The sequence below is a fragment of the Diadema antillarum genome, unplaced genomic scaffold (assembly GCF_040938485.1).
Source record: "Diadema antillarum isolate AM-2024a unplaced genomic scaffold, OU_Dant_1.0 scf00000063, whole genome shotgun sequence".
Lineage (NCBI taxonomy): Eukaryota > Metazoa > Echinodermata > Echinoidea > Diadematoida > Diadematidae > Diadema > Diadema antillarum.
In genome coordinates, this window is record NW_027270952.1 from 5,437,335 (window position 1) to 5,498,282 (window position 60,948).

General features: G+C 39.1%; 3 protein-coding genes across 3 annotated transcripts in view; 1 reads left to right on the forward strand and 2 right to left on the reverse strand.

Annotated features, from left to right (window-relative positions):
- The window catches only part of LOC139716283 (uncharacterized), a 7,530-nt gene extending 6,513 nt beyond the window's left edge, over positions 1–1,017 (reverse strand). The window contains exons 1-2 of the mRNA XM_071627849.1: positions 802–1,017; positions 173–357 (exon numbers count right to left, since the gene is read on the reverse strand). Of these exons, the coding sequence (XP_071483950.1) occupies positions 173–357; positions 802–972 (356 nt within the window). The 5' untranslated portion in view covers positions 973–1,017. The remainder of the gene's footprint in view (positions 1–172; positions 358–801) is intronic.
- Positions 1,018–4,422: 3,405 nt separating this feature from the next.
- Positions 4,423–20,831, forward strand: LOC139716231 (HAUS augmin-like complex subunit 3). Its single transcript, XM_071627797.1, has 14 exons — positions 4,423–4,631; positions 8,533–8,740; positions 9,279–9,392; positions 10,264–10,347; positions 11,194–11,305; positions 11,831–12,010; positions 12,848–12,990; positions 14,087–14,215; positions 15,315–15,498; positions 16,022–16,174; positions 16,435–16,531; positions 17,965–18,112; positions 19,446–19,623; positions 20,703–20,831. Exons 2-14 carry the CDS (start codon positions 8,562–8,564, stop codon positions 20,829–20,831), a joined length of 1,830 nt encoding a protein of 609 aa, XP_071483898.1. The 5' UTR covers positions 4,423–4,631; positions 8,533–8,561.
- An 8,795-nt stretch (positions 20,832–29,626) lies between these two features.
- Positions 29,627–60,748, reverse strand: LOC139716310 (cyclin-G-associated kinase-like). The gene is made up of 22 exons (XM_071627871.1): positions 60,518–60,748; positions 58,588–58,649; positions 55,550–55,609; positions 49,054–49,308; positions 46,314–46,439; positions 44,467–44,556; positions 43,474–43,609; positions 42,630–42,806; positions 42,154–42,292; positions 41,224–41,422; positions 39,863–39,985; positions 39,205–39,338; positions 38,696–38,812; positions 38,000–38,080; positions 36,653–36,770; positions 36,352–36,431; positions 35,180–35,370; positions 32,823–33,925; positions 31,982–32,465; positions 31,189–31,343; positions 30,628–30,756; positions 29,627–30,156 (listed from the first exon to the last, which is right to left on the reverse strand). The coding sequence occupies exons 1-22, from the start codon at positions 60,642–60,644 to the stop codon at positions 30,007–30,009; spliced, it is 4,236 nt and encodes a 1,411-aa protein (XP_071483972.1). The 5' UTR covers positions 60,645–60,748; the 3' UTR covers positions 29,627–30,006.
- Positions 60,749–60,948: the final 200 nt, after the last annotated feature.

Below are 60,948 nucleotides of genomic sequence, written 5' to 3' on the forward strand. Positions count from 1 at the left end.
AAGATCTAATTTCAAACAGTAACATTACTGGGGACAGTGTTTGTTGAATTGCCTCCTAGTTAATATTCTGCTCTTTAACTAAACAAATGGTTTCTGTATCCAACATAGAATGTGCTCCACATTAATTCATAACCGCATTGAAGTTAAGCACAAGTTTACCTATTCTACATACCTAGTTGATGACTTCTTCAGGAATTTGCTGAACTGCTGACTGGACGAGGCTGGCTGACTGGGTGCGTGGGACCCTTTGTCATCAGACAGACTGAGGTCACTCAGACTAGAGCTGACATCATCTGCTGCCATACTGACAGGCTTCCTCATTCCAGACGTCTTCTTCGACAGCTGAGATAAATAGGCCTGGAAGAGAGAATTTCAATAAAGATTTAAGATGACTGTATTGTTGCAGGGTATTGGGACACAGGCTGTCTGTGTAATTAAGAAAAATAGAATAAAATGGTTCACATTTAAAAAAAAAAAAGAATAAGTGCACAGAATGATGGTTAGAAATACATGTAACTGTATTCAAACGGTTGAGTAGAGTTATATCAGTTCAGTCTCATAATTTCCGTTTGCTTCAAATTTAACCATCATCGGCCTTTAGGCCGTTAGTGTCACTAACTTTTATTTCATGGCTACAAAATATTTCCTCCTCAATATGGTTACAAAATATATTTCCTCCTCAATATTGTGTGACATCAATTGAATATGTGACACAAAAGCCAGCATGGAACCACTCAGCTTGTTCGCTTTCACAGAGGTTCTCAGCATGTTTGAAGTGATTTATAAACTCTAGATACTTACTGCAACATCGTCTTCATCATCTTCTTTGGTGGCTGAATGCTTCTGGGAGGTCAACGAGCTGCTTTTGCTCTCCAGGCCGAAGCTCTGGCCACGCAAGTGGCCTCTTGCCTTCTGGAGAAGGGCAGCTGCCCCACTGGCAACAGAGGAGGCGCTGCTCCTTGATCGATTCATGTTTGTTGCAACTATCCCTTTCTCTGCAGCACTGAAGCAGCTATTTCAGGCCTAGCACAGCTGTAAAAAAAAAATGAAAAGAAAAATCTGCACATTAAAAAGAAAAATCATGCTAATGAACCTGTTGGCAGCATTACACATTAAATGAGGGGTTGACACAAAGGGACTATCAACAAAGTTACATTACATTTGTAATTACAGTTTCAGACTGTGTGGGCAGCATGAGCTGTGAAGCTCATGAAGAGCGAGTCGTTTTGAAAAATGACAAAAACTTTGTAATATTAAACGCTTCCTACTACCCACCGACCAAATTTGTTCAAATGCTAGGTAAGTGATTGGAAGTATCTTATTCAGTATTTCCTGTGATTTTCATGCAATTTGGTTTTCTGGAAATTTATCTAGAACTTTATGGAGACAAAAGTACATTAACGGATAGAGTCCAGGTAGGTTCTACAACACTGCCGACTATTCTAATTCAATCTTTTAGGCTCCTCTAAATTTGCTTGTCCATCCATGCAATACCACCATGCCCCTGTGTCAAACATAATTCCAGAGAGTAATTTTCAGCAGTGGGCTAAGCCAGGGGAAAATCATGAGCAGATTTACGGTCAAAGTTGATGTAGAGTACATCTGGAATATGTACATTGTGGGTCACGACTGGGCTGGGTGTGGGCCACTCTTCTTCTCTCCCTCACTCAGGAGACGCTAATCAAAATTTAGGCAAAATTTCATGCATTGCGTTTGTTTGATTTGGGACATAAGAACTTGATCCTGCTGCTACGAGTACCTTCGGCACATTGCAAGCCAAACGTATTACCAAAACCTCATACAGTGTGTGTAGACCATTCTCTAATGCTGTATGAAACTGCATCACATTTACATGATGATCACGCATAGTGAAAGGTCTAGAAAGTATCTAAATTTTATAATATCAGTACCCTATCACTCTTGAGTTTAAATCTATTTGTTAGATTCTAAACAACTAGATGTCTAACGTTAGCAAATGGTTAACGTTAGAATTTTTCTAGTAGTATAGGCAGGCATGGTGTCACCGGACACCATGGTATTACCAGACACGCATTAGTCACCGGACACCATGGTATTACCGGACACGCATATTTTTGCGTACTAATGACATTCTGTACGTACAAGACTTCGGAGATTAGCCTCACAGAACTTTGTGTGAACCGAAATCGCTAAAAATGTAAAAACATGAAAAAAAATCACTTTTTACCTCAAATTTATAGTTGAGTGACCCGCACCTCGTCATAGTTAATATTTATGCATGTTTGAATCACATTTCACGACTGAAATTCTATGAAATCCCACTCACATACAGGAAAAATGCTGAAGATTCCAAATAGAACCAAAAGTTCACAGATCGATATCGGAAATTTACAGCTATCGTCCTCAAACGCGAACGATGTGGAATTGAATAGTTGTGCGCTAAGGCCTAGGGGCCCGCAACTCATCACCCGCGCGTGCAGCTCCAATAGACAAAGCACCTAAACTAGAAGTAGAGTCAACCAGTTGTCGATTTCTCACAAGGTTTTTTTGTTGTTGTTGTTGCGTGAACTTTTCGAAATGTTCAAGACAGACATTTTACCGTAAAATACGAAATTTAAGCCTCATTTGCCGATTTTTTTTCTTTGTCATCCGCTTTGTGAGAATGTGTACGGTGATTTGTGGGATAAATAATTTGTGATTCTGGTGCAAGGACTAGGTGCAAAAGATGTCGGCATACTCTTGAAATTGGCCCCACCACTGCGTGTCCGAACTAAGTAATACTACGGCGGCTCGCCTATTTATACTCATGAATTCAGCCCCACCGTGTGGCGTTCATCGGTAGGCAAGCATGGCGGTGGGGCTTCCTTCCACAGTATATTACAACTGGTGAATGCGGCCCCACCAAACGGCGTTTACGCGAAATTGATACAGCGGTGGGGCAAATCCCTTTCTTCTCGGAAGGACTCCCTATTAATGTCCCTTGACTAATTTAACGGCCAATTTAACCATAAATACAACCCTACCTAACCCTAAACTCTAACTCTAACCCTAAGTTGCCTAACCCTAGTCTAGATCTAGGACCTACCCTTGCCCCGGAGACCCGCCGCTCTGCGGCGAGTACGTTGTACATTGTACACCAAGGAGAGGAAGATCTATATCTCTCACCTACCAGAAAGATTGCAGAAATTGCTCTCCCAGACGCCCCAAGATAAGCAAGCCACATTCACTGCCAGCCTAATACTGACCGGAACAAGTGACCCCAATATTTCCCAGGAAGAAGCTTCAATTCTGCACATCTACTCCCTTCGCTTCCTAGCTGCTATGCATGTGATCCGCTCATCCATGACATTATAACCTCCTCATACTTGCTGCTTAATATGTTGCTTCATTTTGTCTTCCTCATCTCTCCTGCTCTTTGCTGTTATCTATTGTGTTGACTCTTGTCTGCTGTCTCCGGCTTGACCCATGACCATGATGACCACATTAGTACATTGCAACTATTGTATTACTAAATTTCTGCGAATCTAACGCAGTTCTCCAGGACTGGAGGAAGTCAACAAAAGAAGAAGAAGTTGGGTTTTGGGGCTGCTGGTCGCAGTTAGGACCTAGATCTACCCTTGCTTGCACTTGCTAACGCACGGGTGCACGCGCACTGACTGCGGTGGGGCCTATTTCACGATTTTGTCAGATGTCGATTATTTCATTGCGAATATCGTGTCCGGTAACTAATAATAGATCTACAAACCTCAAATTCAATGCGCAAAAAGACAACTTTTTAGAGGGCTAGCAAGGCTAGTGAGCATTGGTGAGGGGTGTCTATTTCCATTTGAAGCATATTTTCTAGAAACTGGAGCGAACGATTGACATAAGCTGGCGCTGGCTGAATTCGTAATTTCCAGGAGTCTGTGATTATGTTATTTTTAGCCGAAATGTCATCCTCTGAGTACGGAATTCAAAGCCACGAAAAAAAGCGTCCGATGTCCCACCGTACAATGCGCAAATGTCAGTGTCATGTCACCTGACGGCCACTTACGAGAATATGAACATGTGGGACTATGTTACTCGGAGTAAATTTAAGTTACATTCTGAAATTGACTACAAAAAACCTACCAACACAAACTTAAAACGAAAGCTTGAAACGTTTGAAACAATTAATAACATATATTCAAACATTTCGCTGGAGGTGTACGTTACCATTACCACATTTCCACTATCGATGTCTCAACCATGAAAATACCGCAACATAAACAACGAACAGCGCAACGGTAAATACAGTACGCTAAATCAATTCTTGTCACAAGATGGCGCTGTATACATTCATATTTTACTACCGTCCTCGTTGTGTTGTCCCCCCGCGGGCGCGGCGGCCAGCAGCGGTCCGGTCCGCCGCGCCGCTTCGGTGTGGATCTCGATCTCATGCCCCACTGATGGGCACTCAGTAATCGTAGGTTAGCGCGCGTAACTTGAATCGCTTCCCCATCAGCTGGACATGCATGAGAGATGTCATGTCACACTTCGTAGCTCTATTTCATTGCTTCATATCATGAGAGAGACGATGAGATGATTGTCATAAAATGAATTGGAGGTCTGATACGTATTCTGGCTAGCCGACAAGATCTGAGACCGCAAGAGGTGGAGCCAATTTATATACGGTAAAGTTGCACTTGCAGGAACATTCGGTTTAATTATTCTCGAGTGTTGGTTGGATGGTTGGACCTACTAGCTAACACTAGGCCTACCCTCTGGCTACTACTCAACGACCGCCTAAAATTTTTATGTGCTTGAATTGATAAGAATATTTAACACTGAAATTCACGTAAAAACTTGACCTACGTGATTGAGAAAATCCAGCACTATCAAATGCTGTTGTTCCCTTTTCAATTCTTTTTCAAAAATATCGCCGTCGAACTTGCGTGGCCTTTTTCAGCTCCCCGCGGTGTAACCGCAGCAGCGACCCCATACGGACAAATACGTACCGTAAAGGGGTCGCACAGCAAGGCCTATCCTGTCACGGAAGCACCTGATATGGCTTAGCATTTACGTGACCAGAGACCAAAATACAGGGTTTTATACTGAAATTAGTAGCCTTACTCTTAGATAAGATACTTACAATCACAGCAGGCGAAGTCGATTTACAATATGATCTGTTTTGAGAGCCCTGTGAAAGAGTTTATCCGAGGGTTTTAAAGTCCTACCGCATTTCGTATTGTGGTACGACTTACACAGCGCATGCGCGAATATGGATAAAACGTAGCACATACTATAATACGCAATGTATGCGTGTGGAAAATAACCCGGACGGCTCGCTGAGATCTGAAATGAATATTCATGAGATGTAACAAAAAAGAACGCATGCTGGGCGCTGATTTACTATCGGGCCTACCGGCACTTATTAATTTCGTTTTTAAAGCACATTTTGAATGTGTGGTTCATTATTTATTTGCAATAAAGGAAGTGCACACATAATGAACATCTGGAGATATGACGGATTAAGAAAATAACAGGTGATTTTCATGATAGAGGGTATGTTTGTTTCTTTGTTTGTTTCTTTATTTGTTTGTTTTTTAACAGTCTGCAGGGGCAATGTCCCAGATGTCTCATCTATAAATCAAGTTTCCTTTCACACTGTAAAATGTTGTACATTCACAATGGGCTCCACTCACAAGCTCTGCTTCTTGGGGACTCATATTCATTTTTGCTTCATGTTTATTATCTGCTGTGATTTGATTTGAATACACTTCTGTTACATACATGTCTTGTCTATTTTCAATGTTTCAGGATTGTTTGATTATTTATTAAAGAGACCTTTCTTTTTTCAAAGAATTCCACCGTATGGGAATCCTTTCCTGTCTTTTTCTTTCGGGCATGTCACTTGCTGTTTGATTGTGTGTGTGTGTCTGCACGCATGTGTGTTTAATGATTATTTGTGTGTAACAAGTTGGATGAACTGGAAGCTAAATTTCTATGTACTGTGATATACAGATCAATAAAGTTGACTCTGAGTAGTCCTTCATTTTCTTCATTCATTCATTCATTCATTCATAGCAATGGGACAAGAAGTGTCTTCCGAAATTTTTATATCAGAATGTCATTATTTCCTTTTTTTTAAAATCTGATTTTATCATTTTTGCAGTGTTCTCCTGGATTTTTTTTTTCATTCTCATGAAATATAGATAAAGTTTTAGACTGGCTTTCATCTTAAAGGTATGATGGATTGGTTAATGAAAAACTAGAAAGTAACCCTTTCAGATCCATCCATATGGTCATGGGGATTGTATTCCACTGCTCCCTATGTCATTTTCAAAACATTTAGTGTCTTTTTTTTTTGCACTATTATCGACACTATATCTAATAACACTATACACTCAATTATAGCTTCATATTGATATTGTTATTTATACATACGAGTGTGTGATACACCTTTTATGTATTGGTGATGGTAATGTACAAGCATATTCATACACTTATTCTCTTCCTTCTCATTCGCATTAGGAATAAAATAAGCACTAAATTATTATGTCATGTCCCTAGTACTCATTCTCATGATCGTGATACTATATACCTGGGGAGGGAAGGTGACAATAATGCAAGCCTTTCTATTCGTGTTCAATCAATAATCATTTTTCCTTATCTCATAACCATGCTTGCTTTAATTGATCGATATTTTAATATTATTAATATGTCATCAGAACCTGCCTTGCTTGATAAATTATATAAGATTATGATAGTGATATAATGATTATCATTATCATGATTTGAAATATCTAATCATAACTAGTACCCTGTATGGCTTCAGTTTGCTACTTTCACTGTACTTATTGATGCCATTGCATACTCACTTTATCCAAGATTTGGTGATGGAAACCAAAACAAACGCTCTTGCCAAACCCAGTTGGCAATATCATTAAGGTGTCCTTCTGTTTCACTGTGCTTTCCATTATTTCTACCTGCTCCTCTTTAAACTTAATTCCAGCCTCCTCCTCTAATTCCTTGATAGCATCTTTGAACTCCATGATGATGATACTGATAGCTATGAATGGTCCGAGAACTACGAGCAACATTGTACATATGTACATATATGGCAGATGACGTAAACATGAATATTCATTTGCGCATGCCCAGATCAATTTACTTACGTGATATTTTCAAAATGGCGAGCGGCAGTGTCGATAGTGTCGAGTGGGGTTCCAGCAAAGATGATGGCGATTTCTCTTGTTTTCGGAGGTAATGGTGAGTAATACATAGTTGGCTAAAATATTCAACATTATGGTATTACAACATGTGGCTTTTTGTTGCGAATCCATGTGTCGTTTTGAACGGTGAGTTTGTGACAGAATTGTACGCGTCGCAGTACTTCCTAAAAATCGCATGGGACGCTTCGGGGCGCTGTTACTGTGTTACAGCGCCCCGCGACGGGGTTACCCGCGGTGCAGCTCCTTTTTTAGATCGACCGCTGTTTTTGCATCGACAATGCACACAAACCGAGTTGTATTGAACACCGTGTTGTACGAATGCATTGACATTACATTACGATTCGGCTAGAATATTCATTCGAAGTTTTGTCCTTGATTAAAATCATTTATGAACAGTGAATTTTCGCGTTTTCCCACACATCCTCATCAACGGTCAAAGCCAATCATATACTATATATAGTCGTTAGTGCAATAGTGGAACGTGTTAGTTAGGCCTAGAGGTCTAAACATTACAGTCTAATATTAATTTAGATTTAAATTTACACTAAACCCTCTCCACTACCCAGGAAATCAGAGCGAAAATAAGGCAAACATGATTGCCAATAAGGCAGGCAGTTTCCTTGCCATTCATTGGCATTGGGGCAAATTTCATGAAACGTTAGGCCTACGGCCTACACGTATGTAGTGTAAAACGAGAAATGTTCGCGTGCATTTTAATTTCGCGAGTGCGAAGATTCGCGAAATTAAAATGCACGCGAAAGTTCTTGTCTACACTATATGCACTGAATACCAGTTCCAGTTCGCGAAAATTTCATGCCGCAAAAAAGGCCGTCGGCTCCAATTCGCAAAAAATTCATGCCGCGAATATATCATGTTTTACACTACAGTAACAAAATTGTCAGATATACTAGCTGACTGAATTGTTCGAGTCTATTGGCAGTAATTTATTGCAAATAGAAACTTGAGAAATAGTAATGTTCCCTTTCTATACATGAATGATATACTGTAAATATGTCAGCTATAGATCTAGGCCCAAATAAACAGTACTTAAAGTTATGTTAGAAACAACGATGAACTAGCTCCTACTTCTACAAGCTACATCTCTAGTTTAACTCTCTCTCTAGCTTTACCGGATGGTTCTGGAACTGTTCTTCAGTGTTCAGCTCCGGTTCCTTCTCAGAACATGCAGAAAGCTCAATGACAATATCTTATTTGCTTTTGATAGTGTAAAAAAAGTGATTTAAATTTGCTATCCATGTCACAGATGAGAGGTTTATGTAGAGTATGTATTTGTAAAATAAAATGTGTCAAAATCTAAACAGTTTTTCCAGCTGTATTTCATGTTTTTCTCTCTCAACAGTTCTGCATTTGGTGATGTGATTAGCTGTCATGAGTTGGGGCTGGAGTTTTGTCGAGACCCTGAAGAGGGTGAAATACCCGAAGGCACATGAGCTCCAGCATGAGGGCTTTGACTGGATGTTTGAGAATGATGCAGTGGCGCCATTTCTGGACTGGTTTGTTGACAACGTTGGACCAGCCAATGTGCTGTCCAGTCAAGAGCTTGATGAGTATGCACCACTTCAGTGGATTCTTGGTTTTCATTTTGTTGTGTCTTGTTGTTAAGCTTTGCAAAGGGAGGGATATGTATCCAAAGAATCATTAGTTTTTTGTTGGTGTTGAATAAAGCAGTATTCGGCTATAAATAATAATGCACTGCAGCAGAGTATCAAAATTTTGTAAAGTTGAAACTAAATGGATCATTTCTTAGTCAAGACAAGTACTGCCATCGTGTGTCAACTCACAAAAAAAATACCGTAGTAGGTCTAGTGAAGAACAAAGACAAAAAAAAAGTTAAAAATCCAGAGAAGGAACTTGTCAGTTCATCATACATTATTGTTAGTTTGAATTGTCTTACATCAGATCTTTTTTTTTTTTTTTTTGTTATTTTTCTTACATTTCAAAGAAGCAAGTCAGGGGAGTCTTGAATAACTGTTTCTTTTTTCTTTTTCTTTTTTTCTTTTTTGATCAACAGGGCAAATTCTTCTAATCTAGTAAAGCTTCGGTTTGCTACCGTGTTTATGAAATGTGGAATGTTTCCTTTTGAAGGTTTCATACCCTGGAGAAATCAGGTGATGGGGTCTTGGAAGGAGAAAAGCTCAAAGAAGCTCTGAAAATCTCGGCCACAGAAGAAGAGGAAGACTTGTCTGAAGACAAACTGAAGTAAGCGGTCTGTTTAATCATCAATAATTTTTTTTTTTTTTGGAATTTTCGCGAATTTCGCGAGTTAGGTGCTATTCGCGAAATTAAAGACACGCGAAATATTGACTCTGATCCCGATGTGGATGTGACGTACGCGTGTACATTATCTCCGTTCAGTACAGGACTCCACAATCGCGAATTTAACCACTCGCGAAATCGTCGGGAATTCCCAATTCGCGAAAATTTAGACCAGCGAAATATATGGTGTATGCAGTATTGCCCCAAAGAGCAAACTAAGTGTAACAAAACTGGTTGCTGTAAATGCACAAATTTTTGCAGTGCATTAATTTTCACACATTTTGCATGAATATATTTTTGAGCTGCTCAGCGCAAAAAAAAATAATAAAGCATAAATAATGGACATTTACAGTACACTATAGAGCACCATATCATTGAATGGTATGAGGTGCAGTGAAAACTTGAATGAGAAATGAGTAGTAGTTACTGATTGTTTGCACAGTCATGTTTTGGTCACCTAAAGATTTTCAATAGTATTGTAGTCATGCTACTGTGATGTAGTGTACTTTAATTTTAGGAGTAATTGTTTGCATGTGAAATTTCTCAAATTTTATGTTGATATTTCTCAAAATAAAGCTTTTCAAGATACCACCTAAATGTACAGAGGAATGTGCAAAAAATATAGATTTGTCAGTATGGTCTGTTTTTAATACAGAATGTGTATTTTTCGACTACACGTTACTTTTAAAAGAGTGAGGTTGATTGATCCGGAAATTTAACCTTTTGTATGGCATGTCATTTGTGCAAGAACATGAGAAGTTACAGCTGTGATTTGTGATACTTCATATGTGAATCTGTGTTCCCTTTACTACAGGGATGACATAGCAGCACTGGAGGAGGAAATGCAGCGAGCTCAGAGAAGCAGAAAGAAATTGCTCCAGCTCCGCGATAAACTAAGGTACTAACCTGATTTGAGAAATCATGGCAACAATTACGTACATTCTCTCAGTCACTCTAAAGTTATCGACTTCTTATTGAATGCAACAGTGGTGAAGACTGACTTTTCATTTCTTGAGTGCATTTCCAGATATACACTGTACATATATGTGGAGGAGTTTCATTGTGCTATACAACCACCAATGCAAATTTTGAGAGTGATACAATGAAATTATTATGAACATAGTACCAGGGATGACATGTTGATTTGCCTAGTAATGACTAAGTTTAGCTTTCTCAACTGGTTTGTTTTGGAACTGCCTGTGAATCATTTGGTATAATGACTGCGATTGGAGAAAGCATTTCTAAGGGGGAGCATGCTGGGACCGTGGGGGAATACAGACTAGCAATGGGATATGATGTTTAGAGATTAATTCATGGTTATCTGTGATGGTAGAGTTGTAGATACTTTGTGATTTATATACTGTATGTGGTGTTCCCACAAAGGACTGATGGTATTCTTCTTTGAAAGGGCCCCACAAAGTATCCCAGCAAGTAAAGTGCTTTTTCAGGATAATCATGCATGGTTTACTGCCAAGCATCAAGTCTAGCCAAGAGATGTACTCTGTCCAAAAATCACTGCACTTTATTTGCCAATTGGCATGCAAGCTGGAGTGCTTTCTTTACCAGTTGGCACAGATGTCTGGAACTAACTGTCAATGAGTAGAGATTACATAATCCCCTAGTCCCTAGTGTGTCTCCATGGCTTTCCTGGTAGACTATTCCTGGGCACTTCAAGGGTTAAGTCTGCCTCATAGTGTGTAGAATTTACAGTGACACGTTCTGATGCCTGTGTTTTGCCTGACAGTCTGCATCACACAGCGCTGACCCACAAGCTGACCAAACTGACACCAGTGGAGTCTCAGACCAGCGGTCAGTACAAGGCTGACCTGGAGAACGGTCAGACGGACAACACCCAGGTCTGTAAACTCTCAAACCAGTTTGATAAATTGGTAAAATGCATCTGTACCGTAATGTATGGGACATGGGTATATGCAGACTTTTGTTTGAAGTGTAATAGGCATCAGTGGAAAGTCCATAAAATGGGCAAAAAAGTGGTTATATCAGAATGCAACACTGATGTAAAAAGAAGATGAAATTTTGTAGATCATGATAATGTAAATTTGTTGTTTTGTTTTATGTTATTTGCTCCCTATTCTGGATGAGTATACATTTGTAATGTAGAGTATGATGTATCAATTAATCTGATGATAACTGTGATAGGATCTTTGGAATGTCAGTTTATGTCAGGGTTGCTTTGTACATTTTCCTTTTACTCTGACAGATTTATTTTATAATTTCATGATTCAAATCATTCAAGTATTTCCTTTTTTATCATCTTCCTGCAAGGTTGTCCGAGTCCAGCTTATCGTACACTTTCACAGTTTGCATTTTGCTGTACATCAGAGTAATGGCTGCTGTTCTGATATTTTCGGTCGAGATAGGTCAATGCATCTTTAGAGGAACTCAACTCCACCATCGGCCAGCTTGTCTCCCTCTATGGTGGCAGTGGCGACTCGCCTGACGCACCGTTCCTGTCCCAGCTGCCCTTGCAGACTGTCCATCAGGCCGAGGAGGGTTTCACTCAGGCTCTAAAGCAGTTCACCAAGAGACAGTTCTTTGAAGTAGGTTTGCTCTCTTCTCTTACTTTATATGCTATATATTAATAGCCAGTCAAATTTTTTTGTGATTTAGGACTTTTGGACAATTTCGCGAGTGGTTGAGTACAGTAAGGACAGGAGAAGTGTATGTGAGTACTTTGCATTCATGTCAAGATCAGAGCAAATGATTATGCCTGTTGTTAAATTCGCATGTAGCACCCGATTCACGAAATTTGCAAAAATAAAAGCCGAGCGATATATGTGGCATACACAGTTCATCTCTGAGACATTCACTGTTTGTAGCATTTATGTGACCCCTCATCACAAATGGAGTTTTAGTACAGGGAAGATTATGACAGCAAATTCTATGCTGTAAGATGGCGTATAACTGAATATAAATTCACTTTCAATTAAATTCTAACCCATCTAGATTATGGGAAAAAGATGCACACTCTGGAACAGTGTTTACTGAGATTTGTCAGCAGCTGCGACAGACTGTTGGTTGCTATAAAAGGCAGGTTTTACTGTATATTCTGTTATATCAGCTATTAAAGGAAGGAAAGGCTTTCTTATCACAATCAACTTAAACATGAAGTACAGTATCTACTTCAGTGGTGGATCCAGAGGGAGGCGCACTGGGCGCGCGCCCTCTCTTTATTTTTTGTTAAAACAAAAGAAAAAAAAATGGGGGCGTGCGCCTCCCCTTCACGGAATTCCTGGATCCGCCCCTGTACTTGAAGCCTCACTTGTACACCACCATTGATCCAACCTCCATTTAAAAGGGGAAAAAAAAAGATATGATGTCACCACAATTACAAGCATTGTAACATTTGATGCATGTGTGTGTGTGTGTATTCACAGGGCATTGCCGAGTTGGCGGGCCATGATGAGGAGTCAAGGTATCAACTGCTGGAGGTCAGTGACCCCAAGAGCCTGCTCATCCGAGGAGAAAAGTCTCATGTGACAGAGGCAGATTGCCATGAGCTGGCCAGACTCAAGACTTTGTGAGTTCAACGCACTTTTCAATGTCATTTTTCTTATGCAGCGTGTGTCAGGACCATAAGCTATGCTAAAACTGCAAGATGGCTGCAATTTTGGCTACTTACAATGTATGGTATCAGGAAATAGAAAAAAAAAATCAAACTGTGATAAGACAGCCTGTATCACATGTAAAGGAGATATTACATCGGGAGATATTACATCAGGACTACACACTTTGCTGAAACTGCAAGATGGCAGCAATTTTGGGTACTTATGGTATCAGTAAATAAAATAAAAAAATAAAAAAATTTGTTACAACAGCTTGTATCTCATGTAAATGAGATATTACATTGGTAAACTTCACTGAGACTCTGATGGTTATAGCAAGCAAGTACAAAAGGCCTGCTCATGAGATTGTGAAAAGGGGTATTGCAATATCATGGTTATCTATTCCCAATTATTTGTGTATTCATTGCAACTACAGAAGCATTTGTCAATGACTCAAGTCATGTTAACCTGATGTTTAGATTTTAGATCATACATGTATATCTTTGAAAGAAATTGAGCTTGATTCAGCCCACAGTTTGGAGTTCAAAGTATCAGCATGCAGTGGCACTGGTCCAATGGTCCCTGACCAGTAAAAATCACTGTTGGACCAGTAACTTTTACAGGAATGGACCAGTAAAACATGGAAAAGCTGGATACCTACTGGTCCGACAGACAGGTCAGACCAGTAGAAAAAAATAGGTTTAGTTTGCAGCTCTACAACATGTCATGTTTATTAATTACTTTATTTTTACAATATAACCTCTCAAAATTCACTTGAATGCCATGATCATTAATGCTCGGATTTCCTTTGATGGGTTTTGTCTGTTCTCATTTTTAATGGAAAAGAAGAATTAAACATCAAAATGTCAGAATTCAATTTCAGCAATCACAAATCACCAGTTCTCCCGTGTATGATGAGGGCTCAAACTGTGACCATTTGTATTGTGAGTATACACCTTCATGATATACAAAACTGTACCTACCTGAGAGCCTCACCTATCAGCACATGTTTGTTGATGACCTAGTGTCCTTTAATGACAGCTAAGGTTTGACTGTGGTTTCGCAACTCAGGTACCCGGCTAGTCAGCGGAGCTACATGAAAGCCGTGCTGGAGGAGAGCCGCATCGCTGCAGCCCACAGGCTGGCTGAGAAGCGACTGCACTCAGTTCAGACTTATTCCACTGATGTCCAGAACCTCAGGTTGGTTGGGAGTGAATTCAGGGTTTTTAGAATATCGTCGGTTGAGAATGATAAGGGTGTTAAGTTGCCACTAAACCCATAGTGTTCGAGACCACTTAACGCCCTTCTCATTCTCAACAGACGATATGCTCATCCATTCAATATGTGTTTGTCCATATTTATTGATAATCGAACCAAAGATAATAAAAAGATTTTCACTTTCCTTTGTGTGTGTGTGTGTGTGTGTGTGTGTCAATGTGTCAATATTGCATTCTATTTAAAGGTACTGTTTACCATTGGAAGCAGTGTTTCAAAAAATGTTCGAGTTATTACATTTGATGCATATGTGTACATGTAGGTCAATTGTATCACAAAACATCCTACCATGTGAATATTTTGCAGTAAGCCTAAAATACAAGGAGATAGGACTATTTTTCTCAATAAACCATAACTGTAGACAATATATTCTCGAAACAATTTTATTATAACTATTGTTCACATTTTGTACATTTTACAATACTTAACATTGATTTTACTGTTTAACATCTTTGCATTGGTTGTTTCTATCGCTAACTCACATTTTAGACCTGTCTTGAATTACTAAAGCTGGAATTTTGTTTCATCTGCAAATGATAAACAATGCCTTTAAAATGTTTATCATCACAATTGATTTATGTCAAGACTAGACAACAGTTTTTAGAAATGCTCGGGGGAAAAAAGTACTTGACTTTTCACGGCTTTACTTAAAGATTACAAAGAAATATTAGTCTTACATTTTCAGGAATTTTGATGGACTCTAGGTTTTGTTTTGATTTGCTTTCTCCATCTACTGAGATGAAGTGTTTGTCAACAACCTATTCAAAAGAAAAAGTGAAAGTCAATTGATAGAAAAGCTCCAGTCAGGTGTTGTCATGTTCTTGTGGTAGTTATGTTATATTGTGAGATCATCTTAAATTTACAAACAAAACTGAAGAATTGCTTGACTTTTATTGTTTCTGATGTATGTACTGTCTTCACAGTGCTATAAAATGTGATTGCCTTTCAAAAACTGATGAAAAGGAAGAAAACTATATTCTCAAACTTGATTGATGTGATTTCATATTTCAAATTCTCATGATAGTGAGAGACTGGGGCAGTGTGAGCGTGAAAAGAATTCGGCCATGAACAGCGCCCTCAACATCTGGGAGCACGAGATTCCCCAGCTCTTGGAGGTCAATGCGGCATTGCAGACCACACACATACTGTCTGGGGATTACAACCTAAAGATAGCCAGACAGGACTACTTTACGTCCAAGCAAGATAAGGTAAACATAAAGCCAATTAGCTGTCATTTTCCTTCTCAATATATTTATTTTAAAAATGTATTTCCTTCCATGGAAAGTGCATCCCATTTATGCTCCCATCTGTTTTATTTGAAAGCAGATACATGACAGATCCAAAGTAAACAGATTTAATGATTTCAGCTAATTTCTACCACACAGTATACATATGTACAACAGAATTGCAAAGTATGTGCTGTGTCAAAATGCATTTTAACAAAGTAGTAACGCAATAGTATGATGAGAGTGCCAAGATCGAGGCAAGCAAGAAATGCTTCACACGTCCACCAAATATATCTTCACTGAGCCCTTCCAGCTCTTTAGATGACATAAAATACCTCTAGCTTCAGTGCTGTATCTAAATGCTGCCAAGTAATTGTAAGTCTCAGTATTTTTCTGTGTATAGCCTTGTGTCACTGACTTTACTCGGTGCCAGTGCCCTGTGGAAAGCTGAACTGGCACAAGTTAAGGTGCTGTGTATGTACACGTATGTTCCTCATATCATCAGTTGATAGAATGGCTGACAGTGCAGCGAGCTCGCAAGGAGTTTTTGGACATGTCTTACGAGGTGGAGGGACACCACCACAGAAACACACACAGGCTGATGACAGCAGCAGAGAAACTCCTGGACCAGAGTCTAACCTCCCATCAGAAAAGCATGGTATGTCATATTTTGTGTCTTTGGTTTTTCAAGACTATGCTGTTGTCTGATTTCCTTTATCGTCTTGATTATATACAAATTTTATTCTACCAAAGAGAGAGAGAGAGAGAGAGAGAGAGAGAGAGTGCGCGAAAAATATTTTGTTTCCATTTCCATGATGTGTATGTACGTAGTTTCATCAGAATATTGGAAAGGAATTTCAAAACTACATTTTCTGAAACATGTACATGCTCTTTTTTATCCTCTCTTTTTTTTTCAAGGCTTTTCTGTCAGATCCCGACCTAACGTCTACAAAGAATGCTCGCAGTACAGTGGACAGCAGGGACACAATGGTCAACAGACTTCACAGCGTACTTGGTAAGGGAAAAGGTTATGACAACTCAGAAAAAACAACAACAACAACTAAGACCTCAAAGTTCATTTTCTAATTTATTCCATGTGGCATTTCTGTACAGACAACCATAATGACCCACAAAGACCATGAATGCAAAGGATGTCACCCATACCAGGAAATGATCTTTTCCTGTAATAGGAAAGCAGTAAATGTAGCACAAAAAAAAAAAAAAAATGCTGAAAACCGCTTATCAAATACATGCAGTGACCAGCCAATGGAGTGAAATAGAGTCTAAAGGGGCCTGAGCTTTTGATCTTAGTAGAATCTTCATCAGAGGCAAGATGGCAAACATGTAGGGAAAGCATGCAGTCATATACAATATATAGACTACACACAACAAGCACAGTCTGAGGACAGCTAAGGGACACAGATCAATGAAAACAAAAGGGGGTAGGTTAGAAGTCAAAGGCAGGGAGCCCAACAGGTAAATGGAGGGGGATTAGAGCAGGGGATGAACAGACAAAAGGCAGAGGTGGGCCAGTGATGATCCCAAGGCTCACAGGGGGCAACCAGTGAAGGATTAAGATGAATAGGGAGGCAACATCAAACAAGATGGGGGTAGGAACTACACAAGAGTAAAGAGTACTTGTAGGTTAAGAGTCAAAGAGCAACAGCATGAGTGCAGAGACTCCAACCCCAAGCACCTTCTGATCTGGAGATTCTCCCGCCTGAAACCCCTAGCAAACGGGAGACTCCAAGTTGATGTGTGCGAAGTCCCTAGGTTCTAGATGCTCTCTGGTGCTATCTAAGGCTTATTTTTTCAACATACGATAGCAATAAGTAAGAAATCCTTTCCAACGGGATACACTGAGCCAGGGCGGGAGAAATTAAATCTCAAGCGGTAGAACGGGAGATTTTGCAAAAATGGGTTTTCAGCAGGAGATTTCCCGTTGAAAACAGGTGGAGTCTCTGTGAGTGAAGGGGTGAGGGGGTGAACCAGTGGAGAGCCCCAAACCTCATGTTCAAAGATAAGGCAAAAAAATGAAAGTGAGAGCCAACCAACAAATGCAAAGTACATTTCAGCAAAATTAAAGAAAACAGCAGTATAAAAATGCAAGATGGATGGGCAATTGTGCAAATAAGACCCATGCTGTATACCCAGCTTCACTCAAGTGTCAATAAAAGATACAGGCAAACCCCACTGAAATGAGCATGGATGCAAAAAGATTGTGTTAGTAGGAGACGACTTTATTGGGTAACCTCATTATTTCCCTCAATCATTTTATTTTAACAGGATTTCGTTATAGAGAGAAAATTTACGCAGTCCTGACTAATTCGTAATGACAGTTTTAGACAGTATTATGGCAGCAGATTAAATCTTTACCATATTATGTAGTTAATAAAAGAGTAACACTTTTTACGCATTTTGGTTTTTCCTTCCCCCTCCACCCTCCAGCCAACTCTGGTGCTTCCGATGAGAAGCAGCTGTTCCTCACATACTCCCGTCTCCTTGACGACAGCAGGCAGTTCATAGAGAGGCTGGTGTCGCTGAGGGAGAGCCTTGGTCGCATGTCTGACAACCAGGAGGGCAAGCTGGCCGCCTTGTGAGTAGTTCTAGCAGCTGGTAACACTGGAAACCTGAGAACCCCAGTGTGTGATCCGCTGACAGACAGAGACAGACATAAGAACATAATCATATAACCTCCTCCCCTGCCCCATCCCCTCCCCCCCCCCCCCCACACACACACACACGCACACGCACACGCACTAACACAAAGACACGTTATGCAACAAACCTCTCACTCGGACATATTTTTACCTCCGTCAAGGGAGGAGGTTATGTTTTCATCAACGTTGGTTTTTGTGTTTGTGTGTTTGTCTGTGCGTAGGAACTTGCAGGAAGGGTTGAGAATAACACAAGGAACAGATGATTAAATTTTGGTAGTGATCTGGAAATTTTTATGGATTTTATGAAGAATTTTTGATATTTTGGCAGGCAGGGTCAATGAACTTTGGAGTTCAAAGCTGCACATTTTTAAAGTTTTTATATGCACTCTAAATGGTGTGCCCTAGTTTCTGTTAGTGCAAGGCGCGCCGCGCAGCTGAGGGTTTATGACGTAACAAAGGCTTCTATATTGGAAAATCGGGCAATTTTTCGGCATGCATACATGTGTATTAGTGGAAATCACTGATCTCTGTGGAAGAGCAAGATCATTGGTGGAAATAAAGTAGCTGCTTGGCGGAGGTCTGCGCTCTCAGAGTGCTTTTCTAGTTTTCATCGGTGACTGTTACACTATCACTCATGAGAATCTTTGTTTTTCATTAAGAACGTTTAACAAATCTTGACACTCGTTCTGCATTATCACTTAATGAGATAGTGCGTTTAAGATTTGAAATCCGTAAGAGTCATTTAATAAGTTAGGGAGCAAATTTCATAATAATTATGTGTTGCAGTCCGCAATGTGTAAAGGATATATCAGACATAAATGTCTACATGACACTGAAGTGATATGCTCCAGCCTGCAATGGCAGTAAAGGCATTTTGTCATAAATCTGGGTCATTCAATATTGTTTTTCTTTGAACACTGTGCATGAGACTTGTCTCTGTAAATTTGTTGAAGTTCCTTAAATGAGGGTCAATAATGTAAATATTTTGAGTGTGTTGCAGGCACAATCCCCTTCAGTCTATGCGATGTGAAACAGAACAGACCATCGCAAAGTTTTTTGGTTTGGGGGAAAAACATGCACTGTGGATACTACAGTCGACATCACAGAAATGTAAAACTTGGTGGCTAGGTCAAAGAAAAATTTGACTCTGGATGGATTTAGACATGTCTTAATTTCTCGTGTAAATTGAAATTTAAATAAGGTGATGAATTTTCTCCAGTCCCTTTGGACTTCGGCAAGGTTAACTGTAGTAACATTTTATTGTTGCAGGGAGCAAAACCTGAGAAAATGTGAGAGCTTAGTGTATGCTGGTTCAACAACCAAGGACGGACAGCCTGTGCTGACACCCCCCACTATCCTAGATGGAATCACCCAGCTAGACAGAACTCTTGAAGACCTGACACAGCGCATGTTGGACCTGATGGGGGACTACAACAACAAGTTGAAGGTGAGGGACAGATCAAAAATAATGTTCCTTTCAACCAAGGTACATAATATATATCCATTTATTAGTGCTTGCCTGGATGTGAACATGTTTTTAAGTTGAGTGTCAGAAGAGAGCTATGTCAAATTATCGTCGCTGGGGGTGACATCATACATCTTGAACTTCTTCATGAATCTTGAACTTATAGAGCAGCGAAAAACATTTTCAGTTTTGCAACATTTTTAAAAATAACATCAATTATGCTGACATCAAATAATGCAAAAGCATAGTTTTGGGTAACATATTAAATAGTTATGTTTAAAAACTCAAATCAGTATTTTTTATATTTAAGATTAAGATAGGAGGTATTTTTGATATGTTCCAATTGAGATACAAGGTCTTGTCAGCCCAGGGACTTTATTTTTTATCACTTTGTTGTGTGTAAACATACCGTCCCCTCTAGCAAGAGGCAAAACACTCTGTCCCTCGGATAGGACGTAAAATGGAGGTCCCGTGTATGAGAGAGTCACAGTTCATGCACGTAAAAGATCCCGCTTCATTCATTCATCGCAAAGAGCAGGGTGTCTAACCCGGTGAAGTGGTCCCACCCCACATCTAACTGGACCCCATGGAAGACCAGCTTAGTGTAGCTGAATATGGGCTATCCAGCCATCTTCACAGATGGAAAATGAACAACAACAACTTTTTTTTTTGGGGGGGGGGTGGTTGTTGATTTGCAAGTGATGTTCAATGACTTGATTGTGGTGTGTGTGCATATATCTGCCCCCTTCTAACTCGACAAAATCTTCCTATTCAGGAGTACCTGGTGCACTGCGTGGTGTACTCATCTGTGCCTAACCCAAAAATTAAGCCATTGAAACAGAACAGTTGCAAGGCTAGATATTACCCACTCACAGAATCCAACTCAGTTTATGTTAACAATCTCCCTTGAACATTCTTTCACTGCAACGTAAGAAATAAAATCCAGACACTGTCCATGGCATTGATCATTACAACTCTATGCCTCATCATGTTGTCTTTCTCAAATGACCTTTATATGCTCATGTGCAGAATGTAACTCCAAACTGGCTTATTCTCCCTAGGTCCTGAAGAGTGATAGCCTCCTATCCAGGCAGAGACAGCTGTATGTGCACTTCCTCACCGAGCCAGCTCAGCTCCGTCGAGAGCTCCAGGCCTTGTCCCAACAGCTTGAGGCACTGAGCATAGCATAGAGCTGGCAAGGGGCACTGTGACATCTTACCTTGATATCTTCATGGGAACATCTAGAAGGAATTACCAAACTGTATAAACTTGTGTGAGATTTGCATTGATTCCCACCAAGGAGATTGCCAGTTTGCATCTGTGAGAAACATGTAGTACACAAAAAGCAGTGACGAGACTTTTCCCCACACAGGGAGATACCTTCCATAGAGGCAGGGAACAAAAACAAAAGATTGTAATGTAACTTGTAAGCATGGTGGTGTGGAAATTATTGTAACAATAATGATATTGTTAACTCAAGCTGAAGCAGACATAGGATTACAATCCAAGCTTCTTCCAAGAAGAAAAAAAAAAAAAAGCTTGCATTTAAATTGCATTTGTAGTGAAAAGATGCTGCTGAGTAAATGAACGTGGACTAGGGCCAAAGTTAGACGTTGTGTCGTGTACTAATCTGCTGCAATAAAAACATGGTAATTAAGTAGTTTTCATTTTGCCCACATGTTTCCTGTCTGTAAAAGTCAATAGTCTATAAGTATCACTTGCAAGCAGAGATTTTCCACTGCAAATTTCCTGAGTACACTTCTGTGAGTGAAAAAAGACACAATTCAGAGCTATTGCAAACCAATTGTGCTACTCTACACCACTCATACTTGGTTCAGAAAATTTGTCTGACAGTTTATCAGAGAGTGTGTTAATGGAAGTGAGTGTAATGTGCATACACCTTTCAGAAACAGGATCTCTGCCTGGTTTTCTTTCTTATGAGATTTTTCTTTACACATTTTCAGTGTATTGCTGTCAACTCTTTTTTTTCTCAGTATGCAGATAAGAAAATGAATGTTCATAAATTCATACGACACTAGAGTTGCTGGACATGCATTTAAAAAAGAGAGAAAAGATTAGAGCGGTATAAGGAAAGTGGTAAGCATTACACTAACAAACACAAAGTAGATTAATGGTAATGGTTTTAAAAGAGTGCATCATATGTAGTATGCAGTTGCAAATTCCATTTTTACTCCTACACAAGCTGACTAGTGTGGCTGTGCAAGCATGGCCTATTGAACGTGGCGCATATGTACTCTGTATCAACTTAGATCGCAAGCAAGCAACAATTTTCAGGCACCGAGAACAATAGATGAGAGGAAAATGGCTGCTTTCTGAACAAATTGCATGATAGCAGGCACACTTTGTTGGAGGTTCTGACCCTTTCACTTTGCAGCTTGTGCATTACTTTGAAGACAAATGAAAGAAAAGTTTCCACTTTGGGGGGAGGGGGTTTGGAGGGACTAGAAGGGATGTTTTTCTTTTATTGGATGACTTAAGATGAGCAGCAATTGCATTTCATGCATTTGGATGAATTAATGAAGTGGCATGGAATATTCAGTGAGATATTTCCAAAGGACTTCCATCATGAGAGGACCAGTGGTGCAAGTTCTAGAATATAGTAACTGGAAATCATCAACACATACCATTCTGTTTGTACCTGTATTTATTCTACAAGTGACTCCAATTATGACAGAGTCCTCAGGAACAACATTTATTTTTCATTATATCGAAATTTTGTTACAGCCAAACAAATATGAAAGTACACGTGTATATATTATATAGATATTTAGATGATACCGTGTAAATGGGGGACCTGAATTTTTTACTTTTTTTGTTACAAAATTTTGTTATAATGTTGTTCGTTATAATGGGAGCGCATTGTACCCTAATGGGCTGTGAATGTGTAAATAAGATTTCGTATTACAATTTTATGCATAATCATTGTATCAATAAATGCAGGCGCTTGTCCATAATGAATAAAGCTAGATATGTACCTCTCCACAGTGTTACTCATGCTGTAAAGCAAGTTCTGTGTGCTGTGCCTGGGTTGATATGTCAATTGAAAGCTAACATGTTTCATGTACTCGAAAGCTGAGGTGAATTTTGATGATTCCTGGTAACAGGTGCATGCTTCCCAACCCCCTAAAATTTAGCAGATAGGAATAATTGAGAGAAATTAATGCAAAAATAGGAGTTTTCACCCTGGATCTCCCAAACATCACCATTAGCACATGTTGACAAAAACAGCAACACAATAAAATTGATGATGCTTCTTCTTGGCTAAGAATTAGGGATGTTCCTATACAGTAGGACCAGAGTTGGTGGGTATGCAGGTGTAGCACATCTTTTTGATATTAAGATGGACTATTCAGACTCTTTTGTGGACTTGGTGTCGAGGAAGTACAGTTGCAGATTGTTGTTAAAACCTGTGATGGCTCAACCATTTACTGTATAAGCTGTTATTTTTGCATACAGATATTTTCACGAATTAGAAAATCATGGACATTTTTACGAGATGTGGTTTTCGTGAATTAACACTGAGGCTATTGTATGACATTGCACTATTATTCTAAACGCATGGCAACATTTTTCGCGTGTTGTTGAATTCACGGTCCAACAGTGATTTGCGAAAAATTCAAACTCTCACGAAAATAGCAGCTTATATAGTATTAACCGTGAGCATTGCATTTCCAAAAAGAAACAAACAATAGCTTATTTTACAACTGTACTTGGGACACGTGAATAGACATGTACTGAGTGTACATGTAGTTCTTTTTTTTTCACTGCAAAAGAAAATTCAAATCAGTCTCATTTGATATCATTGTAAATATGATATATTTATTTTTTCTTCTTCATATATAATCCACAGTTTTCACCAAGGGTCTTACTTATCTTACAACCGGTGATCACTCAAAACGCTCATTCACTTGGCACTGTTACGTCCATATCACATTGTAACTGCTCATACCAGTAGCATCGTATTAGTTTCACAGTTAGTCAAATTGAACATGCCTAGCTATTTCATAAATACATATACATAATAGAAATCTTGACTCTATTCCAACAAATACAATGAAACATTCTTGTTATATTTCCTTTTGGAGCAGCAAACATCAAATGGGATGAATAGGGTAGTTATAATTATGGGTAAAATTAAATAGAAAAGCAGCAGGACCTACTACATTTATCTTCTTATTCTGTATAGCAATGGAAACTTCTGCACACTGTTTCAATAGCAAATACTAAGATAGATTTTGCAAATCAGAAATAAAATCATTTTTACAAATTCTTCATGTGCGTTGGCATTACAAAACTACAAAAGACTTCACATAAAACAAACAAAAATGTGTACAGTGCCATGTATTTGGAAAGAAATACAGTATACTCATACACTGCATATAATGCATTGACAAAGTTAAGTCCATGGAAAATCACACTTGTTTCATTTCATACTTTTACTATTAAAGCAACGAACTTGGCTGACACATGGCCAGTCAAAAATCAAGCTCTGCTTTCTTTGGAAGGGATATTTTTTTCTCACAATTGACTCTACATCACTTTCAGTAAACTTACTTTCTGTAAACTTTTTAAATAATAAATTGATTAGATTATCTATGAAGCATCCATCCACTGCATGCAAACTGCTTCGAGATATCATCCCTGGGTTTGCATTGGAGTCAAATGTATGTACAAATTACCAGGCAGTGACAGTGCAAGTTCAATGAGTACATGGAGTTTGAGAATAGTGCTCAAATTGTGTTTGTTTGTGAACATTTCAGGTGAGGAAAGAGCTTGACCCATAGTTTTTAAAGCAGTAATGGATAAAGCTGTATACCTCAATGCACTGAATTGATAACAATTCAAAGTTACACCATCACAACAGAAACAAACATGTAAAGCGACTTGACATTGATGGTATGACTGAATTTTTACCAAGCCCTGTGATCCTTTCCATACAAAAGGTTTGAATGGCTGCAGTGTATTGCATATCTACACCGCCAATGTGCTGCACTGCCCTAAAATAATATCATCAGTCATATCTGATCATAGTGACTGCTTTCTGCTGTCCATCTGAATGTTATCTTTATATGAAACGAAGGGCAAGAGTTGTCCTGACTGTCTTCATTAATCAAAATGGGAAATGAAATTTCTTACTAAAAATAACATAAAAACCAACTACACAGGAAAATTAATACAGGCTTTAACTGTTCAAGCAAATATACAAGAATAGTACTCAAGTCATAAAATGGTCGAGACTGATCCACATTAATGACGAATGGTCACCCAAACATCATATACAATTATTGCAAAAGGAGCGCATATGATTTCTGTTAAGGTTCACACGTCTTAAGTGGAATGTGATAGAAATATAAAGAGCTTTACTTACAACTAAATAAAACACACGTTTCATTTACAATACTATTACCTGTAAATGTACATTATCAATCAAATCATGTCCACTTACCCTCTTTTCAATACATGCGCAAACAAATGATTGCCCACCAACTTCCCCAAACACTGTACGTTTGATGAAGCACAACTTTGATCTTCTGACTCAACATGTCATCCCATGTTACAACTTGCCATTTGACATTCTTATTCTTAGAAAATCCTTTGACATCTCCTCTCGTTGAAGTTTGAAGGTAAAATGAAAAAAAAAAGTACACAAATATGAAATCCCATCAGTATAATGGGACATTCCTGGCACTCTTTTCATGAGCACTTTATGAGCTGAAGTTCAATTTAAACTTTCCCCGCATGCACGGCACGCAAAATAGCTTTCCCCTATTATTACGTTCATGCCATACTTTCTACCAGACGGTCACTCCTTAACTGTTAAAAGTGAAAATTATCGCATGAGTGATTTTTTGCGCTTGACAGGGCAAGATGAATTTCATGTGATTTTTATTCCACGGAATCAAAATATAACAGAGTACATGTATTACATAAAACAGGGTCACTTCCCTGCATATAACATGCACAAATTCACATGCTTTTGTTTTTGCGCTAGTTTCATGACAAAAATATCCACTTTTACAGTACCATCTCACCCATCAGGACAAAAAAAAAAAAAAAAAAAGGATCATCAAGTGAACATCTTGCCATGTAAACCACACAAATTTGATTCCAGATCATCTTGGTTAGAAAAAAATCCCCTACGCACAATTTACCCTCTGCCCTGTGGCGAGAGATGATACGAGAGTTCCTTTATTTCATGCAAACTGACACAAGAGGCAGCTCCTGTACCATGAAATCAGAAAAGAGCTCCAGCATGCCGTTCTGTACCACACAGACAAGATAATACCACTCTACTATTCTCATTTATCTTTTTTTCATGGAGTACACAGTCAACAGGGGCAGATTAATTGGATGTTGATCATGTGACGAGGCAGCACTGAATATTATTGTAGAATCCGCAAATATTCATGGCATGGAATTTTCGCGAATTGAAGCCGACGGCCTTTTTCGCTGCATGAAATTCTCATAACCCCAATTGCCACTGGCATTCAATTCATATAGTGTCGACAAGAACTTTTGCATGCATTTTACTTTTGCGCACCTTGGGTCTTGGGAGAGTTGCAAAATTAAACTGCATGCAAAACTCTCTGGTTTTACAATATTCTATCAAGTCCCTGACAACCCCTGGAAATAATGTAATTCAAAGGGCAGTTGTTGAAAATATGATGCAGTAGTCTAAACTACCTTCTATATATCAAACCCCTTTCTGTTACTATCCCCTTGGTGTATCTGTATAGTGCCATGAAAAGGTCAAAGTTCAATTAAAGTTGGCAGCGCACAAGGAGGTTTTAACCATGTGATGAACAGAATCATAAATTCAAATTCTCCCAACACACATTCCCTAGTTCTCGAACAAGAGCAATCAACAAAAAATAGAATGCATATCAACATATTCACAGTATTGAATGTATCCACAAAGACTAGTTAAGAATATCTTAGCAACTGATCATATTACTTATTATACGGATTCCAACTGAATGGTGCAACGTGCAACGTCACTGTTGGTCTTTAATGTCTACAATTGACTGCTTAAAGGGACACATTATTTATTTAGATATCAGAGCACTGATAAATTGACACAGTCATAGAGGTTCCTCTACAATCAAATGTAATTGATTAAAAAATAAAATCACAAAATTAGACATGAGGGTGTACATGTATTTCGGAATCAATACGAAAATGTGAAGCATTATTGCAGTCTTTGTCATACTTTGTTTGTCATTAATGTCATAAGATCATCCCATTTGGCAGCCCTTCATTTTCCAGTGTCTGTGATCACATGGGTTAATCTGCATTGAAATAACCTAATATATCTAAACATAAAATCACAGAAATAACCATATCATAACATGACATCCGACCTTTATAACCAAACTGTCCAACACTGTCTCTACATTCTACTTGATTTTTAGGGCAGTAAAAAATAACGAACATCAATCACCACAAAATCCTAGAGTTCTTTGCACTAAGGAATTAATTCAATTCATTTTTTTTTTTCTTAAAAACATACAGAATCAAGATTAAAACACTGGACTTTATATCTAACATGGAAGAAAGCAGGAAATTACTATTTTAAAAACAAGTCTGGCAGGACTCATAAGAGGCATTAAAACTTAACATCAAGACACTTAATCCAGTTATGGAGGAATACAAAATCATTGGACTCTTTGCACAATGGAATTGATTATCTTCTTTCCTTCTCACAAACTTACAGAATCAAAATAGAAACATTGGACTCGATTTCTAAAGTGGAGGGAACAGATGATTACTTTCATAACATTTACATGTATGTGTTGACTCCTAACTGTATCATAGCATGTATATCTAACATATTTTCCCTACCAAGATACGCAAAATTACAAAATTAATACAATGTAATTACAGTATTCTCGCACAACATTGCACAAAAATTGACACTGGTTGGAAATGATCATGACACAATATATAGCCCCTCCCTCAGACACACCCAAACACCCAACTAATGCTTTCATGTGGAATTAGCTGTCCTGCTTGTTCACTGTAAGACTGAGATGGGTGACAACCAACATGAATATATATGAATATGAAATCTGTAAATCTTCTAATTGACAAGACTCATGTCAGATATGTTGCAACAATGGCAAAATAACACCACCTGTAGATCACACTCCCATCTTACACAGCTTCAACGTTAAGAAGAGAAAATAATAAAATGGTAGTGAAAAACTTTAAAAGCACACAATCTGACGCCTAAGTCTATTTTGCTATAATCATAATTGCATACAGAGGCCAGGAAACACTGAAATGAGAGGAGCACTTTTCTCACACGCATGCAGAATATGAGTCACTGAAGGGGGAAAACTTACACACTATTTCATAGAAGTTTCAGAGTATAACATACCATAAAAACCCATCTTCTTCGACAAAAAGAAAATGAACACTCCAGTGTGAGGACACAAATCTCACTACAATACTTCTATTTTATTGGAAGGTGACATACTACCATTTGCCATGAGGGGATTCAAACTTGTTCATCTCTTGCTTTGTTTTAATTCTGTGGGTTTTCTAAAAGTACTTAGATCAATCATAGCTAGCTAGATAGATAGATAGATACAAAGATAGATTAAGTACAAATATAAATAATGTCCAACCTGACACGGTAAAATTATCACCATATTTCTCAAAATAAGGAATGCAGTATATGACTTTGGGATTCAAATCACACAATATACTCAATGTGGGAAAAAATACATAACATGAATCAGATTACAGTAACGGCTTCTGAGACCACCGTATAGTTCATCATAACCATTCATATGAGTAAATGGAAGTATCAATGAATCCTTGGTAAAAACAAATTTGTTGTGACATGCAAATAGAGTAAAAATCAATTCTGCATTTGTATATCTGCTGTTCTTTTCATCTTACAATTCAACACACACGCCATCCTTCAATTATGGCGGAAAATATCTTTACCATTCCTTCTTTTTTTTTTTTCCTGTTGAGGAGAGTTAAGAACTGACCTGAAATGTCACTTTTTAAGGAGTATCTGAATACCACCAAAGTAGATGTAAAGCAAAGTGTGTACCTGCCATCTATAGTGAAAGTTGTATGCTCATTTCAGAAAAGATTTTTTTGTGTGTGTGCAAGTTTCCCTTGGTCTTTCACCTTAAAAAGACCCCACTTTTAACTCGGCTTTTCTCGCCATTCTTCATGACAGCATCAGGCACTCGCACCTGTTGCACAAATCTTAATCAATGCACACAGAACTCCTATTCCTTTTTGCTTTGCAAGTTCCCACCTGCGGCATGGGGGAATAAACTCTGTTTGAGCAAGACTCTTCTTCACGCATTTTGTGTGAACCGATGAGAGACAGCTACTAAACTCTGGTAGGTGAAGGTTTCAGGCGGATGGTGCTGCTAAAAATGCACACATCTTGCCGTCCATATTCTTCATTGCCGTTCATCTAAGCCACCTGACACAGGTCCAGAGAACTGCAGTTGCTTGGATATGTAGAAGTACACTAGATTTTGCAAAGCAGGAACGTAACCTTCCTATATCAAAGAGACATGTCATCTACATTCACAGCTTTTCACCATCTGTCCTCCGAATAAAACTCCCAACAAGGGGTGAATTGATCCGTTTGCAAGAGATGGGATGCTATATTAAAGTGGCCAGTTACAGTGGGGAATACTTCACAGGAAGAATAATTTCATGCAACTTTGTAGTGTTGGTGTGTGTGCAGCATGGCACTGGTGTGAAAACAAAAACACATGAATTTTTCTCATCCTCTTGAGTCAATATCTTTTATTTGTGCATGAACATACTTCTCATCAGCCTGTGCTAAATGTGCACTCGATAAACGGTAGGGCCTACACTGCAGTGGCCCATACATGTGCATATTTGCCATGCTGCAACATCCATCTAGGCACGCCCATCTTTTGAATGATATTCTGTCACAAAAGTCTTGGAAATAATGCTCGATTTCTGGTGACAGCAAGCCTTGACAATCTGCACCATCATTAAAAAAAATTCCAAATCTTATCTCAACTGGCTGAGCATGTAAACTGTGAAATGTGTTCCACTTTTTAACACGTTCCACAAGATTCACACAAATGTTTATCTGTTCATGACACCACGTTGTGCAGAGCAACATTCACACAATACTTTTACTTGGATGGACCCATGACAAGAGTGGCAGCAGCAAGCTGATTGGGCTGACAGATCACCAGAGCCTCTTGTATTACCATGCCAGTCATCTCCCGTTCATTCCCCAAGCGATGATCTTTTAATCTGTTTGGTTAACACATTAACAAAGTCCACTCAAACTCCCCTCCAAGCATTCTGGGCTTGGCGGAGAACACCTCAGTACAGGGATTGAGCGCCGGAGTTCTCAAACTCTGCCCAGGCATCGTTGAGCTCCATGAAGATGAGCTTGGCCAGCTCTTCGTGGGGGGAGCCAATCTGCTTGTCAGGGTGCGCTGTGAGAACGGCCTTGCGATACCACTTCTTGACCTGGTGGGGACAGTCAAGAGGACAATTTAACAAATACCAGGCAGTCTGAACTGAAAGAAGGAGGTATACAAAATATAATTTCTAAGCCGGTTAGGCTATAAGTGTAGGTATCAGCCATGGTGAACTTTGTTTCAAGGGCATGCTTCAGTGATCAAGAAGACACATCCCAAAGTCATTTTTTGGTCTTTGGTAAAAATGGAAATACTGTACTTTCTAAGCATGACAAATCAATGGCAACACAATTTATAGAATCAAAGGTCCTATTTCTCTCTGAGATTTTGGTACATTTCTTTCCAATTTTGTGAAGTTTTAACGAAATCAACTAGTTTCATCTATCATTCTGTCTAAGACAAGATAGACAGTTAATATTCAGAGTTGATAATGTAATGAGGGTAGGATGATAATTTCTCCCTCCAAAATTACCCCAGGACTTGAGGGGCTAAGGGCTAATGAAAGGAACAGAGAACATACCTGGTTGTGTTCCACCAGCTGGTGCATTCCTATGGGTTTCCACCTCTCCTCCCCATCCCACAGCACCTGGTGCAAGGAGCAGATCAGGGCTCGGATGTTGTTCTCCTTTCCTTTGATCCAATCTCGCACCTGAAGCAGCACAAAAAGATGACACATCTAGGGATATCAGGACTGCACCTTCATGCAAACAACCATCAGCAGGGCAGTGAAGCGTTTCACAGAATTAACTATGTAAATAATCACAAAATAGACTTGTGTTTGTATTCAGCTCACCTTTGTATCATTGCATATATCCCAAGCTTCATCAGCAAGCTTACATCTAGTAATTTTTCACTTTTCACTAAGAGGAAAAAGGACGGTTGGAAAAGCATCCTGAAAACATGATGCATCTTAGACCATATTAACACATCTAAGGAATATTCATCATTCCCACTCAGGTACTGGTATCAAGGCATGCAAGGCCTACATACATTCAAGAATCTCAGTGCTATTCATGTTGAGGAACCTAGGAAGTCTACTTTGATAGGAACAGGGAGAAATTCACATCTTCCAATCACTGACCTTGAGTACGTTGGGGTCAGTCACCCTCTCTAGTTCCTTCCTCTTCATGTCGTTGATGGTCTTGGGCTCACTCTTCTTGCCGGCAGACTGGAATCCCTGGCCGGACAGGAGGTTGCTGAAGTCAGCCTGCTGGGCTGCCTTGCTGGTCATGAAACCTGCATTGATGAGAGAATAATTACAGATGGCATGTGACCAGGGGGATGTTTCACTAAGCTCTACAATCAATCCTATGTTAAATTCAGTTGATCTTACGGACAATTTTGGGATCTATCAGTCCTAAGAAGCTACTAACTGTTTCACTTAGCCATTTGGGAACAATATGCCATGGTCTCTAATACATTGTGAAAGTCTATGTAGCCTTCCTAACTGATCTGATCTGAATCTGCCAGAACTCTGGCTTCACTGACTGTTTTGATATACTGTATACGCCATATATTTCGCGAGTCTAAATTTTCGCGAATCGGGAATGCCCGACGATTTGGTGAGTGGTTAAATTCGCGATCGTGGAGTCCTGTACTGACCGGAGAAGTGTTCACGCGTACATCACATTCACATCAGGATCACAGTCAATAATTTTGTGTGTCTTTAATTTTGCGAATAGCACCTGACTCGCGAAATTCGCGAAAAATAAAAACCTCGCTAAATATTCGGTGTATACAGTAGTTCCAATGTTAGTGGAATAGGGCCCAGGATTAACAGGGGGACATAATAAAACTACAGAATACTAACAACTTCACAGGGAAAGGAAAGTTTAGGAAGGAAGGAAAAAAAAGAGTCACTCTTTGAAACTCACCACCCATCCTCTTGCCCCTTTCTTCCCTGTTCCCGATGACGCTGGAGAATCCTGTGGCATGGTAGTTGGGTTTGGCTTGTTGCTGCTGCTGCTGTGGCTGCTGCTGTTGCGGAGATGGGGCAGTCTTCATTGGTGACGTCTGGGGCTGGGCTGGCCTGGCTGTGTGCGAGGGGGACCCCATACCCATGCCCATGCCCTGCCCGTAGACGGGGCCGGGCTTTGCCTGCCAGTTGCCAAAGTTCTGGGGCGGCTGCTTGGGCTGCTGGGGCTGCTGGGGGCTCCGCTGCTGCTGCTGGTTCATGGGCTTCGGGCCTGAGGGGGTTGGCGAGAAGTTGGCAAAACCCGCAAAGGGGTCTGTCTTTGCCCCAGGGTTCACTGCTGGCGAGCTGTTTGGCGTCCTGTTTGGCTGGGGCTGCATCGGGCTGGACTTGGCTGCTTGGCTGCCTTGGTCCCACCCTGACATGAGATCTGGCCCACTGCTACTCTGTTGGTGGTGAAAAGAAGAGGAAAAAAGGAATTATAAAGAGGTTTCAAACTTTCCATACAGAACTATGTTTTGATGCCATGAACAAGATTCTGACACAAAAACATGATGCCAAAAACAAACAAATTGTCTTTCAAACTGACACACTGTACACATATATGTTGCTCTTGATAACTTGGTTATGCTATCAGAAATCAAAGGAGTATGCTGAATAATGGACTAAATTCATCTGATACCCGAGACATAATGCTGAATCATTATCAGCTGACATTTAACCTGGATAAGTGATAGATGGATCTTATTCTACAACATCACACAAGATGGAAGATTTACAAAAAAACAACAAAATGAACAAACCTGTTTTAAAGTAGGACCGCCATTTTGTGCAAAACCTCCAAAGTTGCCCAAAAGGTTGTCGCTGCTGTGTGTCTGCCGTGGCATGCCTCCCTGAGGAGCACTCAGGTGGTTGCTGCTTGATGCTGGTGTCGGCGAGGGAGTGGATCTCATCTGACCACCAAAGGGGTCAAAGAGTGGTTTACTGCTGGCTGTAGCAGGCTGTGGCTGCTGGGCATTGGTTGATGGATTGAATGCCTGCTGTCCAAATGCTGCAAATGGATCAAAGAGGTCTTCTTCTTCAGTCTGTTTTTGATTGCTGGTCGGTTCTGGCTGCTTGGCTGCAGCCTTTGGCGTTCCTTGCTGGGAGGATGACGGAGAAGCAAAGGGATCAAATGTGTCGCTGGCGGGCGCTTGCTGCTGCTGCGACTGTGGCGTGACTGGTGTTGCACGCTGTTGTGACTGTGGCTTGGACTGCATGAACGGATCAAACGTATCCCGAGACTGGGCATTCTTTGGTGTGGTGCTGCCAACATCCAGCTTGGCTGTTGTGTCAACAAGGAGATCAAAGTTAGATGGGTCTCTTGGTCCTGGGTCCATGAGGTTGGATTCAGGTGCCGGTGGCTGCCCTCGCTGGCTGCCCCCAATGTTCAGGAGGTCTGCAGTCGACTCCTCGGGCTCAGCCCTCTCAGAGCCGAAGTCAGCGAAGAAGTCCTCCTCCTTCACCCCGCCCTGTGGAGCTTGGCTGACATCTGCCCTGAAAAAACTGTCTTCACTACCACCAGCCAGCTGGACAGGTCTTTGAGCGTTTGTCGTCTGACCGGGGTTGGCTAACCGTTGAGCTTGGAAGTCTTCAAAATCGTCCTCGCTGTCGTCATCGTCGAGTAAGGTCTCGTTCTCCTGGGTCGGGAGTTTCACCTGGCCCCCTTCCGGCGGCCCATCCTTGTCCTGCCAGGAGAGAGACTGGAAGAAGCTCTTCTTGTCGCTGCCTGCAGGTGGCTCCTGGGGGGCAGTCTGGGCGGTGGGTGGGGTGGGCTTTGAGGGAGGATTAGCAGCTGAGCTCTCGGCAGCTCTCTTTTCCTTCTGCTCCCTCTCCTTCGATAGCTTTGCCTTTTCATCCATAGTACCTGCAAATGAGATGGGCAGAGCAAACACATTAATTCAAAGAATAACATGAAAATTTTAAGTGAACATCACCTTTTACAAACTTCATATATCGCCCCCTAATACATCTGGTAGTCCTGTTACGTGAGTTCATAAAGATGTTATGCATAGATGATTTAAACAGAGCAAATCATGCTTTCTAGGAATAGGATTGCAACATGGCTTTGAATTTGGATATTGAAATCACTAGTAAATAACTTTTTGATTTTCATGGAATACAGCTGTCTATAGTTTATATCATTCTGAATCAAAATTATGGCAATATGCTGGAAACAGGTCACATTTTATGAACAAAATCACTTAATATCTGCAGCTGTACTTCACAGAATGTTTAGCATTAACAATTCATGTAACAATATGCACTCATTCGCACCTCACCACTGCATAATATTACAAAATTCGGGAGAAAAGAAACGTGGTAAAGATATCAAACAATATTTGCAAGGTACAACACCATCTAACCACAGTAAAAACATTTATCAGTGACAAATGTCTGCCCCGTATCTGTCCACAATGACGATCTTGTTACACTGTGGTCTTCAGAGGGCAGCAGACTGATTTCACTCTTGGGAAAAACAGGAAGACTTCAATCAACACTGACCTTGTTGATTTCTGCTCCATCATCCCTTCTCTTTAATAAGAATCTCTTGGAATAGCTTTAGTCACAAGGAACGATAAAATGTCATATCTTAGTTACAAGTCATCCTATACATTTGAATCAATCATAAGTAAAATGCCACCGCGAATGCACCAATTCCTTCATATTATGAAGAAATCTTTTTTTTTTTAAATTCATAATTGCTGCAGACTTCAACAGCAGAATAACATTACTCTTTCAAATGTACATGACAATTTCAAAATTTCAAAATTCGTTGAAATGAGCCCTGTGCCATATGTGTGTAACAGTAACTATAGCAACTATGCCTCTGATGTGCCAAAATTACAATCTCACAATTTCTTTTCAATATTCAGAATGTTTAAGACTAGTAAGCACCCCCTCCCCCATCATTTCCCCATTAAGCCAGTTACATCTATGCTCCCTATACTTAAAACTGTTTGCTGGTCAAGTATCAAAGTTGGCTTTTGGAGCATGTGCAATATCATGCAAGTTCACTGTGTTTGCTGTCACAAGTTTCGTCCTGACCAATCAGGTTCCACTTTTCTCTTACTGCTACCCCTACCTCTGGTCAAAGATTCTAGACCCCATTTGTCCTTACCGAACTGATTTCTGACACTGTCCCACTCCTCCTGGCCAGAGAAGCAGTACTTGGGGGTCAGGCGCTGGGTCTCAAAGGTTGCCCAAGGGGGGCGCTTCTCGGGCACCCTGTCGTTCTCCGACACCACCACATCCAGGGTGACGTGGAAGTGATCGGCAAACTTTTCGTGTTCGAAGGAGTCCAGCTCATACCTGACACGGGTGGAACAGTAGGCATCGTCATCACAAATATCACATAACATGTTTCCACAGACTATGTTCATGCTTCATTGTTGAAAGGAAACAATTTTATGTAATGTCATCCTAAACAATGAAATATTAAAAAAATAAAATCACTCACGTTTCATTCTGAAGGGAAATACATGAGGAACAGAGAAGAGCTGATTGATTTGGGAGTGAAAGAGTCATAATTACCTCATGAATAGTTAACTAACATTTCAAGCTATCCCTCCCTGGCACAAGAACTCGAAATAAACTAAAATATACAAAAGATTTTAGATCAGTTTGTAAACATTCACTTTTGTGGAAACTTAGGAAGCATAGGAAGCCTTTTGAAGAAAAATAAACACCATAAGTCAGATTCCATCTACTATTTTAAATTTTTGCTAGAGAATCAATATATATGTACATGAACAAAGCATTACTGGTTCATTTTGCTAAACTCCTGTGAAGGGGTGATCCTGAACTGGCTGGATGGTACATCGTAAAAATGAATCAAAACAAAACAAAATCAAAATTATCTGGTACCAGGCCATTCACTCGGAAGTTCTGAACACTATGAAAGCAAGTTTTTAGTTGTTTAAAAAAATGACATTTCTTTGACATATTAATTTTGCAACTTCAGCTATGAATGACACTCTACATATCATAGGCAAATTATTGCCTAATCAGATGATGCTTGTACTATGAGGCACACTTATGATGTAGTACAGACAGAATAATTTTTTCATTATAGCAAACATCTATGTGCACTCGTGTATTAGGTGTGGAAGCAGATGTGTCTGTTTTATAATACATGCATGTAAGCACATGTGCATCACCCTTCAATACGCAGATGCAGAGCATTTCCACTTATGTAAAGAAGTAGAAAGAGTATACTACTTGTACTAGTGCCCATGCATGCAGTCCGTGCATGTCTTGTCAGACTAAACCAGATTAGCTGCAGGAACTTACTTGCTAAAAGTGATTTCCTTGGTTCCTAATTCCACAAAGCCAGTGTAGAATTGGAACTGGAACATCTTCAGTCCAGTTACCTGCAATTAATAACAAGAATTGATTAAGAACATAAATTCAACCAGCTCTCTTCAAATTCCCCCAATCCATGAATTTTAGAAGATATGAATAAACAGCAATGCCACCAGAGTGAAGAATATTGAATGCAAACATCAAAGAATAAAGAAGAACTACTCTCAACACATAAGCATCCACAATCAGCAAGTTTAGTTTATTAAGACTCCAAACGAAATCTCCTCACCTTTCCTTGCACTTTTCCACCAAATGTTGAGCGGGCATGGTAGACAGCAATCATGATGTCACCCGCGACAGGGAGGTTGAGTTCTATGGTGGCCGAACCATCCTCTATCTCAAAGCCCCTGAATGATAATAGGATGGAAACCAGATACATCTACATGATGAAAAATGTTCCGAGATTCAAAATGCTACTTTCCATTAGCTTCAGCAACAATCTAGCAATACCTCAGAGAGGAAAGATCCAACTTACGTGTACTTACTGTTTCCCCTCCAATGTAGCCATCAATCTAGGACCCCGTTTACAGTGTTAGGCTCGGCCACGGCTCGGCCGTGGCCGAGCCCGCCTTCATTTCAGTGTTAACGCGCAAAAGGCCAAATGCGGGGCCAAAATTGGCCGCGCATTTGGCCTCGCTCTGGAGATGGTCTCGGCCACAGCCGAGCCGCAGCCGAGCCCGGCCTTTTCTCAGTGTAAACGCAAACTGAGCCAAATGCGCGGCCAATTTTAGTCTGGCTTCCAAACCCTCTGCCAATACTATTTCGTTATTCAGGATATTAACCCCCTCAACATTGAAAACTAGTATAGTTTAAGGTGGTTTTGTCCTGCAAAGGATTTTTCCTTCGGCAAAAGCCTTTGACCAAACAGTGACTTCGTCTCCACGCAATCCAGTTGGCAAAGGGCCTGAAAACCAGATTATACAAAATTGCATTAAATTTGTTTACGAGAAGAGCACCACTACGACAGAATATTGAAAGGTTGGAATTAAAAGTGCAGCCGAGCCCGGAAGTGTAAACGAACAAAATTGCGGGGCTTGGCCCCGCAATTGAGGCTGGGCTCGGCCGCGGCTCGGCCGCGGCTCGGCCCAGCCCCGCACTGTAAACGGGGTCATAGTTAACTTTGAACAAACTTGCACACAAGTAAAATTTTACTATGTCAAGCTAAATCATTGGAGATAGTCATTATTTTTTAATCAAATAAAGGCTTAATTGGGAAAAGCCTTGTAAAAAAATGCATTGATAGATAAGTAAATAAACAAACAAATGCATAAATTTATTGATTACTTAACAAATACATTGATAAAACAATGTTCTTGTAGATGTTGGATCATTAGCAACTCTGAGAGTGTACTGCTCAGCAAGAGTAATGACCCCAAGATTCTGCATCTTAAAAACTTACGACTGTTTGATGAAACAAAGTATAAGAAGTTATCAGTTCATCCCGTTTTCCTGGTCATTAGATGGATGGAATACAAAATGTACACCATCTTGGAAGCATATACTTTGCGCTGAGACATCCTTAATGCTGGTAGCAACAACACACAGACATGATTATATGACATCAATTCAGATTTACCTCATCCTTTCATACTCCTGTGATGTAGAAAGAATTCTCTCCTCGTCGTGGAATACTTCACAAAATGGACGGCAACCACTCCTGAATGACAATCAAAATTAAGCACTTTGTAAATGAATTGAATTCCATGACTAAGGACCCTAACATGCCACACATATTCATACAAATAGCATGCTGGTACTACAAAAAGTAGGCGCACTTCTAAATGGGGAACCTGCCATGCACAAGCTATCTTTCTGTAGTGATTATCCGACCAAACAATGTTTTATTTGGCAATCAGATAAGAGCTATGTGGCCACGTCTACATTTTTTTTTCAATACAAAGCATTAAGAACATAATTTCTACCCGTCAAAAAACAGTCCTTGCAGAGGAAGGGGAGTTACGAAGGAAGGAAGGGTAAAATAGAAGAGCAGTCTGTTTAATATTGCTGACCTCTGATCACCTCTTACAATGAACTTCAAAGAAAGGCCACACTTTAGAATGGAGGATTAATTTTTACAATTAAATGTAAAGTAAGACATGACATACACAATACAGTATTTGATCAGTGAATGTGATATGCTCACCACATGAATAAAAACCCATCATACTACGCCATGTTCGATCTGGTGACTTTGATTATTATACAAACAGTACTGAAATGGGTGGTCTATGGCAGTGAAATGGGATTAGTAAGGAGAGAGCCCAAAGCTTGCCTCATCTTGTTGTAGAGTGGGACGGGAGTCAGTCTGAGGGTCTTCATGAGCAGCACTCTCTGGTGAGGGACGAGGGGTTTCTCTGGCGACAGCATCCCACAGATGTACTCCATGTATCTATTCACGGCAAAAAACACAACACATGGCTTTAGGTTACGAAACATCAACAGCAACCAATAATTTCTAGGTGTGTGTATGAAAGCCTTCTTTCTCCAGGGACAAGGATTTAAAAAGTGCCCCATACCAGACTATTTGATAAAACACCAAATGTTCCATAGGTTATTACACATTGTTATCAAAATATCTTACAAGAGGTCATCTTCATATTGAAATATATTCTTTTTGCAATTGGAAATTAATCTCAAAACATTACCATTTACATTACGAGAACGACGGACATTGCTGCACAAAAGTGCATATCATGACTTACATCTACATCACAATGAGCTAGTTACTACAAAAGTCTTGCCCCACAGATGGGGGTGGAGGGGGGGGGGACCTCATTGTACCTTTTCTGCGATGGCGTAATACCAGGAGGCCCTCGCTTGACGGTGAACATATAGAGACTAGTATCCACAGTCCCGAAGAGACGACAGAATGTGAAGAAAGCTGCTACCACAGTTGCTGTCGATGCTTTCCCATCCTGTGTGTGAAGATGACAGACGGACGTTCATTAACAATTCTTGGTAAGTGGGACTTTTGGCAGGCAAATGCATTGGAAGGATTATACTTTGCATTTTCTTCCAAATAACTTATCCTCATTATGTTAATGTTTGGACTACCTGAAAAACTATGCACATATCAAATCAAATCACAGCAAACCACACCTACAGTGGGATGGCATAAACCTCTCAATGTAAGAAGTAGAACCCTGTTAAGTACCTGCTGCATGCTTGAATCATCATGGGAATTACTACATTTACTGAAGTGAAAATTGAAGAGCAAATTTTCCATTCAGCTGCAATAAAAACAATTCAACACGAGAATCACTGATTTTGAACTTACAATTAATTGACAGATACTGAATATTCTACGGAAATGTCTACAAACAAAGAAAAAAATCAAACTTGTGTCTTGGAAAGGAATTCATCATAGCAGTTGCTAAGGCAGGCATACGACAACTACACAAACACAACGAGATGGTTCGCTCACTGTTCATTCACATACCTGGCAGTGGAGGACGCATACATTCTTGGGGTCCCTCTGCATCCAGAGATACATGTTTCTACACACATGGTAGAGGAGAACCAAGTTGGGAGGTCTCTTGGCTGGAAAACCACAATCTGACACCTGGCAGAAAAAAAGGTGAGAACAGAAAATTTGAATATTAAAGCCAGTGGGAGACTGGAAGGGCACCTAAACTTTGACTGAAAAGTAGCAATATCACGTCTGATATCACATAATGACATAGGATGGTTACCATGGTTGCTGGTTCTGTATGATCACAATGCGGTGTTTGGGATACAATCAGAGTCAATCAGGTACTGAAATGAGATAAGCTTCACAATGACATTAACCCTATTTTAACTGGGGGGGGGGGGGGGGTCAATTTGACCCCCCTCGACATTTCGCGCCGACATTCCGCAACGCGCAAAGATTTTGCCGCGTCGTTTCATGACTTTTTTCTTTGAAGTCTCCCGCATATTTTGAGACCAAATTTGCGATGTCCGGGTACACCGTTCTGAAGTTACGTAATGTTTTGCGTATGCATGTCAACCCGAAAACGGCTCAAATTCATAATATCGTGTGCAAATCCAATGCAAATTGTGTTTTTTTGGTTAAATTGATATAAATTAGATTATTTCAACTTTTAATCAATTTTAATGTAGATAAGCTTGAAAAAGTGCCTGCAACAAATTTTGGCCAAAAAACAATAGAAAACAAAAGGTCAAAAAACAATGAAATACATAAGAAATTAACAAAACAATAAAAAATAAAGGAAACTGATTTCGATTGGGCTATTTTTTTTACAAGAAAATTGTTCAATGTGTCTTGAGGAACTCTTACACAAAAATTAAGCACTCATTCAGTCCTTTTAATGGAGTTATAGGTGAAAATATGATTTCATGCATAAATTTGCATAATTAATTTACTAAAAATAGAAAATCAAAATTTTTCTTTGGTATGACCATGTAATCTTGTAGTTGACATCCGGCTCTATCTTCAGGCAAAATTTTGCTGCAATCGCACGATCGGCGGCCGAGATCTGAAGGGGGGGGGGGGGGGGGTGGGGGTGTCAAATTGACCCCCCCCCCCCCCCCCCCCAGTTAAAATAGGGTTAAACCACACTTGAACATAATAGATTTGAATAGACCACATCTGAACATAATAGATTTGAATAGCATTGCAGACACTTGGCTCTTTGAACTAGCTGTTGACAAGCAAACTATTTTGATGAGTTTTAAAATTAGTTTGAATCCCGTACAATACAGAGATCGTCCATAACTCATCTTGTAATGTAACTGCAATTTTTCTCTGTGGGAACTCTTATGCCAATTTTTTTCACTCAAGTTGACGAGAGGCTGTACCCTGTTCTCAAATTTGATTGGCCGGTACGTCCTCTGCGCTAGATTGAAGACATGGTATCTGCCACTGTGCCTGGAGTCCAGAAAGCTGCGCACGTCGTCGATCCCGTTCTTGTAGGCAGATTCTATGCCCTCGGCAGGGAAGGACATGACAATGATCCGGCTGGTGATGTAGGTGATGTCCAGCTCCGACTTTGCATAGCTAGAGATAATCACAGTAGTAAAATGAGGAAAATCAAGAGAAGAGCTTGCATATATAACTACAATTTAATGTTTCTCACTTTCTCTTGGTTAACAACAGGTTTACCATTATATTACATCACTTAAATCATACAAGAATGTAGGGGCTTGAATACATACTACCTCATACATCTGTAAATCATCAATCAATATATCTATCCTGTTTCTGTAACTAAAGCAAGAATAAACCAATGCAACCCCTGTTACAGACTTCATAATATGACAATAAAGTGCACATTACAATGATTGCACATAGTATTTGCAAAAGAATTTCCACCCGTGCGCAACTGTCTAGAGATCCTTTTAACCGCAACATTTTCCTTGATCCTTCACATCAAACAACATTTTCTATTTCAATTATTTTTGTATCATTATTTTCATTACAAATGATTGACAAACTGCTCTTCATCGATGTAAATAAACATTGAATAAGCAGTGTTTATTCACATCCAGGAAGGGCAATTTTGTCAATCAAATGCAAAATTTTTCCGTATCAGGTTACATATGTGCTGCTTCTGTTCAATATCGCAGCTGTTAAACCAATAATCTTAATGTTGTGCAAGATTTTCAGTCAGGAAATATCAGTAATCCAGTTATTGCTGTCAAGGGAATAGAAAATAGTTGTGCATTGTGATGTCATAATCAGATCGGTGATACCACAGTACGTAAGGTTAGAGATGTCAGCACACTAACCTTGCCACTGTCTGTGCCATTCTGCTGGATGTGTCCTTCAGGTTGCGCAAGAGATTTCCGCCAGCACCCTTCATCATTCCAAGAAAGTTTCCAGCAGATGAGTCAGTGACATCCTGCGGTCGCTGACCAACATTATTTGCTGGACATAATTAAGTAGAGAAGAAAGCTTCAAATATAAATAGTCCCATAACTGACTACACAGTTGTAATAGGTCTAGGATCAGTCTGTCACAAATCTTAACTAGGTAATCACGACCATCTTGTGATCAATCAAAAACAAGTAATCCAAACAAGACAGTCATGACTACTAAGAGTCTATCAATCAAAGGTGCTGACTAAGCACTCATGAGTAGTCAAAGATTTATAGTCACAGGTACTGACTAAGCCACTATAAATGACCAGGGATCAGTCAGTCACAAGTCCCAATCAGGAAGCATTAAGATGTCAAGAGTCATTCACAAAAGGATCAATATTCACCATCTCGCTCAGGTGGTCTCTTAGCTGGACTGCTGCCTGCTTGTGCGTGGTTGGCTCTCGTCAGGACCCTGAGGGGGCCCTTCAGTGTCACACTACGGGCTGCTGCAATTTCCTGCAGCTGAGCTACAATGACTTCAACTGGCGGTCTGTCCCTGGGGTCAACCCTTAACATTCCCCCTATGGGATATAACAAAATATAATGAATGCAAACATGAATTTGATTGTGATGCGAGGGATAGGCCTTGTGTACTGAGGAAAGGGGGTAAAAGAGGTTCTACTTTATAACATGAAAACAAAACTTTCAAATGGGATAAAGTTTCAATCTAGTTACCTGGACACACCACATTCTGTTTATACTTATGATGATTTCATGACATGAAAATATCACTTCCTACCTTCACACAACGACAATATGTTTCATACCTGTATATGCACACAATACACATACAAACATACAATTAATGATCACATGAATCTGCATATTGTATATCTATTGAAATGATCACTTATCCTTTGATCGAAAGAAGTCTTGCTTAATTCATAGTTAATTGTTATGCTGATGATAGAACATAAATATCAACACAATATCTTCCACAAAATGTAGAAAATTTCAATTGCACCATTGCGATAATGAAAAAAAAAAATAGATGACTTCCGCAACAAACCTGCACTTTTTAATTACATCAGTTTACAATGATCAGAAGGTATTTTATAGGACATTGCCCTAGGTCTATGCAGTGATTGGAATATGTCCATACGGACCCCCCCCCCCCCCCCCCCCAAATAAAAAAAAAAAAAAAAATGAATAAACAAAACCAAAATACAGGAACTGGTGAGAACTCACGCATTAGGTCATGTAGGATGGTAAACTCCTGGTCATCCTCGGGTATGGAGTAGTTTGCATTGATAATCCTCAGCTTGGCTGAGTCTTCAAAGGGGTGCTGTCTGAAGCACAGTGTGTATAGCATACAGCCTAGAGCCTGCATGTAGGAGAGATGATGGTATAGAGAACACTGGCTAGGAGAATGAATTACAAACCGTATTACTAAAACATTCTGAGGTGCATGTACAGGGTGTGTGTAAAACTTGATCTGTTAATAAAGAGGCTCCTATACAATAGCTGTATACCAGGTAAAGCAAAACTCATTGGATACTTTTGCTGGACCTTTGTACTTCAATTAACCCATTGAGGACAGTTTGATTTTGCTACAACACACATTTCCCATAGACCCTTGCCCGAGTACACTCGGGACTCATTCTCAACGGGTTAAGACAAGATAAAGAATGACCCACGCATTCTCTGTGGTAGATGTGACTAAAGCAGTCAATAAGCATCTTTATCGATGCTTGCTAGTTTCATCAAAATACATACTATTTGGATTACAGAGAATCAAATCAAAATTATTCAGTCCAATCCAACCAAAAAAAAAATAGATTTGACACAAGGGCTGCCAACATTCACACTGCAAAATCAAGGATATTCCAAAATCAGAGAGCCTAGTTAACATTCTCATGTGAGGATGTGGAAAGATATTTCATTACTCAGGGAAACTAGTGCAGGAAATGGAAAACAAGGCACCTTTATAGAAATTTATGTATTTTGTATGTGCTGGAAGCCAAAATGGCTATCAGAAAATAAAGTTAACAAGTGTCTATGCTAAAAGATGGGTTAGTGTTCAATAGCGCAATACTTGACTTCTGCTGATAGAGATGAGCGTAAATCTCGGTCTAAGATGTGCATGGAAATGTGCTTGTTATCTTTTATAGGGAACTAGACATCCTCTATATGGAGCTATTCACTATAAGTGGCCTCGACATGAGTGGCATGCATGCTTACCCATACATCCATAGCATGGTTGATAGGAAAGTTCTGATAGAGATCCAACATCTCTGGCGTTCTGTACATTGGTGTGGTGTGTCTGGCAAGCTGGAGGATAAAAGTCATAACCAATACAATTACCTAATCATAATACATTCAGATTTGCGAATAAAGAAGAAACAAACAACCAACCACTGTGCACTACATCTACACACATACATACACATGAGAGCAAAGATGACGAGAAAACAGAAACAGAATTGGGAACCTCTGCCAAAAAGTAGATGATCGGAATTTACAACTATAAATGTAACAAGAGACCCGGGGGTCTTGCGCTCACCTGAGTATCGCAAGTTCACATTTCACGCAGTCACTAATCTAAATTATTCACAGCTCTACCAAAATTTGACCAGATTCTCAAATAGAAGATGAAAATGTACAATAAGGGCCCAAATTTTTAAGATTCCTTAATTTTGGGGGATTGGGGGCCCCCTGGGGCCCCCAGGCTGGAGCATGGTGCCCATTTTAATACTGTATATGCCATATATTTCGCGAGTCTAAATTTTCACGAATTGGGAATTCCAAACAATTTCGCGAGTGGTTAAATTTGCGATCGTGGAGTCCTGAACTGAACGGAGAAGTGTACACGCGTACGTCACATTCACATTGGGATCAGAGTCAATATTTTCGCGTGTCTTTACTTTCGCGAATAGCACCTGACTCGCGAAATTCGCGAAAATAAAAACCTCGCGAAATATTCGGCGTATACAGTAAATTGAGAACCTAACCCCCTAGGGATGCTACCTGCCAAGTTTGGTGAAAATCGGTCTTGGGGTTTTCAAGAAGACGATGAAAATGTAAAAAGTTTACGCACGACGGACGACGCACAACTTGAGCCTTCCGCTCAGGTCAGCTAAAGATGTACAAAGCTGTTTGGGCATAACTCAACTGTTACCACATGTGGTAAGTGAAATAAATGTAAAATAATGCTGTAGTGAATCTTCTCTGACTGGATAAAACGGAGGAGCTCAAAATGCTTCTGCAGTTCAAATTCTGCTGCAAGAAGACAAATACCCATGTATGACAAAATTCTTGCCCTTCTTTCTAAAAATACATTTTTGCATCCAGAACTACTTTGCAGCTTTGACATCTAAAATTTATAAAGACCTCTACACACAATCACCTATTAATGGACTACAAACTGGCATGCATTCAAACATTTACATTTACAATTAACCCCTGGAATACTGGAACTCAATGGTCTGTGAAGGCAGTTTACATGGACTGCAGAATCCTGAAGAAAGTAGGTTAAAGATGAAGATAACATCTCTCTTTCTCTTTCACTCTCTTTCTACAGTAGTGTAAGTGTCACACAATATCATCATGACAGCTTTCAGTGAGTACCACAACTCACCTTCTCAGGGGAAAAAAAAAGAAGAAAAAAAAACATGACAAGATACCATCACCTAATTACAAGGAAGACAGTAAATATCTACAGCTACACAGCTGTGACTCAAAACACACAGGATAAACCAATAATCGGCCAATCAAGCACACACACACACACACACACACACACACACATATTATCCTGTACAAGCTGTTATTTTCACGTACAGATATTTTCACGTATGAGGAGGTCACAGACATTTTTGCGAGATGTTGCTTTCGCGAATTGAAACAGACACTATCACAAGTGTGCTATTACCCTGGCACATGGCGACATTTTCGCGTGTTGTTAAATTCACGGTCCAACGGTCATTCACGAAATTGGCGAAAAATTAAACCCTCGCGAAAATAACACTCAAAAAGCTTACAAAGAACTGCATCACTGCTGAGACTTGTAGTTCAAATGGCAAACATACCTCATCTTCCAGCATGCTCCTTTTGAGGGAGGACCAGGTGTCATCCGGCTGGTAAGACTTGGTGGTGGAACTCCCAAAGTCACACAGCTTCAGGGTACCCTTGGCTCCTATCAAGAAGTTTTCCAACTGAAATAAAAATACAAACAAACATTGCATCCAACTTCATCTTACAGGTACCCAGATAGGAGGATTATTAAGGGGAATTTGTCCATCTCTCCCTGAATTTTGTTGTAATATGTTGTATGTGGACCCGTCTTTATTGTAGGGCAAAAGACAGAATCTACTTCAAGAGCCATCTCTAATTGAGAAAGTTCAACATCATTAATCAATGACAATTGATTAAAATAATCATTTTACATTGATAATCATCACTATCATATTGAAAATGTTGCCACTATCATCATCATGACCCTCAGCATCATTTTATGACATCATGATGTTCTATGAACTTGTCAGAGCACCCCCACTAACACTCTGATTCCTACCCCTGAAGAAGAGAAAGAAGGGGGCCATATCGCTGTTAACATTGCAGGGTGCTACATAGCTTTTTTTTTACCACTTACCCAGTCGGGCAAGCAGATCTTTAAATTGTTGCAGAACACTTGCCCGAACATTAATTTTACTTGCCCAAATAGAAAGCACAAAAATATCAGAAAATTAAACAAAGAAAATCACTTGTACATCGTGTAAGCCAAGGGCTTGACACATTGGAGAAACAAACTCGGTTCGATCGAGTGTTGGTATTGCTTGCAAAATGGTGGATAGTGCTGAAATGAAATTTCAGTGTTTTGTATTGATCATTAAACAGTCATTATCCTTGGGCTTCTGTTTGGCTGGCTTCGTGGATTTGAAAGGTGGAAAAGTGAAAAAAAAAAGCTGGCTTCAAAACATTCTGCTTGCCCTATTCGGGCAAGCATTTTTTCTCATTGTTCCCAAACACTTGCCCAACTTTGATTTTCACTTGCCCCGGGCAATCGGGCAAGTGCTTATGTAGCACCCTGCATTGACAATAATTCAGAGCTGCCAACCATTAATTTTATTTGTTACAAAAGTGCATGGGAATACCAAAACACTAGAGCCCATCAAAAAAGAATTCGAAGGGGAAAAAAGGAAGCTAATTTCAATAGTTAACTGACAAAAGGTTGAGGCATGACTCGTCTCGTCTATACAGAGAATGCATGCAAACATGCATGAGTGCACAATCATGGGATCCACACATGTGTCACACGTGTTTTCTATGCATCAAAGCCTTAAAATCTGTGATACACTATGGCACTGAATTCAAGAGCATGTGCACATGTGAGCCACTGTAGTGAGTAGCTCCCAGCAGAACTTTGTGAATACCGGGATATCTCGCCTATGTAGGGTGTCGGTGGTGGGTTCATGGAGAAACAGTTGAAGCTAGATCCATGATATTGCTTCATCTCAGGCAGAAAAGAACACAATTCCGACTGTTACAGTTTAGATTTATTTCAGGCATTACTTAACAGTACATATATGACTTTATTTCATGGACATTTCATCCATGTGACATGATATTCTGAGCCACCAGGAAGAGTTGACACACAACGCCGCTTTCATGAATATCTCCCCAGAGTGTCGGCAGTGTGTTGATGGGGACACCATAAAATCCAGCTCCTCTCTGCACCGCTTTCGCTTGAGCATACATGTGTAAATGAACCTGAATCCAGTCATCGGAAGATATGCCATGAGATGACCTGTTCAGATTCTGCTGCCTTCAATCAGTAACCGAGTCTTCTGTAACCTTAAGATGATTTTGACGAATCTTTGAAGCCAGGACTGATTGGCATTTTGAGCATGCTGGCATTAATCTTCCATTGAGGCCGTGAAATACGTCGTTGACAGATTAGCCTTCTGCAACTTCAGCTGAGACTGTCCATATTTATTATAGGACCACTGTTTAGTGTTGCAGACTTGCACAGCTTCAATAAAGACTATATCTTATACACTCTGTTGCAGCCGTAACTACAACTTTAACTGAGATTTTTTTGTTTTATGGACTCTATAATCTAGGTACGTTTGACTGTTGCAGCTTTGTGCAACTTCTATTGAGACTTTTGAATATTTTGCACAGAGGATGATGACGGTGCTTGCTGTTGTATGTACTATCCCTTTTACAAGAGCTATCTGCTGTGAATTCAGTGCATCATTTAATCTGCAGTGACTTTGATACAGATATTAATGTGTGAATCTTGGCCTCAATAAGATCGATAAAGGGTTAGGTGATTTTGTAGCTGAAGCAAGAGCTTGGAAGTAGGTTTGCTCTCAATAAGCAAGGTATTTAGATGGACTGACAACTGAATTTTAATGTTTTAAACATTAATTCGAGCAAAAACACTTACTTAATTATGCAGGGTGTAAAGACATACAATAAGTATGTTTCATAGTATCTAAAAAAGAGAGCCAGTTGAATAAATACAGATTTTGCAGGTAAACCATCAACTGCTGAGGTGCTGAGTACTAATTCGTGCTTCGAAAGGTTAGCAGCTCTCACTTGAAATTTGATGGCACAAAGTGCAACTCAGAGAGAAAGTTAGCAGAGAAACAAATAAACTCGATGAAACATACACAATTACTTACCCGGCAGCAAACAGTGATACAATTAAGTCCCTCCCATAGATATTTGTGTCAGTTATTTGAAATTCCAAGTCTTGAAATTCGACAGTGAACACACCACACATTAAGTGATGCGATCAACAGACATGAAAAGGAGGCTCACCTTGAGGTCCCGGTGGGTCACAGGTGGGGTCTGCTTGTGCATGTGCTGAACCGCCCTGCAAGCCTGGTAGAACACCTGTAGGACATCATCGCAGCTCAAGGGGGCGGGGTGGCTGTTGATCACATCCACAAGCTGACCACCTGGACACAGCTCCATGAGGAGCAGGTACTCCGACTGACCATGTTCCGATTCTTCCTTGCCGATGGAAGCGGCCGAGAAGAACTGGACGATGTTTGGGTGTCCAGAGAGTCTTTTCTGATTTGACAGTGGATGGTCAAGTTCTAACAACATTTCTTGCAAAGAATGGAACTTTAGGGGCATTTCCGTGAGTTGTGCGACATGACCACCAAAATTTTACCCGCATATTTCAGGACAACTGCTAATCTTACTTTGTTAGCCATAGTTTGAAGTGTGTGAAACCAACTTTAGCTTTAAGAAAAGTTTCCTTTTGTGCATTTTTATACCTTTTGAAACCATAAAGCATTTTTTGACCTAAAAATCCCTAAAATGCATTTTTGTTGCTCTTTGTGATTATTTTTTATATTTGAGGCTAAAATCAAACTTTGTTTGGTTTTACAAATCAAAAATATATTAATCTAGCAGTAAATAAAGTGGAAACCTCGATATAAAGATATGTACTTCGAACACCAGCGTGCTCTTACATAGCTCGAGAAGCTGCTGTAACGTGAGTTACCGAAACATGAACTTTTTAACCTAGCAATTTTACAATGCCCAACTGAGACATGGTATTTTGGATTATCAAATAACTATGCAGCACACATCCGAGAAATATGATGGGACTTATAGTCTTTGCTTCTAATTCTCATAACAGAGGTCTTAAAATTGTAACGTGAGTTACCATGTAACGTGAGTTACCACAATGTAACGTGAGTTACCGACATGATTTTTCTTTAATACCAAGAAACGATATGAAGGTTGTGATTATTTAGTAACCAATGAGTACATGATTACTGAACTCTTGTATTAAGATTCTATTTCCAGTAGATTGTTATTCTCTTGGTCTCTCTCTATCACCAAACCAACTGGTCTACATGTACAATGTATTAATTACACATGGATTGTTCATCACATGTGATAACTATTAATAACCTCCTGATTGGGATAATCACTGCATGATTACTCTTGAAAAGTTCTTGTTTTTGTAATTCAAGTGATTACTATTTGACATTTCATAGTTTATACCTACCTGTATAGACCAAAGCCATTGTTTATGAGGCTCGCTTCCTTCTGTTTTTTCTGAGATTTTTGAGAACTGAACATTGTGAATTTGACACGCTTATGTGTTTTATACTATTCTACTCTGAGGTTTTAGCTATATTGTTGCAAAATCCTACAATGAAACTTTTCCATGTTTACTATAATTTACTTTACATGCTGATCTATTACCAAAAACTTGTTGAATGTGAACCTCATTATCAGACATTTTCTTTAAGAGCTGGACAGTCATGTACCTTAAAGCAAACTATCAACATTTTGTGATATTAATAGTTAGCCTCCTGATCACAAAATATTTACTATTCATGTTTTTCATTGGGATTCACTGCTTCAGTCTGCTTGATTACTCTAGAAAATACTGGTATACTTTGTACATGTATGTACAATTTAAATAATGGCTACTTGACATTTCATAGACCAAAGCCATTGTTTTTTAAGGCTTAAACATTTATGAACATGTTTTATTAAACTGATCAATACTGGTAGCAGATAACTAAAATTTATCTGCAGTTTCTGTAATTCAAGTCTAATTTCTGTATCAGTTTAGTATAAGAATTTGTAAACAAATCAAACATACAAACAATTGATTATTGAGTAATTCAAACAATTATCAAATAATTGGAATATAAATTGCATTGTTTAAAAGTGACAAGATTTATTGAAATATTCATTTCCACAGACTACATGTACAGGTCTCTAGTCTCGTGACTCAGTGTATTAAATGGAATAGTTTATGGATGACTTGTTTTATCTAGATAGCCTGAAATCCATTTAAATCTAGTAAAATAAAAAACAATCAAAATTTTCTCAATTAAATCCTCAATTTCTGATGCATTTGTTAACTGGAAAAGAGTGCAATTTAATGAAATAGACTCTGTTTCACGTCATTTTGTTGAATACAATTTTTTGTCTCAGTACAATGAAAGCTTGGAAAACGACTCAATTAAAAATGAAATTTATCTTCAAGTTGGTATTCTAAATGTAAAGTTTCCTGCCTTTTGGTAATCTCATGGATAAAATGGGATTAATTACTGTAGATTAATGTTCAAATCAATTTAGATTCTTTATTTATGGAGTTTGTTTGTGAAAAAAAGTTGTCTTGGTAAGTTTTCTTTGGATTATTAAGACAAAAAATCGTCTTGTGATCATGTGGACAAACTGTAACGTGAGTTACCGTAACGTGAGTTACCACTTCACATGACGATACCTGGAGAATGTAAGACAATTTGAATTTTTACCATACTCGGTGATGTATGTTGTTAGTCCATGACTTTGACACAATTGACTTTAAAGTCTGTTTCTTGTTTGAGGAAACTTTTGAATATAAGACATGCCAAATTTTTGCATGTCCAAATTATGTAACGTGAGTTACCGACATTTGTAGTGTTTTTTCTCATAGTTCTCATAAGAGTCTGTGGATGTAATGTTGCTGTGAGGTAGGATGGAGGTGCATGATACTCATTCACATATAGTAACTCATATCACTAATTAGGTTTTAAGGATATTGATCTCAACGACCTAATTTTGAGTTCAAAATGTAACGTGAGTTACCGTGGAAATGCCCCAAGGCATGCATGCAACTTGTGTGATCATCCTTTTTTTTATCTAGTTCTTTTTCACAGCAATTTTAAAAACAAATGCCTTAACCTTTGTTTTCCAAACTTACTGTCTCTTTTCCATTATGAATAACAATATATTGAGTGGTAAGTGGGACAACAGGTCCAAACACATACTGTTTACAAGAACTAGACTTACACAGATTTTCTGGTATTCAAAGAGCTGTGAAGTGAAGTCCAATCCAAGCAATTTACTGTGGGAATCATGTTAATTCCCACCACGGCCGTCAGATGGTAAGACGGTCTAACTCGAAAATTTGACTTTTTGAGGTAAATTCACTTTCCGGGACATGTGAGGGTGCTCTTTCCAATGGTGCTATCGAGAAAATCCCATCATGTCTTGTTTTAGAGATAATTTCCGCTATCTTGGTACTTTTTTGTATTTTTCCTTCAGATTTGATGGTAAAACAGTCTATCTTTGAGTTAGCCCATTGTCGGTTATATCGTTTGGAGGTAAGACGAGCTATCTTTTACATAAACCATATGGGCAATTCCGCAGTTAGGTGGACATGACATGGATAAAAGAAATGTGCCTCTTTATCTTACTCTTTAATTTAGGTATCAACTAATGCCATGGATGTTCACCAATCACTAAGGTCTTTCAAATTCAGTAGATTTTATTTTTCATATTTATTGATTTTGCGAGATCCAAAACCATCATTTAAAATGTACATGTGGGACTGGGGATGCTGAAATTCACTTAAATGCAAATTACAGTGGGTTGCTTTGAAATTTTTTCCTCAAATTTTTGCTAAAAGGTAAAAGATGAATACATTTAAATACTCCAGAAGTCATGTGACATTTTGTCAATTACAAAAGGGTGAAATGACCTGCGGAATTACTCCGGACAAATGTAACGTTACTAACCGTGACGTTACTAACCATGCATTTGGGGGTCTAGCTGATAAATTATTGGTCGAACTGCTAAAAATATTTGCGTGAACGTTTGTCATGATGCAATAACTGAAATTAATGCAACACTTTGTTTGAAGTAACTTGAAATTTTGCACACTTTTTGTTACAAGACATTGATTTTTTTGTCATGTCCTTTTTTCGTAACGTTACTAACCAGCCCTTTTAGTTGCCATAGCAATTCTAATATTTATTGGATTGTACTCATTCTTTTCTATATCATAGACCTGTGGAGGATGAACAGGTTTTAACATGATTTTGACTTGAAATGAATAAATGGTGATTTAGTAGTAAAAATAAATATCTAAATTTCTTTAAATGTAACGTTACTAACCGCGGAATTGCCCATATACAGAATGTAACCTTCTTAATTGAGACTTTTTAAATCATCGCTGTCAGATGGTAAAATGGTCTATCTTCGAGTTAGACCAGTTTACATAGTGTTTGTGGTCTATCTAGAAGATAGACCATTTTACCATCTTATGATGTGTAGCGGGAGTGTATACATGTGCTGTGGTTAAACAGTCTATCTGCACAAATATCTCATTTATTCTATAATTAAAACCCCAAATAAGCACAAAATTCTTCAGTTATCAGTGTTTAATATGCTTCTTCTTGTCCCATTGCTAAAAATACATTATACCCACCTCCTAACAAAGCTCAAACCTCTAAACTTTAAAGTCATTTTTCTCAGAACAGCAATTTTCGAGATAGACCGTTTTACCATCTGAAGGCCAACCATCCTTTTGCCAAACGTGATCAGAAATGTTGCTGCTCCACAATAAGCATTTATGTGTGGAGGAGTTTAATAAAATTGAACTTCAGTAACAGCAAACATGGAATGAGGTCTTGACAATGACATTGACTTCTGACCACTGACCATCATATAAAAGGCTTTTGACCAAAAAGTGCAGTGCCCTGCCAATGTTCTTGACACCTTGTGGGTGGAGTTAATGTGGTTAATTTAAAGCATACATAATCACGGATAAAGCTTTCACATTTTAGAATTGATGTTGACCAATGTATAAAATACATTTTACCTTCAAAAGTCGCTTACAACTGTCATTGCAGCATATAGCCTTCAGATACACCACCATCATACATTGTATCTACTGTACAATGCAGTTTTTTATACTAAATTTGATACACTTTGAGTTGGAGCCAATTGACACTTAAATGGCCATGCCACTTACGAAATGCCTTTTGCATTCTCAATACAGAGGTACATGCAAATACTATCTTAAAGGACAAGTTCACCTTCCAATTTTCCTCAAACTTTCACTGATGTGTTCTACTAATATTGCTGCATTCTCTCAATCCTTATGTATATGAAGGTGCACTTGTCCTTTAAATCTAATCTTGTTCAGCAACTACAGTATGTCCAGCAGTTGGTAATGTCACAAAAACAGTGTGTGCAATGAAAAACTTCAAGACTTGCACATAGAATCTTTTGTTTTTGGCCAGGTCTATGGAACTGCTTTCACCATGCTTTGACTGCCTGGTACGCTGATCAATGTGTACACTAGTTGTAACAATGTGTATTTTAAAGGCCTTTCCCTGAAAGAAAGCTATCGTTCCGTGGACTATTTTAAATAGACCATGGTTCCCATCATCCCGGATCACTGATCCCATTCCACAGCATTCTCCCTCCTGGTGGGATTACACGTGGTAGGATTATAACCACAGTCATGTGCAGTGCAGGGGCGGATTAATCCAGGATTAGTCTTCAAATATACTGCATAGACCATGCGGAAATTTGAAAAAGCACGAAACACTACCGAGTATCAGTGGTGCCACGGCTTACCCACATACACACACAGACACAGACACACACACACACACACACTATTGTACATAAAATCAAGAGAATACACCAATCCCCATGTGAGTGAGCATGTGTACAACAGAGCAAACCTAACATCACCACTCCAACTAGGAAAGCACTATACTTTGGAATTGCAGAACCACATTTGTATATTATTTCAGTATCACTTTCAAAAGTGGGCACTTTCCATACACGTGATGTCATTAACTGGTATATACTGTATATGGGATCTCTCTATTCCTGAAAACAAGGTATCTCATATGTCCTTGCAAGGCTATCACATTGTCTGACTCTCATTCATAAGGCAACATGGGATCTCCCCATGGCTGATAATAACTTTAGCATGCTCACTTTTCTCACAAATTATTGCATCTTTTTCCATTTCTCTTACAATCAAGTACTGAATTTTTCAAAGTATTTTATATCAAACTTGTAAAGATGAAAGAGCATTATGCACAAAAAATATGTGATAATTGTTCTTCGAATACAAATTTTGTATGTTCCATTGAATGCAACTGCACACTCCAAAATGGGGTCTGTAAGTCCTATGTAAGATGAAAGGACATGTATACCAACTCATGTGTCATACAATACATGATACAATTTCACACAAATCTTATTTTAATGTTTTTTTTTTATGTTTTTTAAAGGCTGGGCATATTTGTTTGTTTGTTGTTGTTGCTGCTGCTGCTGTTGCTGTTGCTTTTGTTGTTGGGGTGCCAAAACTGGTATCAGATACATGTGCATAGTAGTCACAGCACTTGTACATGAATTCGATATACTGTCAATACCTCATCTCCAGGACTTAGCTGTTCTAAACATACAACATACACGTACATGTACCGGTATATACCACGCAAACAAAACAAAATGAGGCAAATTAGCATTTCATCAAAAAAAAGGATACAAGTGTAGTTATTTCTTGAAGAATCTCTTTTGATTTCTCTTCATCATTGGCCAGGAGTCTCTGCAAAGGAATTGAAATCAATGATAGGGCATGAAAACATTGGCACTAAAAGCACATGATTGATGGTACACACAGTTACCACAGGGAGGTTGCTTCCCACCTCCCTGGTTACCAGCTCTACATCATCAATAGATAACACAATGTGTACATAAATAACTGACTCTCACTGTCAGGTTGACAAGCTGTTTTTCCATTGATGCAAAACAACACTGAACACTGAACATTTCTTGGCAACAACAAATGCCTTGAAGCATCTGACCCCACTGTAATTACTGGGCACTTTCGAGCTGCTGCTGGCAGCTGCAGGTCCCCCCCCCCCCCTCATTCTCTACAGGCTCAGTCAGAATTTGCTTGAATCTCGACAATCAGATTCGACTACACAATTGCTGATCACTGAAACAGTAGCACAGTACATCCTGTATATCAATGTCTCAGAGAAAAAGACAAGTCTGGATCATGACATGTGGGGACATGTATAATCAATCACCTTGGACGAAGTCAGGACACACCTTCTCACACACACACACACACACACACACACAAAAAAATTACTGATGGTGTCTAAAAGGAGCCCTGGGTTCTAGGGCACAGAAAATATTCACATACACTTGTAATCTACAACACTCTTCACTTGTTCAATAAGGGAAAACAAAAATCAAAGAAAAGCCATATGTCTCGTAGCTCATGGCTACATCATAATCTAACTTGTACATTTGTATCTCACACAGCAACTTTCACTGATATTATCAAGAATGGATGTTACTCAATGTGATATGTGTTCACAATATTTTCACACGAATAAAAACATCACAACTATGTACACAGAATAAAACAAAGGAAGAAAGTGTAAATGAATATTCTCGAAATGGCTAATCTATCTAGAGCACTCCAGTATGTCTATGGAAGAATTTCCCTGTCACAAATAATGGGTATCTGCAATCTGGTAAATCCAGTTCATATTTCAGTTGATTCTAATACATAGGTCCCTACAGTTTTGCATAAAGTGGGTTATACATGTATACATACAAAAATGCACAATACATAGCAAACCGAACGGAATAAGTTTCATGAAAATTAATATTAATAAGGTAATTAAGGAAGATATGTAATATGATGTTGTCACCATCTTATAACTTCCTTGTCAACCACAAACTTATGAGTCCATGACTTGATCACCTCATCTACATGTAATTTGAATAATGTCTAATAGAACAGCTTGTAAGTATCATGTGCTTGCAACTTATATCACTGTTATTAAGTTACATACTGTACATGTATAAGAGTCCATACCTCAATTAGTTTAGGTCTGAATTTGGTGGATTGCATTTTCCACTTAATGGAGTTGCTTTGTGCTTTTGGGCATCTACATGTACCACAAAAATTTACCTTTGTATAAAAAGCTGCTCAAAGTTGCAGTGGGTTCTATGGCACATGTTGCAATTTCCAAGACCATTACAACAATTTCTATCAGCCATTGCTGCTGACTATAAATATCGTATTATTAGTTACCAATAGTCAGAATACCAACTGGTCATTGATTGGCTAAAACATGACTCACATGATTGTAGCAGGCCATTTGTACTGCTCTCCCTAGGACAGGACATTCTTGGGGGCAATTTCCCATGGGAGAATTTTAAGCGAGTGCAAACATATGACATACATTGTACAACTTGAAGTCTGAAGCAATGCACAAAAGGGCAAGCACTATGAAAATGCATGGGTTAGAAACCTCTGTATGCATGAGGCACAAAGACAATTGAGTCACAATGTATGTGTAGGATACTGGTAATCTGCAGCATGCTTGACTGCATCTGAACTTCAAATCTGATTCTCAGAAAGTCGTTCTGTTCCTTTTTTTAGAGGGGGGGGGTGGCTTCTTTGTTTTGTTTTGCTCTTTTCTTTTTCTTTCTTTTTTTTTTTTTGGTGTTTACAATTTCTGCAGCAGATCTTGGGACATGGGTTTCACAAATTCGGTATGCATCATTTTGAAGATCAGGGTCTGGAGAATTTCAAAATTTTCTCCTGAAATCAGAAAACCTGTGATTTGTGACTAATAAAATCAATTCATAAAGATAGGTCACAAATAATTTTCATTCAATCCTGCTTCCTTATATTTATTTCTATGATCTATATAAAGGGCATACATGTTGGAGTGATTACATGGAGGCATAACCTGTTTGTCTTGAGGGGAAATCAATTCAACTGCAAGATGATTGTCACATTGAAGGTTTCAGAGATCAAAATGTCAAAAAATTTTATGTCACTAGCCGTCTTGTCTAAGTTATTGTGACTACATTCTTGTTCAAGACTTTTATCATGCTTTGTGAAAGAAAGAAAAAAAGTAAGTGAGGGTAACTTGAACACACTAGGTACATTTGTACACTGATCGAAACTTCCTACATAACTCTGTTAATTCCAGAGCAACCCCTCATGGTATCAAGTTTATTTGTAAGCACAAAGAATCAAGCAATGAGTACCCATGACACAATATCAAATCAGAAGACTAATTCCTGTGTTAAAATTAATAGAATGTATGTAAGTTAAAAGACTACTAGTATGCATTATAAACCAACGTCCATTCACCATGTACCAAATGAACACTTGGTATTAAAATGGGCATAGACAAACACTGCCAATGGAATTTCCCACACTTTGCAATCAGAATTGCATGATTTCATTTCTTTCCAAAACACCTCAGCATTATGGTTCATGCACGTCTGGCATGTTTTACTTCAAGGAGTTGTCTCTTTTTTTTTTTAGAATCTTTTGCTTTAATAGGTTGCTTCTCAATTAATTCATGAAAACACCAGCCTTGAATAAACACTTTTTTTTTTAGCAAGGCAACATAAAGATGATAAGATTATATAGCAATCAATAAACTCATACAAGAAGAGAATAAGGGGATCTGGTCTTCACTGAAATGCTCCTCTTTCACTAGAATTTTGTCCTTCTGCACAAAATGATGCACACACACATACCTTCAAAGCAAACTCCTTTCCTGTCGAACTCTCTTGAGCAACAAACACAAAAGCAAAGCCACCTAAATGGGAAGACAACATGAACATGGCATGAATATCATATGACTCTTACTGGCATTCTACAAAATGTTTAAGTACAGAGTAATTGCACTATATGCATGAAACTAATTTGTGTCCCTTGCCCTTCCAAAAATATGATTCAGTTTCAGTAGACAAAGTACAAACAGCTGTTTAAATAAGGGAAAATCACTATCAAGAATACTGAAATTAGATGGATGGATATTTAGAAGATGATATTTTGATACCTATGTATACAAGTGCATTGATAACTTTACTTACCTGTTAGTTCCTTATTTCCTCTCAACTCATTTCTGTTGACAAATCATGCCTACATGTACACTGTAGATTAAATCAGGCACTTGCAACTGCTTCACTACCAGTAATTTCAAATATACAAACTTGTACAAAGGTGCATACATATTGTAGATGTACGTATGCATGCATTGCTTGACATTTTTACTCCACCTACATAATATGATCATAATAAATTTAATCACACTACCGTTGGTATCACAGTTTTGTAAAGTTTGCCTGATATCAAGTTAGGGCTGAACTTTGCATTTGCTTCTGACCAAATGCAAAGGTTCAGGTGATACTATTTTCAACAGAATGTGCGCTTCTGCCAGGAATACATTATGTACGCATATTATACACAGCCCAGTCGCTGTAAAACACGTGTTTCGTGCACGACGTCTGGTCAGGCTAACATACGCATAGTTTCTACAAATTACAAGAAGTACTGTAGCGTGCCTCAAACTGCTAGGTAGGCCCATATTTCTTATTTTGGCTTGCACTTGACCATGGCCATGTTTACACTTGTACAATGTTTCTTGCAATAAATGATTTCATTTTTTTAGATCTAACATCAATTATCGTATAGTCGCCACTTGTGTATTTTTCCTATGCACTTCCAGGTTGGTGAACTAACGATAGGCACTGAATTACTTCGCCGCCCATAGCGCGCCACGTAATAATATTAGCGCGTGTTTTTATACACACAATTCAATGTAGGAATACTAGGATGCACAGTGCATCATCGCGTTTGAAAAACTGTATTAATCTGCCACCTGAAATCCATTCTAAATCAAGAACATCCTCGTACTAATAATGGTTTTGTCACCTGTTGTAGTGTTAGTGTCGAATAGACTAAATACATGGTATTCCATTTGTAAATTTAATTGGATTACAATTAGAACATCTAATTATTTGTGTTTTTAGGGAGGAAAAAGGTGAATTAGGAATGTATTTTGAGAGCGATGAAAATCCGCCGTCCCGGCTGATCTCCGATTGCGGCGCGCGTTACATGGGATGTGAATGTCTGGCGACTTTGAATTATAAGAGTAAGATGTGGTGACTTATGGTATTAAATTGACATCAAATCGAGAGTTCTATCTAGACGAGTATGACCAAAGTTGCTTCGAAATTAGACCTGCATTGAAGAGAAGATGAAAACATGTGAAAAAAATAATTTGTAAAATTCTGAAGTTGTAACCCAAATTGGTAGGCTCTAACCATCCATGGCCATGCTAACAATTAGTTACTTAGCAAAGTTCTGGGCCAAGTTCTGGTTCCTTTTTACAATGGAACAGCCTTGCCAACTTTAAAACCACGAAAACTGTGTGTGGCCCCTGTAAATGCTAAACCCCTGACCTGGTCCGTTTAATACGTGTATCTACAACTGTATGCCCAATTAACGGCAGATATGTAAAGTGATACCGGCATTAATTGAAGTAGCAAATTGTTGGGCAGCATGCAGCCTTGCTTGTTTGACTAAACAAAAGAACACGAAATAACTGTGCTTCTAGACCCTGTGCTGTGAGAGCTGCTAATATAAAGTGCTATAGACTAGAGTATAAAACTGTTCTCTTACCCTCAGCAATCACTCGCTTCACTCGCAACTTGGTCTCGCCGAGTTCCACTTGCTGTCCAACAAATTCACTCCCCCTATCACTCTGGCCCCCGAGGAGCCCAAAAGCAGATCTAAACAGATCAGACATTATAAAGCAACAAACTTGTTCAATAAAATGTTCGAAGATATCTCCGGCATAATTATGGGATTACATTCATCAGATCACAGAAGTCCCTGCCAGATTTCTGCATCACCGGCGCTATCAATACGAATACACACTGTCGTGTGCACAGTAATGCTATACGCCGAACCCGGCGACAGTGCCTACATACGATTACCAGTACACGTACATGATTGTATCCCCATGCCAGTCATACACACATGACCTTTGACGTCGAGCTTTTGCGGTGGGAGGGTGCTATGAATGTGTGTTTTGCTATAGCGCCATCTAC

Excerpts from the sequence above, each read along its gene's own strand:
- LOC139716231 (XM_071627797.1), top strand. The coding sequence starts at position 8,562 with ATGAGTTGGGGCTGGAGTTTTGTCGAGACCCTGAAGAGGGTGAAATAC. Across the intron at positions 9,393-10,263 it reads TTGTCTGAAGACAAACTGAA|GGATGACATAGCAGCACTGG; the intron begins GTAAGCGGTCTG and ends CCTTTACTACAG. Across the intron at positions 12,011-12,847 it reads CCAAGAGACAGTTCTTTGAA|GGCATTGCCGAGTTGGCGGG; the intron begins GTAGGTTTGCTC and ends GTGTATTCACAG.
- LOC139716310 (XM_071627871.1), bottom strand. The coding sequence starts at position 60,644 with ATGTCTGATCTGTTTAGATCTGCTTTTGGGCTCCTCGGGGGCCAGAGT. Across the intron at positions 49,309-55,549 it reads TTCAAGAAATAACTACACTT|AAAAGACTCTCTGGACACCC; the intron begins GTATCCTTTTTT and ends CTGTCAAATCAG. Across the intron at positions 31,344-31,981 it reads AAGGGGCAAGAGGATGGGTG|GTTTCATGACCAGCAAGGCA; the intron begins GTGAGTTTCAAA and ends TCATCAATGCAG.